This window comes from Nicotiana tabacum, chromosome 20 (assembly GCF_000715075.1).
Source record: "Nicotiana tabacum cultivar K326 chromosome 20, ASM71507v2, whole genome shotgun sequence".
Taxonomy (NCBI): domain Eukaryota; kingdom Viridiplantae; phylum Streptophyta; class Magnoliopsida; order Solanales; family Solanaceae; genus Nicotiana; species Nicotiana tabacum.
The window spans coordinates 18,874,124-18,946,212 of record NC_134099.1 but is presented as its reverse complement, the minus strand read 5'-3'; the positions used below and the strand labels follow the sequence as shown (position 1 = coordinate 18,946,212).

The 72,089-nt window shown below is 38.6% G+C and overlaps 1 protein-coding gene and 1 pseudogene across 2 annotated transcripts; one reads left to right on the top strand and one right to left on the bottom strand.

Annotated features, from left to right (window-relative positions):
* The first annotated feature begins 38,794 nt into the window (after positions 1 to 38,794).
* Positions 38,795 to 45,745, top strand: LOC107801366 (putative late blight resistance protein homolog R1B-23). 2 transcript variants are annotated; one of them, XM_075239971.1, is made up of 4 exons: positions 38,795 to 42,196; positions 42,274 to 43,378; positions 43,885 to 43,985; positions 44,774 to 45,745. In XM_075239971.1, the coding sequence occupies exons 1-3, from the start codon at positions 39,177 to 39,179 to the stop codon at positions 43,888 to 43,890; spliced, it is 4,131 nt and encodes a 1,376-aa protein (XP_075096072.1). In that variant the 5' UTR covers positions 38,795 to 39,176; the 3' UTR covers positions 43,891 to 43,985; positions 44,774 to 45,745. The 2 variants fall into 2 exon arrangements, with proteins under 2 accessions (XP_075096072.1, XP_075096071.1); XM_075239970.1 differs by having other exon boundaries at positions 43,885 to 43,946; positions 44,774 to 44,912.
* On the bottom strand, positions 44,460 to 46,549 carry LOC107801367 (putative beta-1,4-xylosyltransferase IRX10L; annotated as a pseudogene).
* Positions 46,550 to 72,089: the final 25,540 nt, after the last annotated feature.

Genomic DNA, 72,089 nt, shown 5'->3' with positions numbered 1-72,089 from the left:
AGTCTGATCAAAATCTTTTCCAAAGTAGCACAAAAGAGGTAAATACAGAGAAGTTATTAAAGGAAAGAATTCAATAGTACACGGCTTGGAAAAAATAAGGAAAGGGAATCAATCAAGCAGCCAGGGAAATCAAAATTACAATTCAATTCGAATGAACCATGTCAGGAAAAGGTAAAGGAGGTTCAATCAAAGAAAATCAGTAACAATCAATCAAACCCCCATTAGAGGATTTCAAAATCAATCAAAAAACCTTTGAAGGCAGAGTCCTTATATATAAAGCACACAAATATGTGGATACCAGAGGGATTTGTCAAATTATTTCGAAGAGAGTTTAACACAGAAAGGTTCAGAATAATAAGCAAGAAGATGCAGGTTCAACCTGCAGACTCATAGTGAGTCTGACAGTCCAGGGTCCCATTGTGGAACCCTGACTCGAACACAAAAAATCAAAATCGTCAAAAGGAAACCCCAAATCCTAGGGTTTCAAATATTGAATCAGATATGGAGGTGGGAAAGCAAACCATTTGTTTTTCAGAGTCTCAACAAAACAGACATGATAGCATGCTTGAACAACAAAGGAAGAAAAATCTTGAAAAACATATTTGAGAAACTCAGAACATAAACGAGTTCAGAAAAAAGAGATAGTGCAAACTTGAACACAAGTAGATGAGGCATGTAAGAACATGAACAGAGTCAAAAATCAAATAACTTTAACGGTAGGCACATATAGCAGAAGAGTAGTGAAAACATAGCAGAAATTAACAGGAGAAAAGAAAAAAGTAAAAGACAATATATGCATAAAATAAAAGAAATCATACGAGCAAGGTATAAGCAAACACACACAAAGCAAAGAAGAAAAGAATCAGAAAGATTTTTTCAAAAATCCTTGAGGAAACCCTAAAAATCGGAGATAAACGATTTTGGCAAAATTTTTTGGGGAAAACACTCTAGATGTCAAGAAAAGCAGAGACGTAGTACAGATCTAAACAAATAATGGTGAAAGAACCTCGAATGGCTTAGGGTTTCATAGAAACCCTAGAAATGAGAAAGGCTTGTAGACAGGTCTGGTCCTGAGTCGGAGAGGTCAGAAACAGGCTCAAAAGACCAAGAGCCACTGGAGCAAGGTCGGAGATGGCCAGAGTCTTCGAATCGGTGAAGGTTTGAGTGAAGACCTTCGAGGTCTGGCCTAGAACCTTCGAGCATCAGGCATGCAAGAGCTGGAGGAGGTGAATATAGGTTGTCCATGGCCTGAGAAACCATGGATTCCGGTGAAAATACGGTGGAAAAAGGTAGGGGGAGGCTAGGGTTTGAGAACCCTCGAGAGAGTTTAAGATAGTAGAGGGTTGCAGAGGCAGCGGTTGGTGAGAATGAGGTAGGGTAAATGGGTCGTTTGAATTAAAAAAGAAAGGGGATGAGGGGAGCCGTTGATCTAAGAGATCAACAGCTGTGATTAAAAGAAAACCGGGCGGGTCGGATAAATGGGTAAAGGGGTTGGGTTAAATCGGAATTGGGCTGGTCCAATTGGATTTCATAATTGGTTCAATTAGGGGGGATCAATTTGGCTATGATTGAAATAAAAATGGGCCAGATTTTAAATAGCCAGTTTCTCTCTTTTTATTTTTATAAAAATGGTAAAATGATTTTGAAAGCAAACTAAAAGTACTGAGCCAAAAAACAATATATAAATATCAATTTAAAAATACTGGAACCAATTTTACAATTATAAAATGCTATTAATATTAAAGTAGGCTACAATTGCAATTATATGCAATTTAGCTTTTAAAATACCAAATAAATTCGTAAAAATATAAAAAAATTATATTAACTATATTTTGGTATAAATATGGGAATAAAATAAATTATTCACTAAAATTTATGATTTTGGGAATAATTATGGGTTTTGCACTGCTAAAATTGACAATAAATTGATTTTAAAAATCTTTAAAAATTAGGGAAAAATACCAAACCTCTTGGGCATGCTTATATATGTATACACATGCTATTTTGAAAGTGTTTTGAGTATAAAAAATACATAAGAAAAAATTGGGTATCAACAGCTGTCCCTCTTTACCCGAGGAGGATGAAAGAGTTGTCGGGTAAAGATAAGATGGCCAATTTTGACCGAAAGAAACGATTTGCAAATAATTCTGACCGAGTTCTGGCTCTTGAGCTGCCTACATATCCCTGGTCTTACAGGAATCAGACCATATGTAGTTCAAGATCCATCGGCGGAATATGCCGATGGAGGTTTGAAACAGACGGACGCGATGTTTTAGATTGAGAGAGGTTTTTTGAAAAAATCGATAGGCTGCGGGAATCGGAGCGGGATCGCTCCTGCTGAGATGGTCGTTTCCAGCCGGTGTACCTGCAAGTGAGCAATACGAGTGCATATCGTGCGTAAATTTAAACGTGATGCAAATTCCCATTGGACCATGAATGCTGTCCTCGGACGGTTAGGATGATGCCCTCGAACCATGACATCCTGGGCCATGAAGCGTGTGGTAAAGGATTTGCGGGCTATGAAATGATGTTCTCAGGCTATGAGAATGGTGCCTCTAAACCATGATGCCTTTGAATAATGATGTGCAAAAGATAAAATGGGGTCCTCAGGCCATGGCAGCGTTCTCGGGCTATGAAAATGGTGCCTCCGAACAATGACGCCCTTGGATATTTTTGGCGATCTTTCAGGCCATGAAATGCAGTAGGTGGCAATCTTTCAGCCGATGCAAGACACAAATAAAAGGTGGTGATATTTCAGCCGTGCGAGAAAAATAAAGTGGCGATATTTTAGCCATGCAAGGAAATAAAGTGGCGTTATTTTGACCATGCAAGAAAATAAAGTGGCAATATTTCAGCCATGCAGGATGGAGACAGAGCTTAGTCTCGGAAGGCAGAAATGTAGCCTTATGCAATGCAGGAAATGCAGATGGAGAAAGAGCTTAGTCTCGGAAGGCAAAAAGGTAGCCTTATGCAATGCAGGAAATGCAGATGGAGACAGAGCTTAGTCTCGGAAGACAGAAAGGTAGCCTTATGCAGATGATGATAGAGACAGGGCTTAGTCTCGAGAGGCAGATAAGGTAGCCTTATGCAATGCAAGGAAATGCAAGATGGAGACAATGCTTAGTCTCGGAAGGCATAAAGGTAGCCTTATGCAATGCAGAGAAATACAGGATGGAGACAATGCTTAGTCTTGGAAGGCAGAAAGGTAGCTTTATGCAATGCAAGGAAATGCAAGATGGAGACAATGCTTAGTCTCGAATGGCAGATAAGTAGCCTTATGCAATGCAAGGAAATGCAAGATGGAGACAATGCTTAGTCTCGAAAGGCAGATAAGTAGCCTTATGCAATGCAAGGAAATGCAAGATGGAGACAATGCTTAGTCTCGAAAGGCAGATAAGTAGCCTTATGCAATGCAAGAAAATGCAAGATGGAGACAATGCTTAGTCTCGGAAGGCAGAAAGGTAGCCTTATGCAATGCAGAGAAATACAGGATGGAGACAATGCTTAGTCTCGAAAGGTAGATAAGTAGCCTTATGCAATGCAGAGAAATGCAGGATGGAGACAATGCTTAGTCTCGGAAGGCAGAAAGGTAGCCTTATGCAGTGCAAGAATGTAAAAGGACGATTATTAGTAAGATCTCTTAGCTGATAGCCGATTATGACAATATGACTGCTGGGGAGATTGTGTACGGATAGCAATTGCGAGCAAGTGATGATTCTGAGAAGTTGCATTCTTGGGAAAGTATGCATTCATAAATATACCTGACGATATTGCAAGTCGAATGCCTGCATCCAAAGAAAAATCGTGAGTTCTGTGAGGGGAAAAGGTTAGTTCGTCTTCCCCGGGCTCTTGACGTTGTGTGCTATTGGGGTAGCGTCGCTAAACAGCAGCAGTTCAGATAATAGTTATGCATCATTTAGCGAATATAACGTAAGTGTATAATCAAAATAATTTTCTTTAGATGAACCAACAACTGCGACGTGGCTCAAGACATTGCAACCTCTTTCGCTCCGGAATTTTGAGGGTCCTCCTCAAAATTTTGCCCCAGTTTGTTGAGCGGATATTTCTGACGGCTGTGTTGAATGACTAAAAAAATATCTTTGGAATTTTGAGGGTCCTCCTCAAAATTCTGCCCCAGTTTACTGGGCTGGTGCTTCTGGCGATGCATGGACTAAAATCAACTTCGGAATTTTGAGGGTCTTCCTCAAAATTCTGCCCTAGTTCCAATAGTGGGGGAAAATGGAATTTTTTTATTAAATCGTGATCGAACCCATAGGGCTGCCTACGGTATCCCATCTTAAACGGGAATCAGGTCAGGCGTAGTTCAAATTACATCATTAAGGGAATCATAAGTGGCTACATGTAATATCATTTCACTGCATCTGAATTGATTGGCTTCGGCCATACTTCTCCATCCATTTCTGCAAGAATAAGGGCTCCTCCGGTTAGAACCCGGTGAACCATGTACGGACCCTGCTAGTTGGGAGAGAACTTCCCTTTGGCCTCATCCTGATATGGGAATATTTTCTTCAACACCAACTGCCCCGGCGTAAACTTTCTTGGCTTAACCCTTTTGTTGAAGGCTCTGGACATTCTGTTCTGATACAACTGACCGTGACAAACTACATTCATCCTTTTCCCATCTATAAGGGCTAACTACTCGTAGAGATCTTTTACCCATTCTGCATCATCCAACTCTGCTTCTTGTATGATCCTTAAGGAGGGAATTTCTACCTCGACGGGGATGACTGCCTCTGTACCATAAACCAGCATGTAGGGAGTTGCTCCTGTCGATGTGCAGACTGTGGTGCGGTATCCCAATAAGGCGAATGATAATTTCTCATGTCATTGTTTGTACCTTTCGACCATCTTCCTTAGTATCTTCTTGATATTCTTGCTGGCGACCTCCACAGCTCCATTCATCTGAGGCCTGTAGGTTGTAGTGTTCTTGTGTTTGATCTTGAATGTTTCACACATTGCTTTTATCAAGTCGTTGTTGAGATTGGAACCGTTATCAGTGATGATTGATTCCAAAATTCCGAACCAACAAACAATGCGGTCATGGACGAAATCTACCACAACCTTCTTAGTGACCGCCTTGTATGATGCTGCTTCGACCCATTTGGTAAAATAATCGATTGCTACTAAGATGAACCTGTGCCCATTTGATGCAGCAGGCTCGATAGGTCCGATAACATCCATTCCCCAGGCGGCGAATGGCCATGGTGAGCTCGTTGCAGTAAGCTCGTTTGGAGGCACTTTTATCATATCTGCATGTATCTGACAGCGATGGCATTTGCGAACATACCAGATACAGTCTGTTTCCATAGTCATCCAAAAATACCCTGCTCGGAGTATCTTCTTTGCTAAGACAAAACCATTCATGTGCGGCCCGCAGGTCCCTGCATGCACTTCGTCCAATAGCCTGGATGCTTCTTTCGCTTCGACGCACCTTAGTAAACCCAAATCAGGAGTCCTCCTGTGCAGGATTCCTCCACTGCGAAAGAAGTTGCTGGATAACCTACGGAGTGTGAGCTTCTGAGTAGCGTTGGCAAGTTCTGGGTATTCCCATGTTGTCAAATACTCTTTGATGTCATGGAACTATGGTTTTTCATCCGCTTCTCCCTTAACGTGGGCGCAATAAGCTGGTTAGTCATGAATCTTCACTTGTATGGGATTAATGAAATTCGTAGATGCTGGATCATGGACGATAAAGTAGCTAATGCATCAGCAAACTCATTCTGGACTCTAGGGACGTGCTGAAATTCTGTCTTTGTGAACCTTTTCCTCAACTCCTGTATGTGATGCAAGTAGGGTCGTTTTGGATTCGTCTTATTTTTATCAATAAAATGAGGCATTTAGCATTATAAGTTCTCCAAATTAACTTGTCGCTAGGCCTACCTCGGGCACAACGAGGCACCCCAAATTAGGACATGATTTATATTCTTGCACAATGTATTTAAATATTGCAACATTTTCTTCTCATAACCCGCACTAACTTGTTACTTTTCTTGTTTTTCTTTATTTTTATTATTCTCATCCCCAAAGGTTAGTTCGTGCATTCTGGTACCACCATCATACAGTACGAGATCCAAGGGCCCTCCACCACCTCCTCCTCCGAGTCCTATCTGGAATAAGAACAAAAGTAGAATGGGAGATTCAAGCACCAGAAAGGAAATTGAAAGAATTGAGGTTCCTCAGGATACCCCGGTTACCAAGGAAACTGCTGCCCAACTTGAGCAGATATTATTGAAGTTCCGAGAAGAACTGGATCAAGTTCGGAACTTGGCAAATTTATCATTCTCTCTCACCGCTCCTGATGTCAACTTTCCAAATGCTCAAAATCCCGCACCTCCACAGAACACCCCACAACCACAGATGCAACCCACTTATGCTCAACACTGCAACACATGCCACACTCCAAACAATACTCCACTACTCATTCTTGAACCACTAAATACCTCAAACGACCACCTCCACAACACTCCCATCTACGTAGATACTGTACCCCACTACATTTAACCAATCTCAAGTGCACCTGAGTCTGATAACAAAGACTCTCTTATCAGAAACTTGGCAGTAGAACTCAAGAGGTTGACCAGCTGAGTTTAGGGCATGGAAGGAAACAAAGGTATAGAGAGGCTGAATTATGAGGACCTCTGCATTCAGCCAGACGTTGAACTTCTGGAGGGGTACAAACCTTCCAAGTTCGAAATGTTCGATGGAATGGGAGATCCCAGATTCCATTCGAGGACATATTGTGATAAGCTGGTTGGAGTCGGAAGGGATGAGAAAATCTGTATGAAACTATTCATGAGAAGTCTGAAGGGGGATGCTTTATCCTAGTACATCAGCCAGGACCCCAAGAAATAGACCAGCTGGGAATGTATGGCAATGGATTTCATGGATAGGTTCCGATTCAATACAGAGAATGCACCAGATGTATTCTACATCCAAAATTTGAAGAAGAAGCCTACCGAGACATTCCGCGAGTATGTTACTCATTGGAGATCAGAGGCTACTAAGGTCAGGTCGGCCTTAGAAGAGGAACAGATGAACAGATTCTTCGTCCGGGCTCAGGATTCACAATATTACGAGAGGTTGATGTTGATCGAGGGTCAGAAGTTCTCAGATATCATCAAGCTGGGAGAAAGAATTGAGGAAGGCATTAAGAGTGGTATGGTTACTAATCTTGAAGCATTGTAGGCCACCAACAAGGCTTTACAGTCTGGTGGAACATCCAAGAAGAAGGATGTAAGTGCCGTGATGGTCACACAGGGAGCCAAATCACCACTAAAATACCACACTTACCTGTCACCTCCACTTACATATCAGCCCATCCCAAATTACCAAGCACCCGTACCCTCTTACCAAAATCCACCACCCGTTTACCAATTATCTCCACTTCCCACATATCAACCCACTTCACCCATATACTCTCAACCCGCACCTGTTTACCAAGCCTACAATGCCCAACCCTCTCACTACCAATCACCTCCCACTCGCCAAAATTTCCCTAGACTCAGACCGAATTTTGACCGCAGACCTTCCAGACAATATACAGCCATCGCTGAACCAATTGACCAGATGTATGAGAGAATTAAAGCTACTGGTTACGTCTCCCTTATCCCTGCCATAACTCCAGAAAATCCTTCCCAGTGGGTCAACCCTAATAAGACCTGTGCGTACCACTCCGACATGAAGAGACATACCATTGACGAGTGCCGCTCATTGAAGGACAAGATTCAAAATCTAATCGACAATAAGGTCATCATAGCAAAAGAGCCTACTCTTAACGTCCACAACAACCCTCTGCCTGATCACAAAGGTGGAGACATTCACATGATCGAGATCGAAGATGATTGGGAACCCAATGGGTCGATAGGATTGATTGCCGAGGGTGATGAGCCAAAGAAACCAGCGGTCACGCTTAACCCAATTGTTGTACAGAATCAGCCCTCTAAGGGCGATGAAGTAAATATGTCTATACCTCTCGAATTTGAAACACCTTCTTCTGCAAAGGCGCCCGGACCAACTAAGGTTGAGTTTGGAGTTCCGAAGGTACCTGCACCTTTCGAAGTTGTTGTGTTACCACCAAGGGTACCTATTCCTATAGCAATGTCAGACATAACACCGTTCCACTCAAATGCCATACCATGGGATTACACAGCTGAAGCAAGGAGGAAAGGGAAAACCAAGACGGGAGAAGCAATTGTTGCGTAGGGTATGACCACAACAGGCAGGGTTTATACTCCAGAACACTTAGCTGAGTCCAGTAAGCAAACCTCTGGACGGACTATTGAAACCGGGCCTGATGATCTTTGGAGTAAAATACAAACTAAGGAGTATTCGGTCGTTGAGTAGTTGAAAAAAACACCGGCACAGATCTCCATCATAGCTCTTCTGCAGAGCTATGATGCACACAAAAATGCCTTGATGAAGATATTGAGTGAAGCTTATGTTCCCAGCTGCATAACTGGGGGCGAAATGGCAAATATGGTAGGGCAAGTATTGGAAAGCCACAAGATCACCTTCCACGAAGACGAGCTGCCGCCGGAAGGACTGAGTCACAACATGGCCTTGCACATCACCCTGCAGTGCAAAGATTACTTCATCACTAGAGTCTTGATCGATGGAGGCTCCAGCCTTAACATCTATCTATTGATAACTCTCGGAACATTGGGAAAGAGCCTGCACGAGATAAAAGATGGAGCCATCAATGTCAAAGCCTTCAATGGGTCCCAAAGGTCTACTATTGGGGAGATCCGCCTATGCTTGAAAATGGGACCAATTTGGTTCGACGTTGACTTTAAAGTGATAGATGTTCTAGCATCCTACAACTTGCTGTTGGGACGACGATGGATCCATGCCGCTGGAGCAGTAGCATCGACCCTGCATCAGGCAGTGAAATTCGAGTGGAATCACCAAGAGGTGATTATTTATGGTGATGGTAGCAACCCCATATACAGTCGCCAGACCATCCCAATGGTTGGAGGCAGAAGGAAAATAGGCAGAGAAACATACCATCACATCGAGCGGATCAACGCTGTAGACAAGGATAAATGGTGGGATAACAAAATTGAAAGTATCTTGAATTGGTGTGGGTACGAACCTAGAAAGGGACTCGGAAAAAACCTCCAGGGAATCACCAAGCCCATCAAGCTGAAGGAATATGGTACTACATTTGGTTTGGGGTATGAGTACACTTGGGAGGAGCTCAATCGCTGGTCGCCACCATGGAGCAGTCCCTACTATCCACTGGAGCATCCGATACCTCGCCTGGAGCAGACTTTCCAGCCGGCAGACATCATATATGGATGAGAGGAAGATGAAGCATTAACAGCCAAGAAGAATCTATTCCTAGAGGATGATGATATGGACTGCTGTGTTGTTTTCGAGGATGAAGGGGAGGAAGGCCCTCCTATACAAGCTGTGAAACAAGGAGAGCGCCTCAACAATTGGTCAATCAGAACCACCAGGGCCCGGAAAGTCTCGGGGTAGCAAGGCTAAACAAAAGCACCATGCATCACATTTTAACTTTTACTAGCTGATTTTATTTCCGCATTATCTTTGATTTTGAAAAGAGCTCTGACATTCAAAATAATTATGAATTCAATCTAAGCATTTCAGTTTATTATATATCCCACTCTTATTATTTTTCTATCATTCACTTTATTTTACACATCATTACTATTACTTGCCTTGACGATGAACCAACAATTGTGACTTGTAACGAGATAACGCAACAAACGGATGTGGATTCAGAAGAGGATGATATACCGGAAGAGGTCGTCAGAAAGGTTGAGAACTTTGAGAATGGGCCTAAGTCTAACTTAGATGAAACTGAGGTCATTAATCTGGGAGATACAGAGAATGTCAAAGAAACGCGCATCAGTGTTCACCTGTCACCATCAGAAAAGGAAGAGTACACGAAGTTCCTAAAGGAATATGAAGATATATTCGCCTGGTCGTATGATGATATGACTGGTCGCAGTACATCCATCGTAGCTCACAAACTGCCAACAGATCCAACGTGTCCGCCGGTAAAGCATAAGCTCAGGAAATTCAAACTCAACATGAGTTTGGAAATCAAAGAAGAGGTTACCAAGTAAGTCAAAGCCAAGGTTCTCAGGGTAGTAGAGTATCCGACATGGTTAGCCAACATCGTGCCAGTGACAAAAAAGGATGGGAAAGTTAGAGTTTGTGTCGACTACTGGTATCTTAATCGGGCCAGTCCTAAAGACGACTTCCCCTTGCCGAACATACACATTCTTATCGACAACTGCGCCAAGCATGAGTTGCAGTCTTTCATTGATTGTTTCGCTGGGTATCATCAGATATGGATGGATGAGGAAGATGCAGAGAAAACGACTTTCATCACGCCATGAGGAATGTATTGTTACAAAATGATGCCATTCGGTTTGAAGAATGCTGGTGCCACCTATATGAGAGCCATGACTACCATCTTTTATGACATAATACACAAGGAGATCGAGGTATATGTGGATGATCTCATCGTCAAATCCAAGAAAGCAAGGGATCACATGGAAGACCTAAAAAAGTTCTTCAACAGACTGAGGAGGTACAATCTGAAACTGAATCCCACTAAGTGTGCATTCGGGGTTCCAGCTGGTAAATTATTGGGTTTCATCGTGAGTCGTCAAGGAATAGAATTGGATCCATCAAAGGTCAAATATATCCAAGAATTTCCGCCGTCAAAGAACAAGTAGGACGTGATGAGTTTCTTGGGGAGACTTAACTATATCAGCCGGTTCATAGCTCAGTCCACGGTCAGTTGTGAACCTATCTTCAAAATGTTAAAAAAGGACGTTGCTACCAAGTGGACTGATGATTGTCCGAAAGCTTTTGATAGAATTAAGGAATACCTGCCAACGCCGCCGGTCTTGGTTCCGCCTGAGCCAGGAAGACCCCTATTGCTTTACCTTGCGGTATTGGATAGAGCATTCGGTTGTGTTCTGGGACAACATGATGAAACAGGGAGAAAGGAGCAAGCCATCTACTATCTCAGTAAGAAGTTCACACCATACGAGGCCTAGTATTCTCTTTTAGAACACACTTGTTGTGCTCTGACTTGGGTCGCACAGAAGTTGAGGCATTACTTCTGTGCCTACACTACTTATCTCATATCCAGAATGGACCCTCTGAAGTATATCTTCCAGAAGCCCATGTCCACTGGCAAGCTCTCCAAGTGGCAAATCCTGCTAAGTGAATTAGACATTGTTTATGTGACCTAGAAAGCAATCAAAGGGCAAGCCTTGGCGGATCATCTCGTCGAGAATGCCGTGGACGGAGAATACGAGCCCCTAAAGACATATTTTCCCAATGAAAAGGTATCTTTCATAGGAGAAGGTATTGCAGAATCCTATGATGGTTGGAGGTTGTTTTTCGACGTAGCTACAAATTTCAAAGGAGTTGGCATAAGAGCAGTCTTAGTATCGGAAACCGGCCAGCACTACCCGGTATCCGCCAAGCTCAGGTTCCCTTGTACCAATAATATGCCTGCAAATTTCAGCCTGTATCTTGGGGCTCAAAATGGTCATTGACATGAATGTTCAGGAGTTGCTAGTGATCGGGGATTCATACTTGCTCATACATCAAGTTACTTGGTCCCAGAAGGACCTTCTTCAGGTTGAATGTTCTCGTTGATCATATCCTCTAGCTCACGCAGATTTTCCAGTAAAAATGCCTTTGCCAGGCGTTCTCCTTCGCTTCCCTCAATGTTTTGACAGTCGGTGACTCTCTTCCTCACTTTCCCTTCCAATTCCAACAAGCTGTACTCCAGGTATTCTAGTTTTTCACTAGCCTTGGTGACTCTCTCTTTCCATTCGTTGATTTGGTTGCTCGATGGGAGGTTTCTCCACCAAGTCTGCAAGGGTGAATGTATGTTTATCATACCAAAGTCAGGAACTTTGTCATTCATTTCCTTCAAAACAAAAGGGTAAGACCTCACCCCACCAGACTCGATTATTTAATACCAATAATCAGCATAAGAAGCATTTAGTTCACCAAATAAATGCACAGAATATGGTGGTGTTCGTTTGGGTTTCAGGGGAACCCGATGGACTTTGGACAAGGCTATCTTAATGAGTCACTATGCGGACAACATAACAGACTCAGCTAGGTTTGACCATGATGCATGCACAATTTAAACAGAGTAAGTTTTCTATTGGGGTATTAGACAGGTACCCTTGAGCGGACAACTCAAGAGGGAAAGGCACGGAACCGTCGACTGCACCGCTGATCGACTGGTTTTACCGCAAATATGCCTTTGCCAAATTTAAAGGGTGATAATATCGGAATAGCGCAACCACTCATTATAAGTGTTATTATGGTATTTGTTTGGCACGAGTGGAATATGATGTTGAAGATGCAGTTTACAAGAATGAAACAAATTGACATGTATTTTCACGTTCATAAGATAAATTATTGCAATAATTACAGTGATTACAACAGCATTGAAATAAAGCAGTAAAGGAAAGCAGTTAAAGAAAAGAAAAGACATGAAGAGCCAAGTCAGTTTCGCAGTGAAAGGATAAAAGACAGTAAATAAAGCAATTAATGAGATAGTAAAGTCACAAGAAACATGCAATGGTAAAAGCCTAAAGACTCCCCAACATAGTCGCCATGATGTCGACGCCCCCTCTTTCACTAACCGTGGGGTCAGAAATCAGATATACCACATTGGGAAGGAAAACTTTATTCCCTTTCTAGAATTGGGTTTTGGAACTTTGAAGAGTCGACACCTAATGATTATAGTGCATTAGGACACTTTAAGAAAGGTTTGAGTTGAAAAACCAGAGTTCGGGTAAGGGCTAGAAATTATCTCGAGGTGAAGGTGTTAGGCACCCCTCAAGATCCACTAGTGTAGTTCCCGGCCATGTTACAATTGTGACTTTACAAGTAAGCAATCAAGGCTCAAATAAGGAATCACATATAACATTGCAATTAGGTTGAAAACTTTTGAAAGTAAATAGAGAGGACATAAATTTATAAAAAAAAAGATTTGAATAATTTTACAAAAAAAAAAGATGAAAGCAAATAAAGGGAGGGGGTCCTAGGTTTACAATTAATATGGATCACTTGAATGTAATATCCAGCAATCACTCTTCAGAAGAGGGGTCGTACGTGATATTAGCGCACCGGTCATCATATCCATATTCTACCCTTCCCACCCCATTAAGGTATTAAGCGCGGAATAGTATCGTTGCTTATTGCATGTTATTACCCATCCCGACCCTATCAGTCCCAGAGGCATATGGGACTATTAATCCTAAAGGGGGAGGGAGTTGGGGCTTTTATGATTTTTAAAGGATAAAATTCTAGGGCGATAAACAAAACACATAAAGCAGATATGGGAAAGCACATAATAGTTAAAAGGCTCAAACAGACCTCCTTACTTAAAGAAATATTGTTTTTAGCATGTCTTGCATGTACTGGTTTGGTCTTTAAAATTAAAGCAATAAACGGACTGGTTTAACTCATACTTTTAGACAGGAAGTCCGCATTAGGCTTACTCGAATGCAGTTGTCAAAGACTGAACCACTTTTAGCTATGTGTTGGATAGAACTAACGATTTCGAAAAGCAAACTAATTATAAAGAGTTATCAGTTTTTCAGAATGAAACGAATTTCAGGAAAAGTGTGTTCTGTTTTGAAAAGATATAAAAGAAATGAAAGGAACTTCAAAAGGTATGCGGACTAGTAAAAGATTTCATGAACTTATCAGAAAAAGAGAGTTTTAGAAAATGCCAGTTTGTTCAGAAAAATGTTGTTAACTCACGCTGTTCAGAAAATCGCAGAAGACTGCCAGTTTTACCAAAGAATAGATTAATTGAATGGTTGGTGCTATCTTGTACAATAATGAGATAGTTCAAATTCGAACTTCCTATAGGCATGCTTTCTATACGTCAACTGATTTTAACACTTTTTAAAACGGGAGTCTTACAAACATGGTGTCTATATACAACCTTGTTGTTAAACCTACAGTTTGCCTAATGGTATCATTGTGCGCAGAAAATATAAACCCTTATGAGCATGTCATCTATATGCGTAGTTGCAGAAAGTTTAGAAGTTAATCCCTATAGACATGCTTTCTACGTGTAGAGTTGCATAGACCAAAAATTAAATCCTATAGGCATGGTTTCTACCCTTTGTGCATAAAGTAACCCCCCTCCCTTTTTACTAAATCCCCATGAGTTTGTATAAATTATTATAGGCCAATAAAAAATAAGACAGAAATTAAAAGTACATCAGAAATCACAGCTACATCCGAGCAACCTAAATCAGACTTAGTGTCTAACAATATGAGATTGAACCACTTCCGAAATCCAGATTTCCAAAGCCTTCTCTTATCTGGGGTGTTTAAGAGATCCAAGGAGTTTCAGGAACTCCAGGCAGTGCTTACACTCCAAATATATTGCAGATTTAGGTTATAGTGCAGTGTGGAAATGCCAGCTCCCAGATATCCAAGTTCAGAGGGAACTCAAGGTCCCAAAGCAAGGCTCAAAAGAGAGGGGCGGAACTTAAGATTCTAAGAATAGGTGTAAGTGCACAAGGGGGAAGGGAATCAAAGAGAGACAGGGCAAGCTAGTGGTCATGCCCAGCAATTGGGATGCTGGCACACCCCTGACCAGCCTGCTAGTCAGCATTGAGAGTTAGGATCCATTGTGGATCAGGTTATGGCCTAGGCAGTAATTAGGATGCTGTCAGGCCAAGGCCTTAACTCAGGCATATAGAATGGAATAGGGGTAGGGATTCATAACAGAAATAGAAGCAAGGAAGAAAATATTTAACACAAATTACTGAATAGGAACAGTAAAGTAAACAAAAGTCTGAAGCTGTAGAGTGAACACATAAGGGTGAGGCAGAAAATTAAATAAAAGACATACCAGTTTCAGAGAAAATAAGTAAGAAAACAGTAGCCTTGAGAGAGCCAAGTTGCAAACAAAGTAGTTCCAAAATATCTCAAGCAAAGCCAAGTGTTGAATTCAAACAGTATTGCAAGTAAATAATCAGAAGTGTTATTTTTTTTAAAAGTATTGAATTGTAAGTTAAACATTCCCAAAGTGCAGAAGGGTCGTGCCCCTTTCATAATGCAGAAAACAAGTGAGAAAAGGTAAGGAAATAACATTTAATCAATCTCACTTTAGTTAAGGGATTCTGATTTCAACGGGTAAAAGCCAATTAAGGAAAGAAGTCTGATCAAAATCTTTTCCAAAGTAGCACAAAAGAGGTAAATACAGAGAAGTTATTAAAGTAAAGAATTCAATAGTACACGGCTTGGAAAAAATAAGGAAAGGAAATCAATCAAGCAGCTAGGGAAAACAAAATTACAATTCAATTCGAATGAACCAAGTCAGGAAAAGGTAAAGGAGGTTCAATCAAAGAAAATCAGTAACAATCAATCAAACCCCCATTAGAGGATTTCAAAATCAATCAAAAAACCTTTGAAGGCAGAGTCCTTATATATAAAGCACACAAATATGTGGATACTAGAGGGGTTTGTCAAATTATTTAGAAGAGAGTTTAACATAGAAAGGTTCAGAATCATAAGCAAGAAGATGCAGGTTCAACCTGCAGACTCATAGTGAGTCTGACAGTCCAGGGTCCCATTGTGGAACCCTGACTCGAACACAAAAAATCAAAATCGTCAAAAGGAAACCCCAAATACTAGGGTTTCAAATGTTGAATCAGATATGGAGGTGGGAAAGCAAACCATTTGTTTTTCAGAGTCTCAACAAAATAGACATGATAGCATGCTTGAACAACAAAGGAAGAAAAATCATGAAAAACATATTTGAGAAACTCAGAACATAAACGAGTTCAAAAGAAAGAGTTAGTGCAAACTTGAACACAAGTAGATGAGGCATGTAAGGACATGAACAGAGTCAAAAATCAAATAACTTTAACAGTAAGCACATATAGCAGAAGAGTAGTGAAAACATAGCAAAAATTAACAGGAGAAAAGAAAAAAGTAAAAGACAATATATGCATAAAATAAAAAAAATCATACGAGCAAGGTATAAGAAAACACACATAAAGAAAAGAAGAAAAGAATCAGAAAGATATTTTACAAAAATCCTTGCGGAAACCCTAAAAATCGGAGAGAAACGATTTTGGCAAAAACTTTTGGGGAAAACACTCTAGATGTCAAGAAAAGCAGAGACGTAGTATAGATCTAAACAAATAACGGTGAAAGAACCTCGAATGGCTTAGGGTTTCAGAGAAACCCTAGAAATGAGAAAGGCTTGGAGACAGGTCTGGTCCTGAGTCGGAGAGGTCAAAAACATTCTCAGAAGACCAAGAGCCACCGGAGCAAGGTCGGAGATGGCCAGAGTCTTCAAATCGGTAAAGGTTTGAGTGAAGACCTTCGAGGTCTGGCCTCGAACCTTCGAGCATCAGGCATGCAAGAGCCGGAGAAGGTGAATATAGGTTGTCCATGGCCTGAGAAGCCATGGATTCCGGTGAAAACACGGTGGAACAAGGCAGGGGGAGGCTAGGGTTTGAGAACCCTTGAGAGAGTTTGAGATAGTGGAGGGTTGCAGAGGCGGTGGTTGGTGAGAATGAGGTAGGGTAAATGGGTCGCTTGAATTAAAAAAGGAAGGGGATGAGGGGAGCCGTTGATCTAAGAAAACCGGAATTGGGTTAAGAGATCAACGGTTGGGATTAAAAGAAAATCGGGCGGGTCGGATAAATGGGTAAAGGGGTTGGGTTAAATCGGAATTGGGCCGGTCCAATTGGGTTTCAGAATTGGGTCAATTAGGGGGGATCAATTTGGCTATGATTGAAATAAAAATGGGCCAGATTTTAAATAGCTAGTTTTTCCCTTTTTATTTTTATAAAAATGGTAAAATGATTTTGAAAGCAAATTAAAAGTACTGAGCCAACAAAATATATATAAATATCTATTTAAAAATATTGGAATAAATTTTACAATTATAAAATGCTATTAATATTAAAGTAGGCTACAATAGCATTTATATGTAATTTAGCTTTTAAAATACCAAATAAATTCGTAAAAATATACAAAAATTATATTAACTATATTTTTGTATAAATATAGGAACAAAATATATTATTCACCAAATTTTATGATTTTGGGAATAATTATGGGTTTTGCACTGCTAAAATAGACAATAAATTGATTTTAAAAATCTTTAAAAATTAGGGGAAAATACCAAAACTCTTGGGCATGCTTATATATGCATACACATGCTATTTTGAAAGTATTTTGAGTATAAAAAATATATAGGAAAAAATTGGGTATCAACAACCTAGGCCCAATTTTTGTTCCCTATGTATCTCGTTTTTGATAGTGTGTAAAAACTATCCATTGGGCCCCGTGGAATCTATGGTTTTTGACAGTGTGTAATGACTGTCCATTAGGACCCAAGGCATCTATGGTCCACTTTTGTTTTGGTGTGTCTTGCGAGGTGTTTACTGATCATCGTAGCCTCCAGCACTTGTTCAAATAGAAGGATCTCAATTTGAGGCAGCGGAGATGATTGGAGTTGCTTAAGGATTATGATATCAATATATTGTACCATCCGGGAAAGGCCAATGTGGTGGCCGATGCCTTGAACCAAAAGGCGGTGAGCTGGGGAGAGACCTTTTACGGTTGATGTTCAGGACTTGGCCAATCGGTTCATGAGATTAGATGTTTCAGAGCCCAGTCGGGTATTGGCCTGTGTGATTTCTCGGTCTTCCTTATATGATCACATCAGAGAGCGCCAGTATGATGATCCGCATTTACTTGTCCTTAAGGACAGAATTCAGCACGATGATGCCAGAGATGTGGCCATTAGTGATGATGGGGTGTTGAGGATGCAGGGCCGGATTTGTGTGCCCAATGTGGATGGGCTTCGGGAGTTGATCCTAGAGGAGGCTCATAGCTAGCGATATTCCATTCATCCGGGTGCCGCGAAGATGTATCAGGATTTGAGGTAGTACTTTTGTTTTTTGACAGTGTGTAATGACTGTCCATTAGGCCCCAAGGCATCTATGGTCCACTTTTGTTTTTGATTCCGGTTGCCGGAATCCATGTCCGATTTTAGTTTGGGGTCAAGGAATGTACCTGAGGAGGCATTGAACCTCTTTACCTGGGTGTTGACTTGAGTGGCCTTGTTTGTATGGCGTCTGTGTTTTGAAAAAGGAACAGTGCGCCATTCACAAATATGTTCCTTTGTGGTGTCTTTAGTATTGGTACCGCCAGTATGTTTTTCTTGGTTGACAATTGATAGAAACTCACAGCTTCTCAGGGATGGCCAATTCTCCCACATCCCGTACAAAAAATCTTTTTCCCTTCGTAAACAATTGGTTGTGTGTGTCTATACTGACGTTCAATATTACCGGAATGTCCAGAGGAACCTGGACGCATATTCTTGCGTATATTCCTCTTAGGGTAGAGGGGGTGCAAGTATCGATTTTCAGAAGCTTACCCGCATATTTCCTACTTGTTCTAAAATTGTCGTGTCATAAAATTTCGTTGGCAATTGTGGGATTCTTATCCATACCGCTGTTATGGCAAGCTTAGATTCTACCGGAACAAAATTTGGTTCCCATCTGCGGATTGATAGGAAGTGCCCCGTCATAAACCATGGCCCATCAATTAAGACTTGGCTCATATTATCATCTTTGTTAAATTTGGCGATGAAGAAGTGGGTCCTAGGTCGATTAGGGTGAGGGGTTCATCTGGTTTCCATAGAGTGGAGAGTTTGGCCTTGAGTAGGTAGTGTGGTCTTTTCCCCCCAAATAGTTTAACAATCAAGGAGTATTTCCATGATTTGTATAGCCTAATTTTGTCCTCAATTGACAAAGGGATTGGTATGTTCCCCGAATTTAACTCAAAGGCATGTGTGTGAACACTGGATTGGAACGGGTCATAACTTGAGGAGGAGGCCAGTTTTTTAATCAAGTAGGGCTTCTTTGAAGAAATTTCAATTTATTTTGTCTTCATCCATAGTAGAGTTTGGATGTAAATGTGGTATATCGGGGGGTTCCAGCGGTTTTCCGTTGGGGGGAGGGTCACTGTGTCACGACCTAAAACCACTAGTCGTTATGGCACTTAACCCAACCCGCTAGGTAAGCCAGCTAATAACTATCCAATTCCAATAATATTAATAACACAATTAAACAAAGGAAATTTTTTGAATCTTATACATTTCCCAAGAACTAGTAGTATGAATCATGATGCAGGTACATCTTCTAATCCAGCTCTCGTCGAACACAACAACATTGGCATCCGAAATCTGCACGCAATGTACAGGAAGTGTAGTATGAGTACAACCAACCCCATGTACTCAATAAGTAACAAACTTAACATTAGGTTGAAGGTAGTGACAAGAACACAGGCCGGGTCCAACAGCTGTTCATAGCAACGTAGGGCATATAAATAAGGAAGTAACTCAGAAATAAAATACTCAACTTTCTTTCACAGTTTTTTCGAAAATAGTTCCTCTTTTCAAGAATATCAGTGAAAACTCAAATTCTCTACCAAAATCGTCGTAAAATATGAGATAGTTTGAAAACTGTAAATCTTTCTAAAAATCCTTTTCACAATAAATAAGATGTTTCATTTTCTTTCCAGATAGAATCTGTGAGATGCCTCTCTATGACCACATATCAATGTGTGTAAAAACTAATAAATGACGTGATATCGTACAACATGAGAAAAATGTGCCTCTATGCATGTATGTCATATATGCATGTCAATGCCATGTATCTTAGAGATGAATCATGTACTCACACTCTAAGAGTACTCAATCTCACTGTCTCACACTTTCCACTCGTCATGCTCAACCACTCGGTACTATATATGGCCTATACGGCCCAGGAAAATCCATCCCGAAACATATATAACACTAACTATAAGTCACCCAATACCGAGAAAAAAGGGAAATCCAACCCTGTAAAGAGATCCATCTCCAAATATCAAGTACTTCGGACAAATCCATGTCCAAGGAAATTTGTCCCTCAATAATATCATTCGTAGCCACTGGGAGTGTGTACAGACTCCGGAGGGGATCCTTCAGCCCAAGCGCTATCATAAATTAATATAACTGTTGCAGCGTGCAGCCCGATCTCACAACTATCACTCATAATCAGGCTCTCGGCCTCACTCAGTCATCAATCTCTCCAGTCTCACCCACAGACTCATAATGTCATGGAATCTAACCCGGAACAACGATATGATGTATCAATAAATAACAACTGAGATTGAGATATGATATGAATGCTTGAATATGACTGAGTACAAAATATCAATAAAATCAGTGAGATGACAGCATGCAACGACCACTATGGTAACAATATCAGCATAGAGCCTAAACATGATATCTAGCATGATTGACAGCTCGGTTACTTATCACATGGTGAAAACACAGATATTCACAAAAATAAGGCCACTATACAGTGCCATGGAACCAACGTCATCACAATTCACAGGGTGCATGCCCACACGCCCGTCACCTAGCATGTGCGTCACTTCAATACCAATCACACAACATGTAATTTGGGATTTCATACCCTCAACACTAAGTTTAGAAGACTTACTTATCTTAAACAAGTCAATTCCAACACCGAGCAAGCCAAGCAATGTTCCGAAAATGCCATCATGCACATAGCGACCTCTGAACGGCTCACAACTAGTCAAAAGCAACTCAAATACATTAGATAAAGCCCAAGGAAATAATTATAAATGATAAAGATCGAATCCTACATCAAATCCCAAATCCGGCCAAAAATCACACCCGGGCCCGCACGTTGAAACCCGACAAAACTCACAAAATTCAACAACTCATTTAATTACGAGTCAAAAGACAACGAGTTTCACTCAAATTTGACCCAAATCGGTGACCAAAACTCAAAAATTTATATTATGAAACTTTAGGCCAAAACCCCTAATTTTTCTTTAGAATTTACCAACCAATTGCTAAAAATGAAGATAGATTCATGAAATGTAATCAAGACTGAGTAGAGAACACTTACCCCAATCATTGTGATGAAATTTTCTTCAAAAATCACCTCAATCCGAGTCCCACATCTCAAAATATGGAGAAAGAATCAAAACCTCGATTTTTTTAACTTAGCCTAGCTATACCGCATTTGCGGTCAAATTGTCGCATCTACGACCACCGCTTTTGTGGTAAATCCTTGCTTCTGCGAAATAGCTTGACTCAGAAAAACCACGCACCTGCGGTCCTTAAAGCCATTCTGCTATCGCGCTTCTGCGCACTTGAACCACTTCTGCGGTTGCGCTGGTGCGTCCAAGCACCTGCACCTGCAATCCTCATGCCCAGCTCCCTTTCTCGCTTCTGCGATGACACTTCCTCTTTTGTGGCTCCGCACCTGTGCCCAACGCTCCGCAGGTGCGGTTATACTAGAACCAGAAAATCTTAGCAGTATAACATGGAATGAAAATGATCCGAACCACGTCCGAAACTCACCCGAGCCACTCGGGACCCCCTCCAAATATATCAACAAGTCCCATAATATAACACGGACCCACTCGAGGCCTCAAAATACACATAACAGCATCGAAACGACGAATCACACCTCAATTCGAAATCATTGAACTTTGGAACTTCAACTTCCACAATCGATGTTGAAACCTATCAAATCCCGTCCAATTGACCTCAAAGTTTGCACATAGTCACATTTGACATTACGAACCTACTCTAATTTCCGGAATCAGAATCCGACCCCGATATCAAAAAGTCCACTCTCGGTCAAACTTTCCAAAATTCCAACTTTCGCCATTTCAAGTCAAATTATACTACGGACCTCCAAATCACAATCCGGACGTGCTCCTAAGTCCAAAATTACCCAACAGAGCTAACGAAACCATCAGAAATCCAATCCAAGGTCAAATTCTGAAAAGGTCAAACTTGGTCAATCCTTTCAAATTTAAAGCTTCTAGCTGATAATCATTCTTCCAAATCAATTCCGATTAATCTAGAAATCAAAACCGACGATCCACATAAGTCATAATAAATCATACGGAGCTACTCAAGCCCTCAAACAACTGAGCGAAGTACAAATGCTCAAAACTTACCGGTCGGTCGTCACATCCTCCCTCACTTAAGCATACGTCCGTCCTCGAACGTGCATAGAGTTGTTCCAAAATCCATCAAATCGCCGTGTAACCTTACTATGCACATACCCAGGGGTGATCCCACTTCACCCTGTCCCATATAGGTCTGATAACATAACATGACTGAAATATTTTAATCTAACCTAGCCCATAAGTCTTAGGACTCAATTTCCAACATCCGGAATTTTCCATAATATTAGAGTCTTGTATCTACAAACTGTATAAATCTGAACAAGTTGTATCAAGCAGTAGTAATAGCCCCAGATAAAATCATATGATATGCCATATAACTCAAATACTCATAGCGATAATTTCTAATCACAGTAGCTGCTCAAAATAACCCAATGTCGGTAATAAACCTCTTATCAAATAAAGCCTCATTCTAATAACTTCATATTCTGCCAATGATGAAAGAAACACGTAGAAACTCATAACCATTCATCAGATCAACAAGTTGTAGAACTCCCTCCCCTCGATAGGAACTATAGCAAATTTCTAAGTCGATCAGCATCAATATCCTTCCAAATATACCGCAATCAGATCCGATAGCACCCACTCTAGGTACTATGACCTCATCTCATCTAACATAATCACTCTAGTGACATGACACATCAATACAGCTCAAAGCCACAGCCCGTGCAACCCGTGCACCAAATAGTAACATTCCTAATGTACTAAATCATGAAAATACCTCAAATGAGAGGACTGTCCCGCCAGCTTAACAAGTACCATCACAACACCATGCTAAGAGCCTAGCACACACCGTAGAACCAAAACACATGAATCTAACACAAAGGATCATATCTCAACATAACTTCGCTACAATGCATGGCCCTATCCAAACACTGGTCCATATTATATACCTTGAGTCGTCTTGCTCAAAATCAATAACCATACGAAATTCGACATCAAGTACCCAAAGTCCATCTCCATAACCACGAAGAGAAAATAACACAATACCATAATCTGGAAAGAACGTAACCAACGCGCAATCAATCATACAATACCCAAATACTCATCTCGCTCAAATTCCACTATAAAGCTCAAACAGAACCGCACCATATGTGAGTATAACCAATGGATCACAACTCCTTGTGGCATAGAAGAGTAATTCACATATCATTTTAGAACACGAATAATCTCAACAACAATAACCGAATGGCACATCACTCAATAATGGCAGTATAGAGCCAACCAATCCGACTCGGTGCAGAACACACATCCATATTGGGCCTACCAATGAACCCCAAATCAACTCTCGTCACCCACAATAGATAAATAACCCTCCGAAAGTCCATAATAACTGAATCACAACACATACTATCTTCTAACTAACCTTATTTATGTTTTCGTAGTCCACCGCCTGGATGTCTAACCCTTCTCCAATACACGATCATCCCCCGAGGAATACTTCTATAATTCTTCTATGCCACAAAGCAAAATTTAAACATCAGCAGTCGATCAAACAAGAGAGTGTCACAATACCAATGAAGTATCCATAAATCAAACCATGTTGCCCCTTCTAAAATGTATACTCTCATCAGGCCATACCATATAGTAATATCATTTACTTAGTCGTCTGAAACTATCCATGCTGCCTAAGGACCCATGACCTTCCCTTAAAAATTGAATCATGACCTTACACATTGATGATAGGCTATAATTACATATTTTAGTTGTTTATTACACTCTAGTTTACTGCAATTTAATTGAGTTTGAGCTTTAATCGCTAGAGTTTTTCATTAATTGTGTGTTTTATGCCTTGTAGGAGTGATTCCGATCTATGTAGATATTATGGAATGAATTTAAGTGATTTGGAGCTTTGAAGTCTGAGTAAAAGCCCAAGGAATCAAGCCGGGATCGTATTCGGGGATCAACGGAAAATAGAGCAATGAAGCGACGAATCGAGTAGGCATATTATACACTTTCTAGTAAAATACACATAACTTTTCGCTCAGAACTCCATTTGGACTCCACAATATATGGTTGGAAATCTAACTCAAAGAGATACAACTATTATGTTTTACGTTTTTTCAAATCCCAAACAGAAAAGAGTAAAAAGTGTGCAGTTGCGCACTGGCGCGCAAATGGGGCAGAACACTAGTCAATATGCACGGTCCATCCACGATTGATCTGTGGCCGCGCATGTTTGTTCGAGAAAAGTGTCCTTTTTCGCATAGGAGAAGGTATAATTATTTGGGCCCAACCCTACTTGGTATATATACATGGAAAACGGTACTTTTGACACACTTTTGACATAATTTAGGCCTAAGAAAGCTAAGAAGACCGGGGATTCGACCTAAGGAGGCAAGAATATACTAGGAGCAAAGGGAGAATTCTTCTACGAGTTTTTCACTTCCTTCTTCTTATTTCCATTATTGGTTATGAATTCTAGTATTGTAGTTATGTATACTATTATGAATAGCTAATTTGTTATCTAGGATTTTGATGGAATCTATTGGAGGATGATTTTCTTGTTACGTCAATATAGATTTGCCATATTATTTTCTCGATTTGTTAAACTATATTATTATTGTGGTTGGGAAGAGCTCTCAATCGACTGTGCCTATTTAGTATGTATTACTCGGGAGAGATTTCATATTTAGGTAGTTATTGAACAACATCACTGCTAACGTATATGAAGGATCAATACGGAGGGTTTAAAGGTGGGATTAGGGATAACGAAACCTTGGGTGCGATCCGAGTGAGCCGTACTTAATGCCAACTAGCGTAATTCGAGAGAATATGTCTAGTAAATTATGGTAATTACTCGGGAGAGAGTTACCAGTCAGAGCGCTCATAATTGGTAGAGAATACTTAGGTGAATTTATAGAAAACGTAGAGGGAAGGATTCCGACAATAGGGGAAATCATAACTCTAGACCTCCTTAGTCTTTTCTCCAACCTTAGTATCCCTAGTTATAATCTACTAATTTAATTTGTTAGTTAATTAGATACAAGAATCTTAGTATTTATAACATAGGAATTGTTCGAGTTTGTCTTCTTAGCAATATTGAACAATTGTAGCTAATCCTTAGTTCTTTATGGGATTCGACTCCGAACTTGTAAACCGGATTATATTTGCAACAACTGTTTAGTCCTTTTTATAAGGCATAGTTGGGCGTGATCAAATTTTGGCGCCATTGCCGGGAACTAACGGCGTAGCTGTAGGTGTATATATTGCTAGGTTTCAAGTTTGAATTTTTATTTTTATTTTTTGTATTTGATTTTTTTATTTTTTTGTTTTACTTGTTGATTTTAAAAAATATGGCATCATGGAATTATGAGAGTTTTGATGTTGGTAATTCTACTTTTAATCCTCCTTATGCATATTGTGATGAAAATCGCCATGGGCAAAATTATCAAAATATTCCCGAGAGCAAGCTATGTGCACCAACTCAATCTTATGTGTGGAATATGTGTGATATATGTGGTGGTCAAGATGGTCACTTTCATGGTTGTGCTTATATTTCTTATCTTCCCCCAACCCCTTACTATGATGGTTTTACTTTTTCTGGTAAAGTTAATAGGAACAAAGAACCCAGGAAAGCTGACCTAAAGAAGATCGAAGATATGTTAAAGTGCCTTATAGAAAAACATAATAAAATACAGGTGCAGATAGAAAGGCAAGAGGAAACTATTAAAAACGTGAAAGTTCAAGTGAGTCAACTGGTTGAAGATTTTAATGCTCAACAAGCCAATATTGTGAATAGTATCCAAGAAGAGCATGAATTAGATACAGAAATTGAGGAGCTAGAGGAGAAAGCCAGAGTAGAACACCAACAATCAATCGAACTAGATTTTGAGAATGCTGATGTCGTAGAAGAGATACTAGAGTCAACCAAGGATATTGAGGATACATATTTAGTTGATTCTAGTATAATTAGTGTTGAGGATGTTGACAATCTTAATGCTCATGTAGTAGAGCGCATTGGTCCACACTCCAGGCGTTTTTTCACATTGTGTTTGGATGATGATATGGAAATAGAGTCGTCCGAGCCACTTGATGAGTCAAGGAGTAAGGAACAAGATGCCTACATTCTGAAATTCTTCGTGCCAGAAAGTCGGGAATACACATCTCATCCAAAGGCCAAGAAGTGCAAAATATTATATTATTTTATTGGGCCAATCGGATTTGTTCCACCACCCCAGGAGCATGATCATAGAGCATAATCAAAACTTGAGGTTTAATTCATAAGCTCGAGGTGGAGGCAAAGAGTGATTTGCGTCGTGCCACGACGTTAAATCAAGCGCTTGTTTTTTAATTGTATTATTTTTGTAGTGTCAATTTTTTATTTTCTAGGAGCATGGAAAGCAAAGCTATTGGAAAGATGCAACAGCAAACCAGATGGATAGAACTAAGTGTGAGATACCCGCACGAAGGACCAAGCCTGGTAGAAGTCTGAGTACCCCATGAGTTGCTACTGCTTCGGCCTTTGACCTACCAGGGAGTTTCTTTAACCCTCTTATAGTTATGATATATATTGGGGACAATGCACAATTTTAAGTGTGGGGTGAGGAAATTGTCTGTGTGACTTTTTATGCTACTTTAGCTGTGTTAGTTTAATTAAATAATTTTTTTTTAAAAGATTGGACTTTTCCCGACGATGGATCTGTTAGACAATTATTTTGAGGGATTTAAGTCTAAAGAAAAAAAAGACAAAAAAAATTCATTAGGTAGTGTAGCAATTACCCCTTATTTTTTTTTGTGCCGCGGTTCTTTTCCAAGGGTTTTGTTTGAACCGGGTGTAGTTACTTTTTTTAGGAATAGGAGCCATTGTGATGTGTTTTGAATTGAAGCAATATCTTTTGACTTTGTTATACCTTGAGACTAGTGAGTACTTTGGTTGTGACGCTTAGGCTTAGTTTTTGACTCTTGTATAAGTACCTTAAATTGTATGATTTTAAATTTGCTTAACTGCTTTAACTAGAGTGTCTTGATGAATCCAATTTTGAGTGAGCCATGTGTCATGTGTGTGTAAGGTTTTGTGTTATTCTATGCATTGCATTTGAGTTCTAGAACTTGCCCCGTGTGCAAAGCGAAATAGTAGTTTTATTCAGTCTTGAAAGTGATATAGGCGTTTCTTTGTTGAGCCATATATATATTTTACCCGCCTAATTATAATGTATCGTAGTTAACCCCTTTGATCCTGTAATCCTGTTTATGTGGCAACCACATTACAAGCCTTACCCGATTGTTTGAATTAACCATCTAATTGAACATGTTCACCTCTCATGAGCACTTGAATTATTATGAACAGTGTAAAAGTTAAAGTGTAGGGTAGATGGTTTGGCTTTTAAGTGAAACTAATAAAATAAGGAGAAAGGTGCACTGATTTGAAAGAGAAAGAGCCACTTGAATTGAAAAAGAAAAGAAAAAAATAGTTGTATTGTGTGCAGATATTCATTGACAAGTGGTAACTCTTGATGTAATTGTGCTTAAATAAATTGGGAGTTGATGTATATTGATGTGAAGGTGGAGTCATGGTTTGACATAAGCATGGACTTGAATGTTAAAGTATATGTATTAAGTGCTTAGGGAGGTATAGTCACTCTTATATCCAAATATATCTTACCCGTCCCGCAACCTACATTAAAATCAAATAAAGTCCTACTTGATCCTAGACTGAATGAGCTCGATTAGTAGAGTAGTACACTACGGGCAAGCCTATGGTGCATTTTTGTGGCATATGAATGTTGTTTCTGAGAGTGAGTGGATTCTTTCTTTTTGAAGTTCTTAAGTGTTCTTAATTTTTTTTTTGTATAACTACTCTCTTTTGTTGTATGAGGGCACTTGATTCATGAAGGAAAGGTAATCCTTGACCTCTATATTATAGTAAGTGGGTGATTTGTGAATAATGCGTGGTACTTGTGAGTCAAATCTTGAGGTGAAGATGATAACCTTTTGTGCTTAGTCTATTTTAAGTATTCTTGGTGTGACGAGTTAGGAGAATTGAAAGATTGTGTTTATATAAAGTGTAGTTTAATTGCTCGAGGATGAGCAGTGGTTTAAGTTTGGGGTGTTGATGATAGGTTATAATTACGTATTTTAGTCGCTTATTACACTCTAATTTACTGTACTTTAGTTGAGTTTGAGCTTTAATCGCTAGTGTTTTGCATAAATTGTGTGTTATATGCCTTGTAGGAGTGATTTCGAGCTATGTAGACGTTATGGAATGAATTCAAGCGATTTGGAGCTTTGAAGTCTAAGTAAAGCTTAAGGAATCAAGATAGGATCGTGTTTGGGGATCAACGGATAATAGAGCAACGAAACGACGAATCGAGTAGGCATATTGCGCACTGTCTAGTAAAATGCATATAATTTTTCGCTCAGAATTCCATTTGGGTCCACGATATATGGTTGGAAAGCTAACTCAAAGGGCTACAACTATTATGTTTAAGTTTTTCCAAATTCGAAATCGAATAGGGTGAAAAGTGCGCAGCTGCTCACTAGCCGTGCAAATGGGGCAGAACAGTGGTCAATATGCACGGCCCATCCGCGGTTGATCCGCGGCCGCGTACGTTTGTCTGGGAAAAGTGTCCTTTTCCACATAGGAGAAGGTATAATTATTTGGGCCCAACCCTACTTGGTATAAATACATGAAAAAATGGTACTTTTGATACACTTTTGACATAATTTAGACCTAAGGAGGCTAAGGAGACCGGGGATTCGACCTAAGGAGGCAAGAACATACTAGGAGCAAGGGAAGAATTCTTCTACGAGTTTTTCATATCCTTCTTCCTATTTCTATTATTGGTTATATATTCTAGTATTGTAGTTATGCATACTATTATGAATAGCTAATTTGTTATCTAGGGTTTTGATGGAACCTATTGAAGGATGATCTTGTTACGTTAATATAGATTTGCCATAGTATTTTCTCTATTTGTTCAACTATTGGTTGGTTGAAGAGCTCTCATTCGACTGTGCCTACTTAGTATGTATTACTCGGGAGAGAGTGCATATTTAGATAGTTTTTGAACAACATCACTTCTAACGTATATGATGGATCAATACGAAGGGTTCAAAGGTGGGATTAGGGATAAAAAAACCTTGGGTGCGACCGAGTTAGCCGATTTAATGCCAACTAGCATAATTTGGGAGAATATGTCTAGTAAATTATGGTAATTACTCGGGAGAGAGTTACGATAGTCAGAGCTCTCATGATCGGTAGAGAATACTTAGGCGAATTTATAGAAAACGTAGTGGGAAGGATTCCGACAATAGGGAAAATCATAACTCTAGACCTCCTTAATCTTTTCTCCAACCCTTAGTATCCCTAGTTGTAATCTACTAATTTAATTTGTTAGTTAATTAGATACAAAATCTTAATATTTATAACATAGGAATTGTTCGAACTTGTCTTCTTAGCAATATTGATAAACTATAGCTAAGCCTTAGTTCTCTGTGAGATTCGACTCCAGACTTGTAAATCGCATTATATTTGCAACGACCGCTTAGTCCTTTTTATAAGGCATAGTTGGGCGTCATCAAATTTTGGAGGAGATCGTTTGGGTGACTTTTCATGCTACTTTAGCTGTGTTAGTTTAATTAAATAATATTTTTTTAAAAAGATTGGACTTTTTCCGACGATGGATCTGTTAGACAATTTTCTTGAGGGATTTAAGTCTATAGAAAAAAAGACAAAAAGATTTTCTTTTGTTAGGTAGTGTAGCAATTACCCCTTGGTTTTTCTTTGTGCCACAGTTCTTTTCCAAGGGTTTTGTTTGAATCGGGTGTAGTTAGTTTTTTTAGGATTAGGAGTCATTGTGCTGTGTTTTGAATTAAAGAAATCATCTCTTGACTTTGTTATACCTTGAGAATAGTGAGTACTTTGGTTGTGACACTTAGGCTTAGTTTTTGACTCTTCTATAAGTACCTTAAATTGTATGATTTTAAATTTGTTAAACTGCTTTAACTAGAGTGTCTTGATGAATCCAATTTTGAGTGAGTCATGTGCCATGTGTGTGTAAGGTTTTGTGTTATTCTGTGCATTGCATTTGATGTCTAGAACTTTCCCCGTGTGTTTGCAAAGCGAAATAGTAGTTTTATTCAGTCTTGAAAATGATATAGGTGTTTCTTTGTTGAGACATATATATATTTTACCCGCCTAATTATTATGTATCGTAATTAACCCCTTTGATCCTGTAATCCTGTTTATGTGGCAACCACATTACAAGCCTTACCCAATTGTTTGAAATAACCATCTATTTGAACATGTTTACCTCTCATGAGCACTTGGATTGTTATGAAGTGTGTAAAAGTTAAAGTGTGGGGTGACTGGTTTGGCTTTTAAGTGGAACTAATAAAATAAGGAGAAGGTGCACTGATTTGAAAGAGGCAAGAGCCACTTGAATTGAAAAAGAAAAAAACATAGTTGTATTGTGTGCAAGATATTCATTGACAAGTGGTGACTCTTGATGTAATCGTGCTTAAATAAATTAGGAGTTGATGTATATTGATATGAAGGTGGAGTCATGATTTGACATAAACATGGGCTTGAATTTTAAAGTATATGTATTAAAGTACTTAGGGAGGTGTAGTCACTCTTATATCCAACTATATCCTACCTGTCCTGCAATCTACATTACAACCAAATAAAGTCCTACTTGATCCTAGACTGAATGATCTCGATTAGTAGAGTAGTGCACTACAGGCAAGCCTATGGTGCATCTTTTGTGGCATATGAATGTTGTTTCTAAGAGTGAGTGAATTCTTTCTTTTTGAAGTTCCTTCTTAATTTTTTTTTTTTTGTGGAACTACTCTCTTTGTTGTGTGAGGGCATTTGATTCATGAAGGAAAGGTAGTCCTTGACCTCTATGTTAGGGTAAATGGTTGATTTGTGAATAATGTGTGGTACTTGTGCGTCAAATCTTGAGGTGAAGATGTTACACTTTTGTGCTTAGTCTATTTTAAGTATTCTTGGTGTGACGAGTTAGGAGAATTGTTTAAAAAGGTCATGTCTATATAAAGTGTAGTTTAATTGCTCGATAACGAGCAATGGTTTAAGTATGGTGTGTTGATGATCGGCTATAATTATGTATTTTAGTCGCTTATTACCTCTAATTTACTGCACTTTAATTGAGTTTAAGCTTTAATCGCTAGTATTTTGCATTAATTGTATGTTTTATGCCTTGTAGGAGTGATTCTGGGCTATGTAGATGTTATGGAATGAATTCAAGTAATTTAGAGCTTTGAAGTCTGAGTAAAAACCCAAGGAATCAAGCTGGGATCAAGTTCGGGGATCAACGAATGATAGAGAAACAAAACGACGAATCGAATAGGCATATTGCGCACTGTCTAGTAAAAGGCTCAGAACTTTTTGCTCAGAATCCATTTGGGATCCACAATATATGGTTGGAAAGCTAACACAAAGAGATACAACATTCATGTTTTACGTTTTTCCAAATTTCAAACAGAACAGGGTGAAAAGTGCACTTCAAGTGCGCGGCTGCGCACTGGCCGCTCAAATGGGGCAGAACACTGGTCAATATGCGCGGCCCATCCGCGGTTGATCCGCGGCCGCGCACGTTTGTCCGGGAAAAATGTCCTTTTTCACGTAGGAGAAGGTATAATTGTTTGGGACCAACCCTACTTGGTGTATATATATATGAAAAAATGGTACTTTTGACACACTTTTGACATAATTTAGACCTAAGGAGGCTAAGGAGACCGGGGATTCGACCAAAGGAGGCAAGAACATACTAGTATTAGGAGAAAGGGGAGAATTCTTCTACAATTTTTTCACTTCCTTTTTCCTATTTCTATTATTGGTTATGAATTCTAGTATTGTAGTTATGCATACTATTATGAATAGCTAATTTGTTATCTAGGGTTTTGATGGAACCTATTGAAAAATGATTTTCTTGTTACATTAATATAGATTTGCCATAGTATTTTCTCTATGTTCAACTATATTATTATTGTGGTTGGTTGAAGAGCTCTCGATCGACTGTACCTATTTAGTATGTATTATTCGGGAGAGAGTGCATATTTAGGTAGTTGTTAAATAACATCACTCCTAAAGTATATGAGGGATCAATACGGAGGGTTTAAAGTTGGGATTAGGGATAACGAAACCTTGGGTGCGATCTGAGTGAGCCGTACTTAATGCCAACTACCGTAATTCGGGAGAATATGTCTAGTAAATTTTGGTAATTTGTGATCACACATGCAAATCTCAATCCTACAATATACACAGCATGTACCATGCCATCATACAAAAAATACGAGAGCTTCATAATCCACTAAGAGTCACAAGCAACTGCATACTTAATTATCCAAAAACTTTCCATTTGACCCCATCTAGGAGAAAATCACTATACATCACATGCTCCTCACTCCGCTCCTCACTCCAGTAGGAAATATACATCTCTAACCATGGTATAAACCACCAAGAACTCTCTGAATCCCATTTGCACAAAACCAAATCGTTAGGACTGAATTCCTCTAACTCAACCAAGCTACGCATGCCGTCAAAACCCAAGAGTATCGCCACAAAACACCTATAGAAACTCACTACACTATCAGAACCAAAAGAGTCAATCGCATCTATTACCATGCTGATCCAACCCGTTACCATATTGTCCTAACTCTCTGAATTCCTCCCGAATTGCCATTAAATTGATACTTCCCCTTGCCATAATACCACAATACTTATCCAAGACTCATCACAAGAGACCCTAACGTAAAACCACACTGTCCTAAGGCACATAAGCTGCTAAATGATCTCTTAAGCACCCCACAAGTATCACAACCGAGATACCCGTTCTGAAGAAACCTTCTATGAATTTAAAGTTGTCTATTTTACCTTCATGATACTAAAATGTAGAATCAACAATGATATAGAAATACCGCGAGTCTAGACATCATCCAATGTAACCCTCCGATTCTAGCCATGCACGAATCCGCAAAATTCTCAGTTGCCACATTTAAATCTTGCATCTATTAGAACCATTCTTGAGAGTCGTCCACTCTACTCAGATCTCAATTAAAATCAATCAAACAAACCGAACGACATGTGCCCCATTAGCACAACAACACCCAATGAAGTAATTCACACCTCTAAGCAACCGAGTGAATCCCTACTCCATGCACGTTGTATCCTTTACAAATAACAACTCAATTATCCAGTATTTCTCACATACCCATAAAGCATAATACAACCCTTATCCAAAATTTCCTTTGCTTGAGTCATCATCGATCTCAACCTCTGCAAGTCATAACTAATTCACAAGTATACCTCGAATCGAAACCAATACAAAGCATAACTGCACAATGAACCCGTCAATAGCAGACTCCCTCACTTGGCTCAAGGCCAAGGAATAAAGCATCTGATAACTTACAATAGCCACCCCCATACTAGCATAGCACCGCAATAGGATTCAACTAAATCCTTCCTAGACTCATGTAACACAAACCACATAACACCTCAAATCATTTGCAAATTTCGCATTCATCCTTGTAACAGTCAAGCCAACTTCCACAAGCGATCCAAACTCAAATTGCACTATATATAATTTACTGGTAAAAGAGAACTCTCAACAAAACAACATAGGGATCACACAACCTCTAGACATCCCGCAAGAGATAACCCACATGCTTATCCTCAAACTGACATCTTTCTATAACCTTCCACAGTCATAACTATTACGCAACCACTTAATCTTCCTGAGTTTGAACTCATATCACGACATGAAAATCTACTCCACTCCTCAACTAAACAACATGAAAAGGATGCTTTAACACATCTATAACTCGAGACTATAAATCAAATTAAGATGGAAATCAAGCACCAAATAGTTCTTTCTACACCTCAAGCAAACCCCTCTTGTCACATTTAAATCATATGAACACATCTCACAGTCACATCATACTCATCATGTAGTCATCCAGCCACTAATTCCACTAATAGGGACATTACCAGACATATAAATCCAAAAGAACATGCTCACACAATCAACACCTTTGTGCTCAATCTACATTCAAAACCCGGCCTCAAGTCCTCCAGACTGGCCTATCATCAACACACAGAAATCATATTTCGCACCTCATTTGGGAATCACAAGTCGTCGATGCACTGTTAATACCGAGCGCTCAGGTGCACATACGAATGCGTGGAAGGAATTCAAAGGATCACGCTTCAAGATGAATCAATGTCGCACGATAAGGAAAGAAAGATAGGAAGTATATCCTAAATTTCATGTAGCCTCTCGAAGATAGGTATGGACGTCATCATATCGATCTGCAAGACTCTATTAGGCACTTGCTTATTACTTGTAGAACCTATGAACCTAGAGATCTAATATCAATCTGCCACGACCCAAAATTCACTAGTTGTGATGGCACCTAACCCAACCCTGTAGGTAAGCCAGCTAATAACTATCTAATTCCAATAATATTAATAAGATAATTAAAAAAGGAAATTATTTGAATCTTATACATTTTCAAGGACTGGTAGTACAAATCATGAGCTTCTAAGAATAGAATTTACAAAGCAGATATGAAGTAAATACATCTTCTGTTTGAAAAGTACATAAACAGAGTTTTATAAATCAACGGCTATCGTGAACAAAAGGAAGCTACAACAGGGACGCAAGTACATCTTTCAATCCAGCTCTCGTCGAACACAACAACATCGGCGTCCGAAATCTTCACGCAATGTGCAGGAAGTATAGTATGAGTACAACCGATCTCATATACTCAATAAGTAACAAACCTGACCTTAGGTTGATAGTAGTGACGAGCTGTAATACAGGTCGGGTCCAACACTAATAACCAACAGTTGTTCATAGCAACGTAGGGCATATAAATAAGGAAGTAACTCATAAATAAAATGCTCAGCTTTCTTTCACAATTTTTCCCAAAATAGTTCCGCTTTTCAAGAATATCGGCGAAAACTCAAATTCTCTACCGAAATCGTAGTAAAATATGAGATAGTTTGAAAACTATAAATCTTTTTAAAAATCCTTTTCATAATAAATAAGATGTGTCAATTTCTTTCAAGATAGCAAGTGTGAGATGCCTCTCTATGACCACATATCAATGTGTACAAAAAGTCATGAATGACATGATACCGTACAACATGAGGAAAATGCGTTTCTATGCATGTATGTCATATATGCATGCCAATGCCATATATCTCAAAGATGAATCATGTACTCACACTCTCAGAGTGATCTAACTCACTGTCTCACACTTTTCACTTGTTATGCTCAACCACTCGGTACTGTATATGGCCTATACGGCCTAGGGAAATCCATCTCGGAACATATACCACACTGACTATAAGTCACCCAGTACCGAGGAAAAGGACAATCCAACCATGTGGAGAGATCCATATCCAGGTATCAAGTACTTCGGACAAATCCATGTCCAGGAAAATCCATCCCTCAATAATATCATCCGTACTCACTAGGATGTGTACAGACTCCGGAGGGGATCCTTTAACCCAAGCACTATCATAAATCAATATAACTGTTGCAGCGCGCAGCCCGATCCCATAACTGTCACTCATAATCAGGCTCTCGGCCTCACTCAGCCATCAATTTCTCTAGTCTCACCCACGGGCTTACAATGTCATAGAAGCTAACCCGGAACAATGATATAATGTATCAATAAATAACAACTGAGATTGAGATATGATATGAATGCATGAATATGACTAAGTACGAAATATCAATAAAATTGGTGAGATGACAGCATGCAACGACCATTATGGGTCCTAACAATATCAGCATAGAGTCTAAACATGATGTCTAGCATGATTGACAGCTCAGTTACTTATCACATGGTGAAAACAAAGTATCAACAAAAATGGGGCCATAATACAATGCCATGGAAACAACAACATCACAATTCACAGGGTGCACGCCCACATGCCCGTTACCTAGCATGTGCGTCACCTCAATACCAATCACACAACATGTAATTTGGGGTTTCATATCCTCGGCACTAAGTTTAGAAGAGTTACGTATCTTAAACAAGCCAATTCCAACATTGAGCAAGCCAAGCGATGCTCCGAAAATGCCATCACACGCGTAGCGACCTCCGAACGACTCACAACTAGTCAAAGCAACTCAAATACATCAGATAAAGCCCAAGGAAACAATTATAAATGATAAAGATCAAATCCTACATCAAATCCCAAATTTGGCCAAAAATCACACCCGGGCCCACACCCCGGAACCCGACAAAACTCAAAATTCGACAACTCATTCAATTACGAGTCCAACCATACTAGTTTCACTCAAACCCGACCCTAAATTAGTGGCCAAAACTCAAAAATTTATATTATAAAATTGTATGCCAAAACCCCCAATTTCTCTTTAGAATTCACCAACCAAATGCCAAAAATGAAGATAGATTCATAAAAGTAATCAAGATTGAGTAGAGAACACTTACCCTAATCCTTGTGATGAAATTTGCTTCAAAAATCACCTTAATCTGAGTCCTACATCTCATAATATGGAAAAAGAATCAAAACCTCGATTTTTATAACTCTGCCCAGCTATACCGCATTTGCGGTCAAATTATCGCATCTACGACCACCGTTTTTGTGGTAAATCCTTCCTTCTGCAAAACAGCCTGACTCAGCAAAACCACGCACCTGCGGTGCTTAAGCCACTTCTGCGATCGCGCTTTTGCGCACTTGAACCGCTTCTGCAGTTGCGCAGGTGCGTCCAAGCACCCGCACCTGCGATCCTCACACCCAGCTCCCTTTCTCGCTTCTGCGTTGAAACTGCCACTTTTGCGGCTCCGCACTTGTGCCCAACGCTCCACAGGTACGGTTATACCAGAACCAGAAAATCTTCAGCAATGCAACATGGAATGAAAATGATCTGAACCTCGTCCGAAACTCACCCGAACCACTCGGGATCCCATACAAATATACCAACAAGTCCCATAATATAACACGGACCCATTCGAGGACTCAAAACATACATAACAACATCGAAACAACGAATAATACCTCAATTCGAAATCATTGAACTTTGAAACTTCAACTTCCACAAGTGATGCCGAAACCTATCAAATCACGTCCGATTGACCTCAAATTTGCACACAAGTCACATTTGACATTACGAACCTACTCCCAATTTTCGGAATCGGAATCCGACCTAGATATCAAAAATTTCACTCCCCGTCAAACTTTTCAAAATTCCAACTTTCGCCATTTCAAGCCAAATTCTACTACGGACCTCCAAATCACAATTCGGATGTGCTCCTAAGTCCAAAATCATCCAACGGAGTTAACGGAACCATCAGAAATCCAATCCGAGGTCAAATTCTAAAAAAGTCAAACTTGGTCCATTCTTTCAAATTTAAAGCTTCTAGCTGAGAATCATTCTTCCAAATCAATTCCGATTAACCTAAAAATCAAAAGCGACGATCCACATAAGTCATAATACACCATACAGAGCTACTCATGCCCTCAAACAACCGAGCAAAGTGCAAATGCTCAAAATGATCTGTTGGATCGTTACACACTAGTTGGGAGTGGGGATGTGGCCATACCTGGTTGGCTGGGGGTTAGTGTCTAGTTGGAGAGAGGTTGGTCTTTCTCTCTCTTAAACCTTTTAATCCGAATAAATTTAGAGAAGTTATCCTTATATGAAATATCTTAATTTTACCATCCATTATACTTTGTGAAAATTCATAACCTTATTAGCATGGGTGGATATATATATATAATTTGAGTACTGGAGCACCTATTAACCTCAACTTAGAGTAGGTATAGTTCTATAGAAATTTTATTAAAATTGATATAAAAGATCATAAAGCACCCAAGAAACAAAAACACTGCTGGGTACTTTGGTTAAGATAGAATGTTGGAGACTTAATTTTGTTAGCGGGCGAGAGTTCGAAACTCAATCCTAGCAAAAGTCCTTTTTTATAACTAGCTGGTAAACTATTCCTTTTTTCTTATATTCAAGCTACTTTCTTTTTTCTTATTTTTTTTTATGTTTTCCTCGTTTAGGTATTTTTTTAATTCTTTCAAGTTCACTTTCTTAACCCAATACTACTTTTTTATATATTTTTTTCGCGGACTTTTGTTTACCTTTTTTTTAATACCTAATTCTCTATAGCAAAGGAAAAGAAAATCTGCTTAAATAAAAACAAAATCCAAAGTTCGACCCCTTCTAGAGACGAATAGTTCATATTACGGCAAAATTCATCGCTCTTTTTTCTTGCCGGTTGTTCTCATCACATCGCCCATAATATTAATATTAATATAAGTTTTCTCCTTTACCTTTTTTTATCGTGGTGTTCAAATAATTATACTTGTATATGCGATTAATAGTAACTTTTATAAAAAATATTAAGCATCGACGAACTCAAAATCCTGGATCCGCCGCTATTTATTAGCAGATGCTGAATGATCTTATATTTGTCTTTGACCTTAACGAGCTTTAGTCTGGACCTTAACCAAAATATATAGGAGAGTAATTTTGAATCATAGTTAAAATCACACATGTAACTTTAGATAATTTCCTAGTGTTTTGGTACGTAAACTTCATCTAATCCACGCCAAAACTTCGTTAAGCTCAAGAAATAAATACAAAACGAGAAAATACAGTATTTGGCCATCTCTAGAAAAAGAAATTGCTCTATATGTTTTGGTCCTCCAACTCAATAAGTCAACTCAGCCCCCCTACCACACCCCCACCCCCACCCCAATCCCTATTGATCTCTTTGCTATCTCCTCAAGCTCATTGTCAGAGTTCAGACAGAAGAATCCCATGATTTCAATTTATATACATTTTGGAGGAGGGAGAAATGAATCTGGAAAATCGCAGCTTCGTCCCTGAGCTGCACCAATTCAACCTTCTCCTCAACTTTTAAAAGCTTTTCCTTTGTATTTTCACTCTCATTAGTCTCTTTCTTGTAAGTCTCACTCACTTGGTCATAGAAATTCAATGATAATCTCAATGACTTGATCAGATTTGAACTAAAATAAATCATATATAGAAATTTATTTAGGGTCTCTATAACGAGTGTCTATTGGAAATAGTCTATCTACATTCACCGTGAGATTTCATCTCCTAACTCAACTTACGCCAGCAATGAGAAGACGAGCTATGTACTTGAATCCCCTTGAAACGCTGCAGCGTATTAAACAGAAATGGAATTCCTATGCTCATATTCCTACAATTCTGGAACGGATTGTAGAGGAATGCCATTCATTCTGTATGGTTTTGGACGGATATAATTTTTCAGAGGAATCTTGTTCCCTTGACACACTGCACAGGATTGAAGAGCGTTGGGGCTCATTCCTTGAGTTCTCAGATGAATATCTGTCAACGTTATCTCATCTACGTGATACTCTGAAGCAGACTGAAGATGAATGCAGCTCATTCCATATATTTCTTTCTGAGGAATCTGATTCCCTTGACACTCTGCAGCACAAGATACGTCATCTCCAAGACAATCTTTGGCAGACTGTAGAGGAATGCGGTTTTTTACTTATATTTTCAGAGAAATATCTGGAATCTTTTCCCTTTGAAACTCTGCAGAGGATCAAAGATGAATGTGATTATCTCGATCGAGATCTGTTTGCATTTGATGAATTTAAGCTCCTTGAAAGAAATTTCAACTTCCTTAAAAGGGATTTCAAGTTTTTGGATATCATTCTCAACTTGCTGATCTTCACAGATCACCCAGATCTCGTAAGAGAAGTCCAAGCTCTGTTTAGAGGTGCTGCAGCTGATCTCATCCAGATCTACAGAAGACAAGGGATCCACCAATTTTATGGTCGTGTCGCCGACTTGCAAAATAAGCTTTGGCAGACTAAGTTGGAAATCAGAAAAGCTAAATACTCTTTTTACGAAGTATCATTTCAACTTTTTGACCACAACGATACTATTATTCCCGATTTTGTTTTGGAATTCATTGATACCGTGATAGAGAATCTCAGTGATCTACTGAAACTTGATGATCCAAGTTCACTCCTTCAGGTTGGGGGACTCGTGGATCAAGTTGAAAAGGTTTTGAAGGAGTTGAAGTTCCTTAGAAGTTTTGTCTCCTTTGTTGCAGACAGAAGCGTAGAGCCTCATGTCTATTTTCATGCTTTAGAAGTGGCCTGGCACACAACAGTGGTTACTTGGTTGTATCTTCCAAGCAAGGAACATATGTACTCTGCTGCAGATGAGGGTTATCCTTTGTTTTTTGATCTACTGCGGAAAAAAATTCAGCTTAATGAGCCAAGCATCTCTGGGATCTATATTGAAGTCCTCCAAGCTATAAAGTTAGAGCAGTCACATTGGTATCCTGTTATCCAAATTAAGTATGCGGTAGATTGTGAAGTTGGATTTTTGGAGACTCTCCTACACATTTTGGAGGAGCTACCAATTTCTGGTGATTGCATAGCAAAAAAAGCAACCCTTCAGGAGATGCTCAACTTTTTGAGAACCAATCTCAAAGATCTACCAACGACGGCGCTTGAATTTCATCTTCAACATATAGACTCTGTGATTGTTGATGCAGGAATTCTGGTTTACTCTGTGATTTTTGATGCAGGACTTCCGGTTTACTCAGTAAACAAAAAGGAGAAGGATGATCTTGATTTCCGAGTAAAAATTCAGAATCTGCAAGCAATGATCTATCCTGTCGCAAGAAAGACATTTCTCCTAAAGTCCAACTTGCCCGGAATTGACGGAGTGGGCTCTGCTGATTTCATTTTAGATAACAGGGAGAAGTTTCTAAGCCTGTATTCAAATTCAGTTGTTTCTGTCAAGAGCCAACTTCATACAATTCAGAAAGAAGTCAAGTACTTTCAAGCTGTTGTAGAAACACAAGTCGGACTTCAACATTTTGTAACACATACAAATGGTTTGGTGTATGAGGTAGAATATGTATTTGATGCTTGTAAGAAAAAAGATGTTCCTGATTGGTGTCTTTTTCTCTGGATCTTGAACATTGGAGAGGATATTAGAGTGCTCATGGCAGAGGTAGCAGAGGTTCAAGAAAATACTGCGTTTGACTTGGTATTGCATAACATCACAGATGCTGCCCCTACACATACTTCTTCACGATTTGCTGGCAATCCAAGCACGAATGAAGAGATGGTGGGCTTCAAGGATGTGATGAACGAACTAAGAGGCAAACTAATCAAAGGATCAGTAAATCTTGATGTCGTTTCAATTGTTGGAATGCCTGGATTAGGCAAGACAACTCTGGCAAACGAACTATATTTTGATGAGTTAGTTGTCTCTTATTTTGATATCCGTGTTCACTGTTGTGTCTCTCAAGAATATAAACGGAAGGACTTGTTACTAGCCCTTCTACGTGATGTTACTGATGATACAGCTAAACTTGATAGAGAGGCTGAAAATGAATTAGCAGACAAGCTTAAGAAACTTTTAAATCCCAAGAGGTACCTTGTCCTCATTGATGATGTCTGGAAAAGGAGTGCATGGGATGATTTACAGTCATGTTTCCCGGAAAATAACAAAGGAAGTAGAATTATTCTAACAACTCGGCATTATAAAGTTGCATCTTATGCCAAACACGTTAGTGATCCCCATAAGCTTCGATTTTTCAGTATTGATGAAAGTTGGACCTTATTACAGAATAAGGTGTTCAACAAAGAAAGATGTCCCCTGGTCTTAGAGGCTGTCGGCAAAAGCATAGCCCAAAAGTGTGGAGGGCTTCCTCTTTCAACGATTCTGGTAGCAGGTATCCTCACAAGAATGAAGAAGGAAAAACATTGCTGGGAACAAGTATCAACAAACTTAGGTCCAAATATTCAGGCTCAATCGGAGGGCACACTAGATCTGAGTTATCAGAATCTACCACATTATTTGAAACCATGTTTTTTATATATGGGAGTATTTCCAGAGGACAGAGAGATTCAAGTCTCAAAATTAACATGGTTGTGGATAGCCGAGGGTTTGATTAACACGGACATGGAGAAGCTTTCTGAGGATATAGCAAAATTTTACTTGGAGAATCTTATTGGGAGAAATCTAGTGATGGTTGCTAAAAAGAGCTCTGATGGAAGCATCAAAACATGTCGCATTCATGACCTGGTGCTTGAATTTTGCATGAAGAAAGCGAAGTTGGAGAACTTTTTAGAAACGATAAGGTAATAAAAACATTAATTAATTTTACCTTTTCAATCTATAAAGCTCCTTCTAATTATACCTATTTCTCCATTAACAGGGACAGAGGTTCACATCCTTCTCAATTTTTCCCTCCAATGTGCAATACTTCACGCCGCTTATGCCTTTATTCTCACAGTGAAAATCTTCCAAAATGGTGTTTGTTTTTCTCCCATGTGAAATCTTTCCAGTTCAGGGAGGCAAGAAATATTGCATTCTCTTCAATAGACTGTGTTTCAAACACTTTTAAAAGATTCAAGTTTCTAAGGGTGTTAGACTTTGAATTCACCATTATTGATTCTATCCCACAAGAATTAACCCTTTTGAAGTATCTTGCTTTTCGGACTGCAGAAGATGCATTATCACTCCCGGACAATCTTCGTAACCTTGAAACATTGGTAGTTCAAGGACTTAGAGGACGAGTATCACTATCAGATACCATTTGGAAGATGGTTAAGTTGCGGCATCTTCACATCTATGATCGAGCATTCTTCACTTTGAACAGTGGAGAAAAATTCTCAGAATGCGACTCGACAATGGTTAATTTGCAAACTGTTTCCTCAGCATGTTTTTCTTGTGTGGACAATGCCGATAAGATCCTTGAGAAGGCACCAAATCTTCGGAAACTGAGATGTGAAGTTTCCAAATTTGATGGCTCGTTTCCTGCATTTAGCACTCTTACAAAGCTTGAAATGCTCAAGGTTTCTTCCGGTACTACATTGACTTGGATCAATCAGTTGAAGTTACCATCAAGCTTAAAGAAGTTGACACTGTCCAATTTTCGCATACATCTTACTGAAGTTGCAACCCATCCAAAACTTGAGGTACTCAAGCTACTAGGAGTTACCATTAGTTCCAATGTATGGGAAGTGAATGATGAGCAGTTCCCTCAACTCAAATTCTTGAAATTAGAAAATCCTTCTTTTTCAAAATGGGATGCCTCAGATTATGCCTTTCCATTCCTTGAACACTTGGTATTGAAAAAATGCCGCTATCTTAAGGAGTTCCCTCCTCGTTTTGAGGATGCCTCGTCTCTGAAATCAGTTGAGATAATATCGTGCAATGAAGAACTTGTCAAGTCAGCCGAGGCCGTCAGGGAAGAATTAGATGGAATGTCGGGAAGCTCTGGTTTCAAGGTCATCATCCGCAAGCAGCAAAACAATAGGGTACGTTGTTGATCCAGTGCAACAGGAGCTTATTGAGTATTCGTTTTGACGCCCTGTTCGAGCTTAAAACTTCTTCTGCTACACTAACTTACTTCTCATTATGAAATGGTAGAACGATCATTCAAATTATGATGATGCTTTCAGCTCTACCAGTCAAAGGTGGACTACATCTAAGAGTCCTTTTGTCAAATCTAAATTTAGGAAGCCCACATTGCTAATAACTATTCTCTGCTCAGGCCAATTAGCTTCATATATTCAACTCATGACAGAGTACTGATGGTTGGAAGCTAAAATGCTAATTTTCTGTCTTTATAATCCATTCTGTCAGGACTACTGAGTGAAGGTTATTGCAGTAGATAAAAAATAAGCAACTTTATTTCAAATCAAATTGAAATAGTATCAGTTAGCCATGAAGTGTTTATTTCTTTTAGTTTGAATGATCATATTTTAGTTTAAACCACAACTTACGGTGTCGCGCCCTACTAATTTGTTTATTTCTTTTACAGATTTGAAGGAGTTGTATCAGCTGATCGATGCAGTTGGTGAAACCAAGAAGCTCTAATAAGATGTATGAAGTACTAGTGAATTACTGGTGGTATCACCTATGGTATTCTGCAATGATTTTAATGCTTTCTTTACTTTTTATGGATTGAGATTGCTTGAATGGTCAATAGATATTATAAAAGCATGGTGTTTCCATCTGTCAATTTTTTATTTATGGTTCATTAATAATTTTGTTACGAGGTTTATTTCCTCTTTTTCGTGTTGTGGCTAGTTTTGAGTTTTTTGCTATTCTAACAAAATGAAATCCATATGTAAGACATTAGGTTGGTCTAAACTTACATCTGAAAATATACCAAATTACTATTCTTCCTTCATCTTCGTTCTTAGTTTTACATTTTTTTGATGGACATACGGATTCCCAGGTTCAGTAATATCAATTTCTCTCACCATCCTACAGTACAGAACCAACCCTAATTGGATATGAAGAAGAATTAATCTTTCAGATCAAATCTGTCCTAATATAGATGGATTGGTTTATGATAGCTTAGCCCTCAATGAGTAAAACGGTTAGGTCTCAGAATGTGGATATGATAACTGGTGGATCTCTCACATAGTATAAATTTGCACTTTGTGATGAAATTCATCACCTCTGATACAGAAGAAAAGTTCGACGCTAAGACTAAGGAATGAAAGCAATCACCTATCCATATGCAGCTCGATCCTACCAAGGTTTTAGATCACCAACTGGACCAGCAGTCCAGTTTAATAAGATGTTGTAGCCATATATGTTCTTGTGATGGGGTAATTTACGAGCAAGTCCATTCAAAATTTGGTGGAAAGCCTCACCTGGTTGAGCAGGTTGTAGAAATAACATTGCCTTCTTCATTGCAGGATTGGCAAGCAATCTCTGTTTCCTCAATATTTCTTGTGGTTGAATAGAAGTGAGAGTGTTATCCAAATACGGAACATCCTTCTCTGCTACAAACACTCCGATATCTTCCCATGGAATTGCATCAGCAAATGGCAAGACAATATCATCTGCTATTATAATGGGGATGCATCCGAATATAACAGCTTCAACCAATCTTGGACTCCACGGAGCCCATCCAAGAGGGCACAAGCAAAAGATAGCTCGTTGCATGTCCTCGTAGTATGTTGTTGGATGGTCTGTAGAAATATCAAAGAGAGGATTGTCCTTAAAGTTCTCCCACACTGCTGCTCGAGCACCTCTTGCATAGTACCCGCCTTCAGGATCATTCCTATCGTCATAAAACAAGCCTCGGAAATAAACAAAGATGGATCTTGGTGTATCAGGAGGGATCAAGTGGGATTGAATTTTGTGTGATGGAGCATATGGAGGAATAGTTATTGAGCCATTTTTCAAACAAACATGATTACGTTGCCCGAAAGTTTGAACCAAGGTAGCATGCTGCAGCAATGGAAGAATTCCTCTTTCAATAGCTTTCTCTTCTTGAAAGTGAAAGCATGCACCAAAATCATGTGGTACAATAAAGAAGTGATCCGCGCCTTGTGTCCTGTTCCAGTATGGCAAGCTAGAAGCTATATGCTGAATCGCGCTTCTCATCATAAGTGGTGACTTGAAAGGTAAAGGATGACCATGTGGTGTCAAGTACTCACAAGTTGTGTAAACTGGAGTATAAAACCAATCCGCGTCCTCTGGATTAAGGGTTCGAACAGGACTGGATAACAGGAAACGATGCGATGCATATATACTGCAAACATGTGATTGAGGCATCGCGAATCTCTCTGAAGAGTTTTCTTGTTGTATTTGCTGGGAAGTTCATATACATAAACTTTTAACCTTCCTACTGGATTATCTTCCAAAACATCACCAGCAGTTCCTGAAATTCTTTCACTGTGTTGATCAGTCCTATGAAATTCTAAGGCTTCAATTCTCAAAATGAAAGCAAGACAAAGAAATCCAAGAAAGCCTCTACTCCAATTTGTCATCTTCTACTGTAGGGGACAAAAACTATAGCACAGGCAATCAGAAAAAGATTTGAGTCAAAAAGAAGAAAAGATGTGTAACTTTAAAAGATGCGTGGTGCTTTCTGCCTCAACTACAAAAAGAATTGTTGAGGAGGCTATATATAGTTGGACGCTATCATGTCACTGAAATGATATCTATTGGAAAGCCATCTTAAAATATAAGATTTGTAATTTTAAAAATAAGACAGGTTGAAAATTTCTTGAACTAATGGTGTATATAACTTAAACTTTATAGCTGGAATGTGGATAGACAAGTTAGGAGTAATCAATAGTTAGAGTGTCACTAGACAAAGGTAGTAGGAATTAACAGTTGAAGTGTCACTAGGCAAGTTAGGAGGAATCAACCGTTGGAATGTCACTAGACTAGGTAGTTAATCCTTATTTTATGATGCCAGCTTGAGATTTTTTGATAGTGTAAATTCTTTAGCTTAGGGCCTACAAATAGAGAACAAATGAAAAACAAAGATGACAACTTAGGTCAACACCTGCAATGCTTGACAATAAACTTTCTTTAGTGTACCCTATTGTCCCTTAAGTCCCTTTCACTCTCTTATTATTGTTGGTCTTATTTTGCCTTTGACCACGAGCTTTTCTTTGGTATCCTATTTTTCCTAAACCTTTCTTATTAATGAAACTAGTACAGTACTGCGCGATGCACGTGTTAGAGAAACAAAGTATTAAATATTATTGCGTTATTCTAAAAGATAAGAGAAACAAAGTATTAAATATTATTGCGTTATTCTAAAAGATAAATATAAATATTAAGGATAATCGAGGCAATTGGCACAATGACAAATGTAAAGTTATTTCTTTTATATAATGAGAATTAATAAAAAGAGTCGCTTACCTAATCTCTTAATCGAAAAATAGTCAGTGAAGGTATATATATATATACATACATACATATATATATATATATATATGTGTGTGTGTGTGTGTGTGTGTGTGTGTGTTTTTGTGTGTGTGTGTGTGTGTGGGGGGTGTGAGTTTGTTTGTGTGGAATTAATGTATAAATTATGCATTTGACTGAAAATAGATAAACAGTAAATATTGGCAGCTATTTGTATAAAAATCCGTTTATATATACTATATAAGTACTTGCATAATTTGTGGATTTTGTTAAGTATTGGAAAAAAATTAAATGTAAAATATTTTTCATAGTATAATTTATGTGTTCATCACAATAAACCATAATTAGCTTTAAAAAATCGTGATTGTACAAATTTATTTTAAAACACAATGGTTCTAATAGGAATGCATTAATATACATATATTGCTACAAAGTTTGATAATTGCTCGATTTCTACTTATAACATTTTTTCATAATGTTGTATTCAGCTCGTTAATAATGTCAGAAGAAAAAAGATTTTTAAACATTTAATGATTTTATGTGGATCAATAATAATTATAGTTTTCTTCATGCTTGAATAAATATGCCCCATAGCAACTCCACTCATATAGGAATAAGTTAGTGTTATTCCATTATGTTAATTATTTAATGTAATACTATTATGAAAAAATTATAGTAAAATGAAAGTTACTCATGTAAAGAAATAACAAACTTTGCTTAATTAAACAAATTATAAATAGTTGTACAGACGGGTCTGTTGAGGAAGCGTGTCAAGATAATAGAAGGAAAAGGATATTTAGGAGAGAAACAATAAATTGCACAAGACAAGATAAGATTTACGTGGTTCGGCAATTTTTGCCTACTCCACGGTCACACAAAGAATAGCTCTTTATTAATTGAAGAGAGAAAGAAGAAGTTTTGGGATGCTCTACAAATGAAAATGTAGACCCCTATTTATAAGCATTTGAATGTCCTGCCGAGGTAAGCGCTTACATCATAAGAATACCGATGTAAGCGCTTACATCATGAGAATGCTGAGGCAAGCGCTTACATCACAAGAATGTCGATGTAAGCGCTTACATCATATTTTTATCTCTTTTTGATTTTTCTTTCTTTTGTTTTGTCTACTTTCACATACAACAACAGGTTTGGTCCTATCAATCTCCCCCTTAAACCTATGTTACATCAAGAAAGAAAATAAAGAAAGATTTGCTATTCTCTGGTGGCGCCTTCACTCTATCAGTCTTGAAGGCTAACTGAGGCAGTGCACAGCCTCAGTTTGTCAACACCGACAACTTTGGTCAACATGTCTGACGGGTTCTTTGATCCTGGTATCTTCTGTAGGGAAAGAGTTCCTTTATTTATCAACTCTCGGATATGATGATACCTCAATTGGATATGCTTCGATCTTGCATGAAACACTAGATTCTTGGCAAGATGAATTGCACTCTGGCTATCGCTGAAAAGCTCACAATTGTCCTGCTCTTTACCTAGCTCTTTAAGAAAATTCTTGAGCCAAATCATCTTTTTTCCAGCTTCTGAGATTGCCATGTACTCTGCTTCAGTGGTAGATAGAGCAACACTTTTCTGAAGTCTGGACATCCAACTAACAGCAGTACCACCCAAGGTGAACACGTAGCCCGTGGTACTTTTTCGACTATCCAGATCGCCACCTAAATTTGCATCAGCAAAACCTTGTAAGATAATATTGTTCTTTAAAACAAAGTGCCATACCTGAAGTGCCTTTGAGATATCGCAATATCCATTTTACACCTTCCCAATGCTCCTTTCCTGTATCTGACATGTATCTACTGACAACTCCAACTGCATGGGCTATGTCAGGTTTAGTGCAAACCATAGCATACATCAAACTTCCTACTGCTGAAGCATACGGAACTTTGGATATGTACTTCCTTTCTTCATCTGTCTTAGGTGATTGTTCCTTTGACAGATTTAGATGGCTTCCAAGTGGAGTGTTTTTGGTCTTTGCATCATGAAGACTGAACCTGCTTAGTACCTTTTGTATGTACTTTTCTTGAGACAACTTTAAGGTTCCTTCCGACCTGTTTCTGCTAATCCTCATCCCAAGCATTTGCTTAGTTGGTCCTAAGTCTTTCATTTCAAACTCCTCCGCCAGTTGTTGCTTAACCAAGTTGATTTCATTTATGCTAGATCCTGCAATTAGCATATCATCAACGTACAACAATAAAATGATATAGGATTCATCAATATTTTTGATATAACAGCAATGGTCCATCTCACATCGTGTGAAACCATTTTTATGTATGAATCCATCAAATTTCTTGTACCATTGTCGGGGAGCTTGTTTCAAACCATACAAACTCTTCTTCAACTTACACACAAGGTTTTCTTTACCAGAAATTTGAAAACCTTCAGGTTGCTTCATGTAGATGTCTTCTTCAAGGTCACCATGCAAGAAAGCAGTTTTAACATCTAGCTGCTCCAAATGCAAATTTTCTGTAGCTACGATACTTAGCACCAACCTGATAGTAGTTAATTTGACTACAGGAGAGAAGATCTCGCTGTAGTCAATTCCTTCCTTTTGCTGAAAACCTTTTACTACTAATCATGCTTTGTATCTCTTCTTACCATCATGCTCTTCCTTGACTCTGTACACCTACTTGTTCTGCAATGCCTTCTTTCCTTTTGGTAACTCCGTAAGTATCCATGTTTTATTCTTTTGAAGAGAATTCATCTCTTCTTTCATGGCTAGCTTCCACTTATCAGAGTCTATCACCTGCATTGCTTCAACAAAATGCTCTGGTTCTCCAGCATCAGTAAGAAGTAAATAGTGAAGAGAGAGTTAATCTATCTGGATCATTCATGACTCTTTTAGATCTCCTCAATGTAGGTTCATGAGTAACAGAATCCGAATTTGATTCAGGTCCTGATTCCAGATTTGATTCTGGATTTGATTCTATCTCTGGTTCCGCTTCAGGTTCGGCTTCTAGTTCTTCTTCAAATTCGGCTTCTGGTTCTTCATCTTCAATTTCAGAATCAGTTGTAATCCCTCTAGCTACTTCATTTTCTGAGATTTCTTCTAACTCAACTGTTTCAGACATTGTCTGTTTGCTGGTGTTAGTTGGTTCTACTTCAAGCTTGTCCTTGTACATCACATTTTCATTAAATGTGACATTCCTGTGTCTTAGGATCTTTCTATTCTGATCATCCCAAAACCGATAACCAAAATTATCATCACCATAGCCAATAAAGAAATATTTCTTTGCTTTAGGATCAAGCTTATCTCTATCATTAGAGTTTACATGCACATAAGCAACAAAACCAAAAAATTTCAGATGTGAGAGAGTTACCTCCTTTCCTGTCCATACCTCCTCAAGAATTTCAAAATTCAGCGGTACAGAGGGTCCCCTGTTTATGAGGTAAGTTGCCGTGTTAACAGCCTCAGCCCAAAAATACTTCGGCAGTCCAGAATGTATTCTCATACTTCTGGCTCTTTCATTCAGGGTTCTGTTCATCCTCTCAGCAACACCATTTTGTTCCGGTGTTCCAGGAACTGTCTTGATCATTCTGATCCCATTCTCCGAGCAAAATGCTTTGAATTCTTGACTATCATACTCTCCTCCATTGTCAGACTTCAGACATTTTAACTTTAGACTTGTCTGATTTTCAACTTCAGCTTTCCATCTTTTAAAGGTAACAAATACATCAGATTTATTTTTCAGAAAATAAACCCATACCTTTCTTGAGGAATCATCAATGAAGGTGACATAATAGCGTGAGCCTTTTAGAGAAGTTACAGGAGCTGGTCCCCACACATCTGTATGCACTAGTTCCAGCTTCTCTTTCTTTGGCGTCCTTCCCACCTTTGAGAAACTAACTCTCTTTTGTTTCCCGTAAATGCAATCTTCGCACAAACCTAATTCAACATGTTTTAGGTTTGACAACTTCTTTTTGGATGCCAAAAGCTTCATTCCCTTCTCACTCATATGCCCGAGCCTCCGGTGCCACAATGTTGTATCACGACCATGATCAACTGTTGCTATAGTATCTCTTTCTATTGCAGTTGCATACAGTGTTCCCCTTTTGAAGCCTCGTGCCACAACCAAATTCCCTTTGGTTATCTTCCACGATCCGTTGCCAAATGTTGTTGTATATCCTTCATCGTCAATCTGACCCTTAGATATCAGATTTTTCTTGAGGCCAGGAACATGTCGTACATTTTGCAATTTCCATAGCGTGCCTTGTGAAGTCTTTATATGAACTTCACCTTTTCCGACAATGTCGAGAGGTTTGCCGTCTGCTAGATAAACTTTCCCAAATTTTCCAGCAATATAATTATGCAATAATTCTTTGCATGATGTAGAGTGAAATGATGCACCTGAGTCCAGAATCCAAGATTCGACTGGACTGTCTACACAACAAATTAGTGCATCACCGACTTGTTCAGCAATTACATTTGCTGAATTTTCTTCCTTCTTCTTCTTTGGTTCTCTACATTGACTACTGTAGTGACCCTTTTTATCGCAATTCCAACAAGTAATGTCTTTGCGATTTTTGGATTGTCCTCTTCTCCTTGACTTTAATCTGCCACGACCATAAATCTGTCCTCTTTGGTTGATTCTCCCCTGCTTTCGGTACTAAAAGCAGATCCTGGGGAATCACTTGATTCTCTTCGGCGAATATCTTCGCTTAGAACCAAGTCTCTAATATCATTCAATTTGAGTTTGGTACTTCCTGATGAACTGCTAACTGCAGTTACTGTTGCAGACCAACTCTCCGGTAGAGATGATAGTAGAATCAACGCCCTGATTTCGTCATCAATTGTTATATTAACAGAACTCAACTGAGTTAATATTGTATTAAACTCATTGATATGTTCCGTGACTGATCCACCTTCTGTCATTTTTAAGTTGAACAATCGACGCATCAAATAGACTTTATTTGAAGCAGATGGCTTCTCATACATATTTGATAACGCCTTCATCAGGCCTGCAGTGGTCTTCTCGTTAATGATGTTAAACGCCACATTTCGTGTTAGTGTCAAACGAATCACACCAAGAGCTTGGCGATCTAATAGATCCCAATCCGCTTTGGACATAGTCTCCGGTTTCACCTCGGTCAGAGGTAAGTGTAATTTTTTCTGGTACAAATAGTCCTCTATTTGCATTTTCCAGAATCCAAAATCTTTGCCATTGAACTTGTCAATCTTAACCTTCCCTTCTTTCAATGCCATTTTTCACAAAAACAATTTATGTGAATAGTGCTTATGAATAGTAACGATGATCAATAGTGTCGCACTATTCTTGTGAATAGTACCTGCACCAATACTGTACTTTTCTACCAGAATTACACTGTCTGTGCTCTGATACCAGTTGTTGAGGAAGCGTGTCAAGATAATAGAAGGAAAAGGATATTTAGGAGAGAAACAATAAATTACACAAGACAAGACAAGACAAGATTTATGTGGTTCGGCAATTTTTGCCTACTCCACGGCCACACAAAGAATAGCTCTTTATTAATTGAAGAGAGAAAGAAGAAGTTTTGGGATGCTCTACAAATGAAAATGTAGACCCCTATTTATAAGCATTTGAATGCCCTGCCGAGGTAAGCGCTTACATCATAAGAATGCCGATGTAAGCGCTTGTAAGCACGTGATTTTTGTCCTATGAAAGAATTACTCCCAAAATAAATTCAAAATAAAACGATTTTCCTTTGCGTGCAATTTTGAGAATTTTCGCGGCATTTTAGGATAATTATTTGTATTTGTCCATGCATGTTTATTTGTTAAATTAATAAAAAATACAAAACATGTCACATTTGCATTTAGGATTTAATTCTACAATTAGGAGTAATTAAGTTTGTTTTATAAGAATGAAAATTACAAAAATATGCATCGTTTGCATTTTTTTAGCATTCAATATCAAATTGTGCAATTTTGTTTTAATGAGTGTTTAATTATGTGTGATAAATGTTGCTAGAAATTAGTTAGTATTTTTGATAAGTTAATTTAGTTTATAACTTAATTTAGAATTTTAGTTTTATTAATTAGAAAGTAAAAGAAAAGAGAGCAAAAAATAAAGAAAAATCGGAATTGGGCCTCTTCCTCAATTTTGAACCTAGGCCCAAAACACCTCTACCCAAACTAAATAACCCCTTATCCAACCCAAAGACCCACTGGGTCGACCCAACCCGGTCCGCCCCCTAACCCCAAATGACCTAACCCCTCCTAATCTTCATTTCATTTTCTAAACCTAAACCTAAACCTAAACCCATCCCCCCCCCCTCTTTCTCTTCACCCTCACCATGAACAACCCCCCAAGCTCCCCAACCATGGCTGCCTCCTCTTCTCCTTCACCATCTCCAGCTCAAACGCACAGTCCTCATGACCACTGGATCAACACCACAACCACGTTGCACAGCCCCGCCATGGACGACCACAAGTTCGTCGACGTGAGCTGCTGCTGCGCGCAGTTTCAACATCTCACGTCCCATGGTTGCCCTTTTTTGCATATGCTTCACGTCCAAATCACCATGTTTGCTGCTTCTGCTACTTCGTATTCTTCGTCGTTCTCCTCCGCTCACCACTGCCCAAACCACCACCATCGTTTTTGCTTCACCTCCCATGACTGCCTCGTCGAGCATCTGATTCAAAACCAGTTGCACCTGCTGCGTTGCTGTTGCCTTCTGTTTCGTCCAACCTTGTTTGATATTTTCTTCGTCCAGCTTCGTCCAGCATCTGCTTCTGCTGCGTTGCTGCTGCCTCGTCGAGCATCTGATTCAAAACCAATTCTCCTCGCAACTGCTTCGTTTTTCAAACGACACCAAACGACCATCTTATTCGATGGTCCGTTCGTGGTCGTCTTCGGCGTCGAGTTATTTTGGTGTGATAATTGTTTCCGGGCAGATTTGTTTTTGTTCGAGTTCATCATCATTCCGATCCGGTGAGTTGGTTTAAGTTTCGTTTCTGTCCGTAATTTGTTTGATATTTTCGGATCTGTAATCAGATATGTTTGATATTAATTTCGTGTTTATCGTTTTGTTATTTTCTTCAGTTTGTTTCATTTTTTCTTGTTTATTTCTATGTAGAAATTGTTAGTTTAATTATAATGTTGTTAGTTTTAAGTTGAAGTTCAATTAATTATTTCTTCGGTTTGTTCTTATTAATTTAAAAGGATTTAGTTTTTAATATAGAAATATGTTAGTTTGATGACTGGAATCCTTCGTCTTGACTGTAATATTGTTAGATTTAGTTTGAATTTGTTGATTGAATTTGTTTAGGAATTGGTTGTATTTGTTGTATTTTGGTTGGAATTGATTAGGTGAATTGGTTATAGCTGATGGGAGTAGATTGGTAAATTGTAGTACTTTCAGGGGTAAAATGGTAATTTCAGTAAGGTCGGAGGGGTATTTTTGGAATTGAAAATTTGAACAATTATTTAATCTGAGTGCTCCGTCCACTAGACATTAATAATATTAAAATAGTACATGGTGGAGGACAAGACATGAAGTTAGTGGGGGGTTGATATAATTGTTTAATATAGTGGGGGACAAGACATAAGTTAGTGGGGAATAATGTAGTTGTTTAATATAGTGGGGGACAAAACATGTAGGCATAGGAGACAAGGGAATTAAATAAGAAAAACATTAAGTAGTGGGGGCAAGACATGCAATTAGGGGAATATTTCGGGTTAGTAGTTCAAGACAAGAGTCTAGCTATAAATAAAAGTCATTTTGACATAGAAAGGGAAGAGTTTTTAGAGAGAGGATTTTTGGGAAGAGGAAGACATTCTGAAAATCTCAAGAGAGTGTTGGAGAGTTTAAAAAGAGAAAATAAAAACAAAGTGAGAGAGGAGTTTAGTTTCGGGTTTAATACACGCTTGTTTAGTCTGTTTGTGGTAATGTTGGTTGTTGTTATTTAGTCTTTTCATAAACTTTCGGGGCTGTTCTATCGAGCTTGTTTGGTTTACTTCAAATTTTTCCGAGCCTTGAATCTGGTTTGAATTGCTGTTGTTGGGTTGTTGTTGCGTTGCTGTGTTATTACTGCTGCTGACTCCTCCTTCTTTTCTTCTTGTATTGCCATTTCGAGGTACACATTTGTACGCTTTTGGCTTGAGGCGAAATGAAGTATTGACCAGGCTTTGTTCCTGTTGAATTCCTCCTGTTTAGATTTGTGCTTGAATAGAGTTTTCCTTTCTTTGTATAAAAATGTAGTTGACTGATTAATGAGTAATGAGGTTGCATATGTATAATAACTCCTTCATCTAATAATGTCAGTTTAAATTAATCAAAGAATAGTTAATTTGTTTTGATATTATTGTGTGTCAATCTCATGTTCTAGTGTTATTAAATAATAGAATATAGAATGAAAGCAATCTCTCTTTATACAAACTCGATTGCAATTTTCCATTTGCATTAGCCGTAAACTAATAACTAATAAGTTACGTCCTTTTTTTATTTTTATTTATTTTTTTAGCATGTAATTAATTGGGAGATTTTATTTTATTTTAGAGACGAACTTAATAGAAAAAAAGTAGTCACTGTAGGTTTATCGTTTTAAATAAAAATGAGACGAGCCTCGCCAAATAAAACGCACAGATTGCAGGGCCCTCATAAAAATGTATGTGTTAATTACTTAGCACTCGGGATCAGCCACTTAGCGAACTCCACGGCCTTACCCAAAATAATAAAACGCTAATCGCTTTAGGCGCGCATTTTAATAATCTTACCTTCTTAAACTCGGGTGTGCATTTCATGCGACCCAAATCCAAATCCCAAAACATTGAATAAAAATGTATTCCGGATTGCAGGTGCATTTCATGTGACGCAATTCAAAGACATGTTTTTTAAATGATGTTCACATTCTTTTTAAAAATATAATAATAAAAGCGGTAAAGAGTTAAAACTTGCACATGAACTCATAATTGTATAAAATCAGATAAACAAGCCGAATATGACAGTTGAGCGACCGTGCTAGAACCACGGAACTCGGGAATGCCTAACACCTTCTCCCGGGTTAACAGAATTCCTTATCCGGATTTCTGGTTCGCGGACTGTAATACAGAGTCATTCTTTTCCTCGATTCGAGATTAAATTTGTAACTTGGGCCACCCTAAATCTCCCAAGTGGCGACTCTGAAATAAATAAACAAATCCCGTTTTGATTGTCCTTTAATTGGAAAAAACTCCTTCACCCCTCGCGCTGGCGAAAAAGGAGGTGTGACAGCTCTGGCGACTCTGCTGGGGACGTTAACCCAGAACCACTGGTTCAGGGTCAGAAATCGAGCTTAGAATAAATTGTTGTGTTTATCTTTATCTGATTTTGTTACATGATCTGTGCTTAATGTGCTAACTAACTGCTTTTACTGCTTTGATATTTTGTGAACTGTATATAAACAGTGCTGAAACCCATCTCCTCTCTGAGTCTTCTAAATCATGAAGAAGGGTGCACTTCGTGTGACTTCTTTTCTGTTTAGAGTCAATCCCATTTTTTGGAACGAGGTTCGGATAAGTTGCAAAGCCGGGTTGAGCTTCTATATTCCCGGTACGCTGCCCCCCCCCCCCCGGCTCGAGCTGTCCGCTCGGGTAAGCCAGGTCTAGAACAAACACCCAGGTTCTGAACCTAGAATAACTCAACTTCATGCCGGATCCCTAGTAGGAACGCTTATCTGCATCATGTGCATTTTTGACTTAGGGGACTCAACACAGGGGTTGGGTCCGTCTAGGAATAGCAACCTGAAACAGAAAAGACCATCCTGATGCATCCTACTTACTGCTTGTGCATTTTATTTGCTTTGGACTTGCATGCTGACCGGTTTTGAATATTGGAAAAATTTGAAAAAAAAGAAAGAAAGAAAGAAAAATAGCAGTGTATAGGGTTAATCTTCTGCTTTGAAAAAAATAACAATGTCCAAATAGTGTCGAAACTCTGCCGAAATTTTAAAAAATATATTTTTTTAATAGTTTGTTTTACTAAAAGCAAAGGAAAAATAGAAAAAGAGTCTTTATTTATGGAAATTGATCGCAGAAAAAGAAAAAGAAAAGAGTCTTTATTTTAGTTTGGGAAAAATAGGTTGTTTTATTGTTTGTTGAAAATAAAAAAATAAAAAAAAGTCGTTGTTCTGTCTTGTTTTCAAAAATAGAAAAGGAAATTAGTTTGTCTTGCCATGAAAAATGAAAATGAAAAAGAGTCTTATTTTTAAAATAGTTTTTTTTTTTGTTTATGAAAATGCCAAAAAATAAAAATGAAAAGAGCATACTTTAAAAGTGGTTTTGTTATTTGCTGCCAAAAATGAAAAAAAAAGGTCCTGTTTTAAAATAGTTCAGTTAATTTGGCGAACTACGCTGGTTTGATTCTTACCGGATGTGAGATACGTAGGCAGCCCTAATCGGGTCCAAACTCCCCTTTTGCTAAAATAGCAAAAAAAAAATATTTCAAATTTTAATTTCATCATAAAGAAGTCGGGTGACGTTGTTTTGTCAAAACATAGCCGAATGTTCCCGAAAGGGATGCCGGAAGGCTGACTTTGCATAAATAGCCACCTTTGGGTCATTTTTTAGATTTGGTCCAATTGACCCACACAGCCTTAAAAATCTTCGTCCCCGAGGTGCTGAAAGGCCGTGTTTGCAATATTGAGTTTTCTATTTTGAAAAACAAGAAAAGGTCATAAATATGTCGATTGACGCTGTTTTGTCAAAACATAGCCGAATGTTCCCGAAAGGAATGCCTGAAGGTTGACCTTGCATAAACAACCACTTTTGGGGTCATTTTTTTAGATTTTGACCGATTTACCCACACAACCTTAAACATTTACATCCCCGAGGCGTTAAAAGGCCATGTTTGCAATATCGGGTCTTCTATTTTGAAAAACAATAAAAAGAGTCACAAATAAGTCGAGTGATGTTGTTTTTGTTAAAAATAGCCGAATGTACCCGAAAGGGACGCCGGAAGGCTGACTTTGTATAAATAGCCACCTTGGGTCATTTTTAGGATTTTGGCCGGTTAGCTAACGCAGCCTTAAAATCTTTGTCCCCGAGACGCTGAAAGGCTGTGTTTGCAACACTAGGTCTTTTATTTTAATTGAAAAAAAAGAGTCAGCGATCAGGTGAATACCGTTTGGATTTTTGGTCAAAATAAGTCGAGCCAACTTCGGCAGCGTCTTAAACCGTTCTTGCCGAAATAGACTTAGAGTATCTTTCAGTTGTCGAAAGACTATTTTCATAAAAGAACGGACAAGTTTGTAAAGTGTCATAAAATAATCCTCCCCGGCCTCAAAATTCATGTGAAATTTGGAAGGGGCCATATTTGCAAAAATAACCGTTCGGTTGCATTTGTCAAACGGAGAAAGGGAGTTGGCCGTCTGTTTTTGAGTTTGTAAAACTTTTGATTAGAATATGTGGGTTGTTTGATTTTCGAGTTTGTAGGTCATCTTTAAACATTTAAAACCCAGTTGTTTTATTATGAAAATTGATAATTCCAAAAAAAAAAATGTTTCATTGTTGTTACCTTTCATTTTGGCCGAACTACGCAAGGTCTGATTCATGCGGGGTCATGATACGTAGGCAATCTCCATAAGATTCGACACACACACAAAAAAATGATGAAAAAAATAGAAAAAAAGAAAGAAAGAAAAAAAAAAAAAGAAAAAAAAAGGGAAAAAATGTTGTTAATAATGAGGACCGACTGAGTCCATTCTAACCTGTTTTGTTTTGAATCGCAAAGAAAGTTAAGGTGGTTGGTTTGTGGTAAGCCGGAAACACAAGATCCAGGAAAACCTGATTGTAATCCAAGACAATGACACCCAGAATATCACGCAGAATCCTTTACATGCACATCATGATGCACACTTTGTGGGGATGAGGCCTAATGACAGAAGCACTCGAATCCTATTGGGAACTTGTTGACTAAGGTTGATGATATTGAAGTTGGTAATGGTCTTGGCAATTTGATGCGAAGCTCAGTGGCTAAGATGTCAGGTTTGATAAAGTGGGAGGACGCTCCGTTCCTTGGTTAACAAGAGAGAAGCTTTTGGTGGCTTATTTTGTTGTCATTTCTGTTGTCCTGATTATTCTTAGGGTTGTAATCCGGATATTGTCTTGTGTCAAACTTTCTTATCTTTCCATTTTTGTCATAGCGGTTTGTTTAGTTTTGTCCAGGTTTGTTTTGGGATTTTATTCTAGTTTGTTTTTGTTTGTTTTGTTATTCAAACCATTTCACCGTTAGTCTAATGCAAAATCCGGTCTTTTATTATTTCCAGTCATCTTTTTATTTAGTTCTTTTATCATTTTTGTTCAGCGTCAATGCTAGTGACATGACATGCGCACACAGTTTGGGCCTAATCTTAAAAGTTAATCATAAAACCATTGAGAGGTGATCGGAACATTTAAAAGAAATAAGGGCGATTTGAGATCATTCGGAGCTCGAGTCATGCAGAACTGGGGAAAGTAAAACATAAAGAAAACTGTTAAAAGCAGGATTCGCCAAATTGACATGAGGGTCGAGAGTGTTGTCCAACGGTACTTTAGAGATGCCAAATGAAAAAGCAAATGTGTGAATATAATTGTCAAGTCCAGCACTATCAGAAGAGGCTACAAATCTTTGTTTAATTGTGTTGTTTGCACTTGACATGTTTTGAAGACTGGAATGACGAAGGCATTTTATTCCGCTACCTAAACACTTCATCCTTCGTTACCCCTTTTGAGCCTTATTTATTTTCTTTCATACCCCTCGTTCGGAATCAGTAGCGAAGGTTAGAAACCCAAACGTGGAAGAAAAAGAAGAAAAAAAAAGCAACAAAAACAACAAAAAAAAACAAAAGAAAAAAAAACAAAAGAAAAGAAAAGAAAAAAGATAACAAAAACAAAAGAAGGTCAGAAGAAAATAGAGGAATTGGGAACTACGTTTGACCTGATTCCTCAAAAAAAAGGATACGTAGGCGCTTCACGGCTCGGTCATAGTGTGCATAGTGTAAAATAAAAAAATAAAAATCCCCAAGCAAGAAACTGGGGCAGAAGTTGTGCTTGATGTAGAGAAAGCCGGTTCCGAAGGTTGTAAATTTTGAACCCAAATTGATTCGTTTTGAGCCGCTAATACCCTTTCTTTCTAGCCCTATCCAAAATCCCACATTACGGTCCAAAGAAAGACCTTTTGACCAGTCTTCGAAAGATGCCAAGTCATACAAACGGAAGTCGGGGATAGCACCCCGATTCCCAACAGAGAAGAGGATCATGGACTGGAAATGAATTGATAGCCGAAAAGAATCCCCAGCAGAGAGAGTCATATCGGCAACACTCCAAATCCCCAGCTGGAAAGTGATACAAATGAGAGAGTCTTATCGGTGAAAATCTTCACGGACGCCATAAGGCGATGAAAGTTGAGAGAAAAAAACCAAAATGAGAGAGGCTTAACAGTGAAAACCCTTTGGGCACTACAAGTCGAATAAAGATTGAGAATCAGATGGAAATCACCAGACGAAAGTTGTGAAAGGCGATTAACGACAGAGGATAGGCCATATGTGCAGGTCATGACCATTAGGGTTGGTATCCGCAGTTGATAGGTTTTTATTTTACAGTTTCCTCATAGAGAGTCATCTCTTTCCTTTGTCTTTTATTCTGTTCTGTTTTATCTTTTTCCTTTTTATAGAAAAATTCCCCAATAGAGTCTGTTTGGTCAGGACAAGTGAGAAATGACTTCAAAATCTATCATCAGCTTTCCAATTATGCAAGACGAGATCTGACTAGTACATCCAAGTGGTATAGTCAGCAAGGAACAAGCGCGAGGCCAGTATCAAGAAAGATATCCCCCCAGTAAGAGGGACTTGACAAAAGGATGATCGAGTGTCAAGAGGGATATCCTCGCCGAAATCAAAGGTTATAGACCTCAAACCCAAGGCCCGTGGACAAATCAAGAAAGAACAACGCGGAGAGCGATGGGCATGATCTGGGAAATTCATATGAGACTAAAAGGTCGGGGAAATGCCAGTTTCCGAGCTATGCCACAAAAGAAGAGGGATATCCCCAGCGGAAAAAGGAGGTGTGACAACTCTGGGGACCGGGTTATTGTATGAACATGCACGATCTTCAAGTGACATCAGCTGTCATGAAAATGCATGAGGTCATATAGGGAGACCGGGAAAATGGTTAAGAGGTTTGGGAATAATGAATCGTCAAGAAGGGCGGAAGGTATCAGCCCAAGCTTCAAGATGGACAGACAACGCATAGATGGAGAATGGTTGATGGCATCCCCAGCAGGAGTATCGCAACCAACCACCACATTTTAAACTGACCAAATTTTCTTTGATTTGAAGCAGGGACAGGGAATGCTACCGATGACGGAAAGATGCGCCACAAGAAAGATTGTCAAACTGGGGCAGAAAAATTTTCGTTCATTTCGAAAATTTTCGGGAAGTATTGTAAGCACGTGATTTTGCCCTATAGGAGAATTACTCCCAAAAATTCAAAAAAAAAAATAATAAAACAATTTTTTGATTGTTTGCAATTGTTGTGAATTTTGTGTTATTTTTCTTGTATTGTTTGCATTTGTCTGTGCATGTTTACTTGCTAAATTAATAAATAAAAAATACAAAAATATGTCGCACTTGCATTTAGGATTTAGGTTTGCTATTACGAATAATTAAGTTTGTTTTACAAGAACAAAAATTACAAAAATATGCATCTTTTGCATTTTTAGCATTTAGTGTCCAAATTGTGTGATTTTATTTTATTAATGTTTAATTTGGATGGTAATTATTATTAGAAGTTAATTAGTATTTTAAGATAATTTTGGTTTTTATAATTTAATTTTAACATTTTTAGTTTTATTAATAAGTAAAAGAAAAGAGAACAAAAAATAGAAGAAGACCGGATTGGGCCTTTTCTTCAATTTTAAACCATAGGCCCAAAGATGCCCAACCTTCCCCTACGACCCGGTCCATTTCAAACTGGGCCGACCCAATCCATAACCCAAAACCACACCCCACCCTTTCTATTTTCATTCTTGAACAAAAAAACAAAAACCCTAACCCGCCCCCCTCTCTTCTTCTTCTCCAAGCTTCACCAAGAACCCCTCCCATGGCTGCCTTCCCCCCGTCTTCCTGCCTACCCTGACCACCCCTTCATCACCTTCATCCCCACGAACAGCTCCTCCAGTCGCGAAGCTTCATCCATGGCTGCCCTCCTCATCTTCTTCATCGATACACACACACACGCACGCCACGACAGTCCGTCGATCTCTCATTTCTGTCGCCACTACTGCTCCTGCTACGTCCAGCCATGGACGAGCGGCATGTATCGCTACTGCTGCCTCCAGCTCCAGTCCGTCTCCAAACGACCACAGCTTTCTCGCCCTCGTCTTCAACCACACGCAGCTGTCCCAAGCTCATCCATGGCTACGTGTTGTTGCTCCTGCTAGTCCGTCGACCTCCCATGTGTGTCTCTACTGAAGCCTCCTGCTACGTCCATCCATGGACGAGCTGTAGCTCGCTAATGCTGCCTTCTACTACGTCCAGCCATGGACAACCACGGACTGCTACTGCTTCGCTGCCTCCCTCCCCTACGTGAGCTGCTACTGTGCGCAGCTTGACCTACCTCTGTAACGTCGACCAGCAGCTTCCTCGACATCCATGGCTGCCCTACTGCTTTGTCTTCTTCATCGCACATCACCCTCACATATCGTCCTCACTAGACGAGATCTTCCAGTCATGAGTCGTCCGTTCAGGGTCGTCTTCGTCGTCGAATTATTTGGGTGCGATAATTGTTTCCGGGCAGATTTGTTTTCGTTCGAGTTCGTCGTCGTTCCGATCTGGTTAGTGGGTTTAAGTTTCGTTTTTGTCCGTATTTTGTTTTGATATTCTCGGATCTGAAATTAGTAGATGTTTGATTCTTGTTTTTGTTCGTGTTTATCGTTTCTTGATTATTGCTTCAGGTTGTTTCATTTGTTCTAGTTTATTTTTTAATATAGAAATTGTTAGTTTAATTATAATATTGTTAGATTTAAGTTGAAGTTCAATTAATTATTTCTTTAGTTTGTTTTTATTCATTTAAAAAAAGATTTAGTTTTAATATAGAAATATGTTAGTTTGATAACTTGAATCTTTCGTTTTGATTGTAATATTGTTAGATTTAGTTTGAGGTTCAATTGGTTATTTAATTTAGTGATTTGAATCTGTTTATTTGTTTCGTTTAAACTTAATTTGAATTTAAACTCAGTAATTTGAACATGCTTGTTTGTTATTGTTGTTGAATCTGAAAATAGAATGTTGTTTAAAAATATTGTTCAGTCAAAATAATTCCGGTTGTTTCTTTGTTGTTCATCGTTTAATTTGAATTTGTTGATTGAATTGGATTAAGGATTGGTTATAGCTACTATATTTTGGTTAATTGATTAGGTGGATTGGTTATAGCTGTTAATTGGATTTTAGTTTTTAGACAATGTTTGAAGTTTGAACAGTTTTTGAATCAGGCCAGTAACAGTAGTTTTAGGGGTAATACGGAAACTAATCAATTGCAGATTTAGCTAATATTAAAATATTATAGTGGGGTACAAGACATATGTTAGTGGGGGACAAGACATAATGATATAAAGTAAAAAGAAAAGAGGATAATGATGAGGTCTTCTTTGACCATTCAAAAAGAGGGGAATCGTGGGGTCCGTGTTGACTACTTTTACTTAAGTAAAAATCAGAAATAGTATAGGTAATAATAAAAAGTTAAAAGTTATACATAGTAGAAGAATATTGGGAAAAAGAAAAAGGGGTAAAAAAAAAGAAAAGGTAGTCTTGCTTTGGGTATAAGAGGACTCATTTAACACTTAGAGAAAAAAAAAGAACAGGGAGAGGGAGAACAAAACTGGAAAAAAAAATCTTCTACTTTTCTTCATTGTTTGAAATCAGCATTAATTGTTATTGTTTCATCGAAGCTTGAAGCTTCTTTCTTGGGTTACTACTCCACCGGTTTGCAAACTCTGTTACTGGTCTATTCTTGTGTTGCTGGACTGTTGTTGCTGTGTTGTATTGTTACTACTGCTGCTGATTCTCATCTTCCTCTTCTTTTGTATTCAATACCAGGTACATGGTTGTAACCTTGTCGATATTGTAAGCTGAAAATATGAAAGCATGAATACATATGAAGAATGGAACTTTGAAGTTTTAATTTCGCTTTTTCTTCATTTCTTTTACTGATTGTATTTAGGCTATTTCATGTATTACTGTTTAATAATTGGAATAAGAGGAAAATGACATAAGTTGGTCTTTAGTGAATCATCTTGGCAAAGCGGGTTAATTCATTAGCTGTGAAGGTTTTAATATGGTCAACAGTAGGTTAATCATGAATGGGTAGCTAAATTTAGTTAAAGGCTAAACAAGACTAGACAATGTTTAAGTTTAATAAACTTTCTAATAAGCTTTAGTAATTATGGTTAAATCTAGTTTCAAATGGTTGTGAATAATTAATTCCAATAGTTTTTTATATATAACAATGCGAGCTTCAATCTAGCTATATTTGATTTCTTTTGAATATTAGTTGTCGAATTTCTTATTTTATTTATGATTTCGAATTTTTTTTTTATTTAGTAAAATTCCTTTCCATTAATATTTGTCTTAATCTAGCAATTAGTATGTTACGTTTTCTTAATTTTTTGAAAGCTCCTAATTAATTAGGATTTTCTTTCTTTATTTTAGAAACTAATTTTAATAGAAAAATATAGTCATTTTAGGATTGTTCATTAAAAAAATAATAAATGAGATGAGCCTCGCCTAGTAAAATGTATAGATTGCGGGGCCCTCACAAATGTATGTATTAATTACTTAGAACTCGGGATCGGCCGCTTAGCGAAATTCACGGCTTTTTCCAAAAATAACCACGCGCTAGTCGTTTTAGGCACGCATTCTAATAATTTTACCTTCTTAAACTCGGGTGTGCATTTCATGCGACCCAAATCCAAATCCCAAAACATTGAATAAAATTTGTTCCGGATTGCGGGTGCATTTCATGTGACGCAATCCAAAGACATATTTTAAACGATGTTCACATTCTTAAAAAAAAAATTATAATAATAAAAGCGGCTAAAGAGTTAAAACTTGCACATGAGCTCATAATTATATAAAATCATATAAACAAGCCGAATATGACAGTTGAGCGACCGTGCTAGAACCACGGAACTCGGGAATGCCTAATACCTTCTCCCGGGTTAACAGAATTCCTTATCCGGATTTCTGGTTCGCGGACTGTAATACAAAGTCATTCTTTTCCTCGATTCGGGATTAAATTGGTGACTTGGGACACCATAAAAATCTTCCAAGTGGCGACTCTGAATTAAATAAACAAATCCCATTTTGATTGTCCTTTAATTGGAAAAACTCCCTCTGCGCCCATGAGGCGCGGGCCAAAAGGAGGTGTGACAAGTATAACACAAGTTTGGTGAAAAGAGGTATCCCCAACAGTTTTTCGGGGAAAGGCAAAATGAGTTTTAAGAGAGGTAGTCTTCGAAGAAAGAAGCTAACAAAACAAAGAAAAAAATTAAAAAAAAAAGAAAGAAAAAAAGAGAGAAAAACCAGTTTTGCAAAAGGAAACAGTTTGCAGAGGAATGAAACATCCTACTTAAAGGAAGCAGTTTTGGAAGGAGTAAGATAACATATTTTTACTCAGCAGAGTTATCCTCAGCAGTGATTATCCCCAGCAATGGTACTCAGCGGTTTGCAGTGTTATCCCCAGCAGATCATCGAGATGAAGAAGCATCCTCGACAGATTTTCGACCAAGTTCCAAGAGGGTCGGACAACACAGAGTGGGGAAGGAAGAAAAGGAAAATTCATCCCCAGCAAAATAATCCCCAGCAAGTTTTGATAGCGTAATGAAACACTAAGTGGGGAAGGGAGAAAGGGAAAAACCATCCCCAGCAGGAGTGTCACGATCACTCACCATGTTTTAAAACTAACAAATTTTCTTTGATTTGAAGCAAGAAAAGGAAAACTTATTAATGGAGAAAAACATGCCACAAGGAAAAGCACCAAAACTGGGGCAGAAAATTTTCTGCCATTGACGAAAATTTTCTCGGAGGAACGAGGAAATCAATTCAAGTTTTAAGAGATAGCAAGACAACACGATTTTTTGAAAAACAGCCGGAGATAAGACAATTTCAAGTTTTGAGGATATTTTGGGTTCATCCGCCCTCGAATAGGATATTTTGTATTCATCAACCCTCGAATAGGATATTTTGGGTTCATCCGCCCTCGAATAGGATATTTTGGGTTCATCCGCCCTCGAATAGGATATTTTGGGTTCATCCGCCCTCGAATAGGATATTTTGGGTTCATCCGCCCTCGAATATGATATTTTGGGTTCATCCGCCCTCGAATAGGATATTTTGGGTTCATCCGCCCTCGAATAGGATATTTTGGGTTCGTCCGCCCTCGAATAGGATATTTTGGGTTCGTCCGCCCTCGAATAGGATATTTTGGGTTCGTCCGCCCTCGAATAGGATATTTTGGGTTCGTCCGCCCTCGAATAGGATATTTTGGGTTCGTCCGCCCTCGAATAGGATATTTTGGGTTCGTCCGCCCTCGAATAGGATATTTTGGGTTCGTCCGCCCTCGAATAGGATATTTTGGGTTCGTCCGCCCTCGAATAGGATATTTTGGGTTCGTCCGCCCTCGAATAGGATATTTTGGGTTCGTCCGCCCTCGAATAGGATATTTTGGGTTCGTCCGCCCTCGAATAGGATATTTTGGGTTCGTCCGCCCTCGAATAGGATATTTTGGGTCTGTCCGCCCTCGAAAAGGATATGATGGGTCTGTTCGCCCTCGAACAGGATATGATGGGTCTATCCGCCCTCGAACAGGATATGATGGGTCTATCCGCCCTCGAACAGGATATGATGGGTCTATCCGCCCTCGAACAGGATATGATGGGTCATTGCCAAAATATATATTTTCATAAATCATTGCCAAATGCATTTTATTTTCGAAGTTACTGATGAAAATTAGGCGTCCACCTGTATAACAAGGGAATACATTTCATGTCTTTACCAATTAGGCGCCCACCTGTATAACAAGGGAATACATTTCATGTCTTTACCAATTAGGCACCCACCTGTATAACAAGGGAATACTTTTCATGTCTTTACCAATTAGGCGCCCACCTGTATAACAAGGGAATACATTTCATGTCTTTACCAATTAGGCGCTCACCTGTATAACAAGGGAATACTTTTCATGTCTTTACCAATTAGGCGCCCACCTGTATGACAAGAGGAATACTTTTCATGTTTTTAGATAGATAGGCGCCCACCTGTATAACAAGAGGAATACTTTTCATGTTTTTAGATAGATAGGTGCCCACCTGTATAACGAGAGGAATACTTTTCATGTTTTTAGATAAATAGGCATCCACCTGTATAACGAGAGGAATACTTTCATGTTTTAGATAAATAGGTGCCCACCTGTATAACGAGAGGAATACCTTCATGTTTTTAGATAGATAGGCGCCCACCTGTATAACGAGAGGAATACTTTCATGTTTTAGATAAATAGGCGCCCACCTGTATAACGAGAGGAATACTTTCATGTTTTTAGATAGATAGGCGCCCACCTGTATAACGAGAGGAATACTTTTCATGTTTTTAGATAAATAGGCGCCCACCTGTATAACGAGAGGAATACCTTCATATTTTTAGATAGATAGGCGCTCACCTGTATAACGAGAGGAATACTTTCATGTTTTTAGATAGATAGGCGCCCACCTGTATAACGAGAGGAATACTTTTCATGCTTTTAGAAAAATTTCAGTCCTTACATTTCAGGTCTTGAAACCAGCAACTCACCGGAAAGCAGAAGGTTGCAACAAGAGGTCCCAGCGCAAATTCAAGCGCATGAGTCAAAAGGAAGAAAAGACGCATTTTGAAAGAAGCGGCATGTGAACATTAAATTATGCCCAGCATAACAAATTTGATGAAGAAAGTCGTATCCCCAGAGGAACCACCTAAAAGCTTAATGAAGGAAGCCATATCCCCAGCGGATCGAACCAGACAGTGAGAATTGGTATTCAGAGAAGCAAGAGGCCGGTGTCATCCCCGTCAGTTCTCGGAAGAAAGAAGCACCGGAATAGACGCAAGCCGACGAGAAAGCAAGGTATCAAGAACAAATGGAAGATAGATGGGATCTTGTAATCCGTAGTCTAGCCTAGCTTCTTGATTTTTCTTTTAAGCACGGTGTAATAAGGAGATCGGTAAGCAGTAATAACAGCATGCAACAGCAGTAACATTGCAGTCCCATGGTAGTCCCAGCTACCAAAACTTCCCGAACTACATTAACCTGATTCCCTTCTAGCCAGGGATATGTAGGAAACCTTTGAAGCAAAGGTTCGGTTAAATCTTTTTCAAAAAAAAAAATGCTTCACACGGAGTACTCAGATGGGCAAAAATCGTTAACTTTATCTTTGCACGAAAACTCTTCGTGTTTTCGGACAAAGAGGGGCAGCTGTAAGCACGTGATTTTTGCCCTTTGAAAGAATTACTCCCAAAAAAAATTCAAAATAAAACGATTTTCCTTTGTGTGCAATTTTGAGAATTTTCGCGGCATTTTAGGATAATTATTTGTATTTGTCCATGCATGTTTATTTGTTAAATTAATAAAAAATAAAAAAAATATGTCGCATTTGCATTTAGGATTTAATTCTACAATTAGGAGTAATTAAGTTTGTTTTACAAGAATGAAAATTACAAAAATATGCATCGTTTGTAATTTTTTTAGCATTCAATATCAAATTGTGCAATTTTGTTTTAATGGGTGTTTAATTTTGTGTGATAAATGTTGCTAGAGATTAGTTAGTATTTTTGATAAGTTAATTTAGTTTATAACTTAATTTAGAATTTTAGTTTTATTAATTAGAAAGTAAAAGAAAAGAGAGCAAAAAATAAAGAAAAATCGGAATTGGGCCTCTTCCTCAATTTTGAACCTAGGCCCAAAACACCTCTACCCAAACTAAATAACCCCTTATCCAACCCAAAGACCCACCGGGTCGACCCGACCCGGTCCGCCCCATAACCCCAAATGACCTAACCCCTCCTAATCTTCATTTCATTTTCTAAACCTAAACCTAAACCTAAACCCATCCCCCCCCCCCCTCTCTTTCTTTTCACCCTCACCATGAACAACTCCCCCAAGCTCCCCAACCATGGCTGCCTCCTCTTCTCCTTCACCATCTCCAGCTCAAACGCACAGTCCTCACAACCACTGGATCAACACCACGACCACGTCGCACAACCCCGCCATGGACGACCACAAGTTCGTCGACGTGAGATGCTGTTGTGCGCAGTTTCAACGTCTCACGTCCCGTGGTTGCCCTTTTTTACATCTGCTTCACGTCCAAATCACCATGTCTGCTGCTTCTGCTACTTCGTCTTCTTCGTCATTCTCCTCCGCTCACCACTGCCCAAACCACCACCATCGTTTTTGCTTCACCTCCCATGACTGCCTCGTCGAGCATCTGATTCAAAACCAGCTGCACCTGCTACGTTGCTGTTGCCTTCTGCTTCGTCCAGCCTCATTTGATATTCTTTTCGTCCAGCTTCGTCCAGCATCTGCTTCTTCTGCGTTGCTGCTGCCTCGTCAAGCATCTTATTCAAAACCAATTCTCCTCGCAACTGCTTCATTTTTCAAACGACACCAAACGACCATCTTCTTCGATGGTCCGTTCGTGGTCGTCTTCGGCGTCGAATTATTTTGGTGCGATAATTGTTTCCGGGAAGATTTGTTTTCATTCGAGTTCATCGTCGTTCCGATCCGGTGAGTTGGTTTAAGTTTCGTTTCTGTCCGTAATTTGTTTGATATTTTTGGATCTGAAATCAGATATGTTTGATATTAATTTCGTGTTTATCGTTTTGTTATTTTCTTCAGTTTGTTTCATTTTTTCTTGGTTATTTCTATGTAGAAATTGTTAGTTTAATTATAATGTTGTTAGTTTTAAGTTGAAGTTCAATTTGTCAACCTCATGTTCTAGTGTTATTAAATTATAGAATATAGAATGAAAGCAATCTCTCTTTATACAAACTCGATTGCAATTTTCCATTTGCATTAGCCGTAAACTAATAACTAATAAGTTACGTCCTTTTTTTATTTTTATTTATTCTTTTAGCATGTAATTAATTGGGAGATTTTCTTTTATTTTAGAGACGAACTTAATAGAAAAAATGTAGTCACTGTAGGTTTATCCTTTTAAATAAAAATGAGACGAGCCTCGCCAAATAAAACGCACAGATTGTGGGGCCCTCATAAAAATGTATGTGTTAATTACTTAGCACTCGGGATCAGCCGCTTAGCGAACTCCACGGACTTACCCAAAATAATAATACGCTAATCGCTTTAGGCACGCATTTTAATAATCTTACCTTTTTAAACTCGGGTGTGCATTTCATGCGACCCAAATCCAAATCCCAAAACATTGAATAAAAATGTATTCCGGATTGCGGGTGCATTTCATGTGACGCAATCCAAAGACATGTTTTTTAAATGATGTTCACATTCTTTTTAAAAATATAATAATAAAAGCGGTAAAGAGTTAAAACTTGCACATGAACTCATAATTGTATAAAATCAGATAAATAAGCCGAATATGATAGTTGAGTGACCGTGCTAGAACCACGGAACTCGGGAATGCCTAACACCTTCTCCCGGGTTAACAGAATTCCTTATCCAGATTTTTGGTTCGCGGACTGTAATACAGAGTCATTTTTTTCCTCGATTCGGGATTAAATTGGTGACTTGGGACACCCTAAATCTCCCAAGTGGCGACTCTGAAATAAATAAACAAATCCCGTTTCGATTGTCTTTTAATTGGAAAAAACTCCTTCACCCCTCACGCGGGCGAAAAAGGAGGTGTGATAGCGCTTACATCATAAGAATACTGAGGCAAGCGCTTACATCACAAGAATATCGATGTAAGCGCTTACATCATATTTTCATCTCTTTTTTATTTTTCTTTCTTTTGTTTTGTCTACTTTCACATACAGCAACAGGTTTGGTCCTATCAGGGTCTCCCACTCAGCTTCAAATATAAAAACATACACACAAAAAGGTTTATTTGGCCAAACCTCTTGATAAATTTCAGTTAAAATACTACCTAAAGGTTGTCCAACTGAATCTATTAATATTGCTAATGCATGCCAAGCTGATAGTTTCATCTGATCAATAGCATCAAATAGTGCATCTCTAGTAACCTGATAATTAGCAATGTCTTCATTTAGTGAAGCCCTAAGCTCGCTAAATTTCTTTTCTCTTTCCCTTCGTGCAGCCCTTCGATCCCTTAACTTATTTTGTATCGCAACTGGGACATTACGGATGACTTCAGTCTTTGAGTCAGAATAATTAATGGAATAAACGCTGCGACATCGTACCCTTATACGTTCTCCCATTTCTTGAATTTGAGAACTCTCATTTGGACTAATTCGAACGTGTCATTTTTTAGTCATATCTGAAATATGACCAATGAAACAATAAGTAAGGCTACAACATGTCAATGTTATAACATACTACATGCATATTATTTGAACATATTGATGGATTTAAACAATATTTTGAATAGACATTGTAAGCTGAATGAAGCACAAACATCAATATTGGATTTAAAGCTTCATTGGTTGAGAATTAACAGTTATAAAAATTAAACAAAACTTTGCTAAAGCTATTTCGAATGTTACAGGACATCAGAACACATTGTTAAACAAATCGATTGAGCAATTCTGAAAATTAAAGGCAAAATAGGAATTTCATAAGTTTTAGCAATTCAAGACATGTAACCACTCTGTCAAAAAAAGAAACAAACGTATTGTAAATAACAGTTGTGTTGCTAATTCTGTTTATTTACCTAAGAAATATATTATAAGGTAGTATATTAATTACAATATAAGTATTTAGGTACGGAGGCTTATGTAAGTTAGTATATTAATAAGTTGACAACACGAATCTACTTCTACATACGAAATTAAAAAGTGATATAAACATCATACCGCTGTTATCGAGTGAAATTTAGAGAGATGCCGCTATCGAGATTTTCCAGAAATAAATTGTACGTAATATCTTTGGAGTTTATCAGTTTTCGTTTTTCTGTCACTTGTTCTTCTTTTACCGTCTCCTTTTTCATCAGATTTTATAATATCATGGGAAGATAATAGTGTGGAAGTGGGTATGGTGTGTAAGTGGGGAAGATTTGTGGATGGAGTTGTTAAGGAGATGGTTGGAATGTGCATTTGTTGTTACTGTAGGAGTGGCAGAACGTGGGGGTTAAATGGGTAGAGGTTGTGTGGCAGTTTTTTCTGTGGCAATTTCTTTAATTTTTTCCAGCTATTTTTCTGTCTAGTTATTGTTTTGTAGTTAAAAGCAA

What these genes read in the sequence shown, in the direction of transcription:
- LOC107801366 (XM_075239971.1), top strand. Translation starts at nt 39,177, where the DNA reads ATGAGAAGACGAGCTATGTACTTGAATCCCCTTGAAACGCTGCAGCGT. An exon ending in AACTTTTTAGAAACGATAAG is followed by an intron (nt 42,197 to 42,273) that starts GTAATAAAAACA and finishes CTCCATTAACAG; the next exon opens with GGACAGAGGTTCACATCCTT.